The 72089-nt window shown below is 32.5% G+C and overlaps 5 protein-coding genes across 5 annotated transcripts; 2 read left to right on the forward strand and 3 right to left on the reverse strand.

The window, feature by feature from the left end:
* Window positions 1-9133: 9133 nt before the first annotated feature.
* On the reverse strand, window positions 9134-13035 carry LOC133175422 (uncharacterized). Its single transcript, XM_061310526.1, has 3 exons — window positions 12830-13035; window positions 10804-10930; window positions 9134-10027 (listed from the first exon to the last, which is right to left on the reverse strand). The coding sequence occupies exons 1-3, from the start codon at window positions 12954-12956 to the stop codon at window positions 9727-9729; spliced, it is 555 nt and encodes a 184-aa protein (XP_061166510.1). The 5' UTR covers window positions 12957-13035; the 3' UTR covers window positions 9134-9726.
* Window positions 13036-19093: 6058 nt separating this feature from the next.
* Window positions 19094-23381, reverse strand: LOC133175470 (uncharacterized). Its single transcript, XM_061310572.1, has 3 exons — window positions 23227-23381; window positions 19747-19894; window positions 19094-19510 (listed from the first exon to the last, which is right to left on the reverse strand). The coding sequence occupies exons 1-3, from the start codon at window positions 23348-23350 to the stop codon at window positions 19132-19134; spliced, it is 651 nt and encodes a 216-aa protein (XP_061166556.1). The 5' UTR covers window positions 23351-23381; the 3' UTR covers window positions 19094-19131.
* Window positions 23382-24369: 988 nt separating this feature from the next.
* Window positions 24370-25851, reverse strand: LOC133175423 (uncharacterized). The gene is made up of 3 exons (XM_061310527.1): window positions 25628-25851; window positions 25170-25284; window positions 24370-24827 (listed from the first exon to the last, which is right to left on the reverse strand). The coding sequence occupies exons 1-3, from the start codon at window positions 25734-25736 to the stop codon at window positions 24491-24493; spliced, it is 561 nt and encodes a 186-aa protein (XP_061166511.1). The 5' UTR covers window positions 25737-25851; the 3' UTR covers window positions 24370-24490.
* A 3689-nt stretch (window positions 25852-29540) lies between these two features.
* LOC133175212 (metabotropic glutamate receptor 8-like) lies at window positions 29541-45606 on the forward strand. The gene is made up of 10 exons (XM_061310320.1): window positions 29541-29632; window positions 30700-31264; window positions 31517-31629; window positions 33180-33373; window positions 41154-41370; window positions 41692-41801; window positions 42806-42976; window positions 43179-43292; window positions 43513-44742; window positions 45043-45606. The coding sequence occupies exons 2-10, from the start codon at window positions 30800-30802 to the stop codon at window positions 45516-45518; spliced, it is 3090 nt and encodes a 1029-aa protein (XP_061166304.1). The 5' UTR covers window positions 29541-29632; window positions 30700-30799; the 3' UTR covers window positions 45519-45606.
* A 2366-nt stretch (window positions 45607-47972) lies between these two features.
* LOC133175265 (metabotropic glutamate receptor 8-like) lies at window positions 47973-57499 on the forward strand. The gene is made up of 9 exons (XM_061310366.1): window positions 47973-48434; window positions 49961-50073; window positions 50827-51020; window positions 52739-52955; window positions 53319-53428; window positions 54544-54714; window positions 55103-55216; window positions 55372-56601; window positions 57034-57499. Exons 1-9 carry the CDS (start codon window positions 47973-47975, stop codon window positions 57366-57368), a joined length of 2946 nt encoding a protein of 981 aa, XP_061166350.1. The 3' UTR covers window positions 57369-57499.
* Window positions 57500-72089: the final 14590 nt, after the last annotated feature.

Raw genomic sequence — 72089 nt, forward strand, 5'->3', positions numbered from 1 at the left:
TGGCACTTGATCCCACCTCTGATATTTTAGAGGTCCGTGTTTGCTCTGCTCCAAAATTTGTATTGTTTAATGGACTTTTGAGCTTAGCTTGAATATTCTTCTTTATTACCATATATTTCATCTAAAACATTTCTCTCCATCAGTTTTACTGTTGACATAAGTTGTCTAATGAAGTTTCGCCGCGTGATCATAACATTGCATACGAAAACACTGACAATTTATTCAAAATAAACTATGTTTTATGTTTTATTTTGTAGGCAAAAAATATGATATGGAATACATGTGTAAAAAGTTTTTGATGTACCTTAGGCGGTTTTCATTTTATGCTTCATCGTATATCATATCATTGATTACAAGCTCTTAAATGAAAATGTTCTATAGCATAATTTGTCTAATTTACATAATTCTGTCTTTAAAAAATACTAAAATCTTTTAGGAAAGAACTTGTCAAAAGATCAGTAACTTCCCAAGCACCTAGATGAATTTTGAATCCATTCCAAATGAGACATAATTGGAAACGGACTGGGATCGTTATATAAGCATTTCATTATAATCATATGAGGAATAATCATTTTTAAAATCTTATTTTTAAGATTCGTAGGTTCGTAGGCCAAAATTTTTCTGGAAATAAAATTTCATCAAATATACAAGATATACAAGATTTCCTTCAACTCGACTATAGGTATTTCGGAAAAATTATGCGTCATTCAGTTATTTTTTTTTTACTTTGTGAAATTGTTTTTGTGAAAATGGGTTTATCTGTTATAAAATTCGATTTATCGGGTAAAATCTGCAGTAATTAAGACAGCAGCAGTATATATGTAGGACTCCAAAGTGCGATGGGACTCCAAAGTGCGATGGTCACACCAAGTGTACAAGTGCACAATAGTGTGCAACAACTGACCTAGATATCTTTGGGTGGTAGGCTGACTAACCCTAATCAGTCGAATAGTGTAAAAGGACCTACCCTTAATCTCCTTGGTGGGTGCGAGACTAACCCTATTCAGTGGAATAACTAGTGTGCGAGTACAAACAGTCGAGTAGTGTGCGAAGTAGTGTAGTATGTAGAGTAGTGTGCGAAGACTTACCCTATAATCTCAGGTGGTGGGAAACAAAAAACAAAATCAGTCGAATTTGTATGTGATGACTAATCCTAAATTATTGGCATTTGATTGACGAACAGCTGCGTCAAGGATTGACGTCGGATCATCGTGACGTCATAAACGTTGACTGTTTCTCCGCACCATCGAATTTCAGTCAGACCATCGCACTTTTGCACAGCGCGTTTCATAGGAAACGAGTCATCGGACTTTGGCGTGACCATCGCACTTAGGCGTTCATACCGACATGAAACCATCGGGGTTTGGCGCAGATCATCGGACTTTGTCGAGACCATCGGACTTTGGCGAGACCATCGGACTTTGGAATCTTACATATATACATGTAGTATTCAATATAGTAGCATATATATGTTTAGTTCTTATATTGTATTATTGAATAAAATACAATAATTAAACAAAAAACTTAAGAATTTCCAATAATCATTTTCATAAACTGTTACTGAAAAAAGGGTTTATATATCCTTTTCAGAATTATGGGAAAAAATAACGAAATTTTATTTTCACAATGATGGTTAAAAAGTAAATTTTATCCATTTAATTTGCTTTGTAAGGTTGTTCATCATAGATCTGGGGCCCGTTTGATAAAAGAACTTACGACTAAGACCAAAAATGTGGCCCTGATATTTGGCAACGCAAAATTATTAAAAATGCAAACAAAGAGAGATTAAAATAAATTTATACATGTAATGAGGCATATAGGAAGATTATATGGTTCTTGGTTCGGTTTTGTTTATGAAAAAATATAGACACATTTTTTTAAAAAAAATATAGGCACATAACATATAGTATTAAAACGATAAATCATTTTTTTTTCAAAAAGGCACAGCACTAGTATGAATAAAAAAAATTACAAAGTGTCACAAACTTAATACAGCATTATAGGAAGAACAAGAAAAACAAGAAGAAAAAACTCGGGTTACATGTCCGAGACTTTGCTGTACTCTCCCCTCCTCCAGACTCCGGATCATGTTGTAAACGGGTAGAATTACTTTGATTGAAATTGTGAGTCTCTGCATCAACTGATTCCGTAGTGGGTCCCTGAAGACATGGCGTTTTTCCATCAGATTTTAGCACAAGTTTGTAATCACAATTACCAACTTTTACTAGAGTACAGGTTGAGGGATATTCTATTTTACCAGCGTAAGATCCGTATCTAACATTGTGATAAAACAAAGTAATATATAATCAATTATTATCTGGTAATAATTTGTAACAACCATCTCTTAGGTGTACTCTATCGCCCTTAAACGAAAAGATTAAAAAAAAAGAAATTAAGAAATCATTACCTAAAACATACCTATTGTATATATATATATATATATATATATATATATATATATATATATATATATATATATATATATATATATATATATATATATATATATATATATATATATATATATATATATATATATATATATATATATATATATATATTAGGGATGTCAATTTTACTCGGACAGCTTACTCGAAAAGTCGGAGGCTTTAGTCGAACGATAGTCGAGTGCTCGTTGAAATTTAAATTAATATTTCATGTCATTTTTCCTATTTGCCTTTAACAGATTGCTAGCCTGTACAATATTTAATTTGCGCTATCACCATTATACAAAGATTTATTGAATCGTTAACATCTACTTAGTAATAAATACATGTATATGTATCCACTGTATTTGATTTCAAATATAATATTTACTGCACATTTTATCTTTATATAGAAAATCAAACGCTCGCATTTATCCTTTGTTTTCATGCTGCTAGTACATGTACCCATTGTTGATTTCTTACCTGAAGCCATTTAATGTGTCTTGTCAATGACCCTTGATCGTTAAACAATTATAGCGTAACTCTTATAAAAACAAAGAGAGCTTGCGAGAAATTTTAATTATGAGATTTTTTTTGCAAACAATCAATAAATTTTGAAATGATTTTTTCAAAGAAATAAACACGCCCATAACTCTCCCCCAATTTACATGTATTTACAAATATGTAACAGCTGTTTAATTATTATTCATTAATTGATAGTTGCATTATACGAGATCTTACAGACTTTACAATTTGGATCTGACAGTTTTTAAAGTATGCCAATTCATGTTTGCCAAACAAAAAAAAAATTCCTTTGCACAATTAACAAAGACCGGCTAAGCCATTTCCTGAGTTTTACTCAGAAAACACTGAACACTGATACATTAATAAATGAACTGAGCATATCCATTTTTTTTACCTTGAATTTAAGATTTCTATTAAGTAGCATATTTTTAACAAATAACCGACTAAAAAAAATTTAGTCGATAGTCGGTATGATCGAACGATAGTCGAGTACTCGAATATTCGTTGACATCCCTAATATATTTATATATATAGTCGTATATCAAAAGAAATAACAACGCCGAAATAAACTCTACCGATTTCATTTTCAATCCTCAGGAGTTTGACAGTTTGAGTTTGCTTTGCTACACATAAATACAAAATCAACATTCCTACTGTGACGTCAAAAACAAAAAGCGCTAATATTAATTTATTCATTAGAAAAGTTAATTATGACGTCATGACATAACGTAAGTATAATATCATAGATTATATCTATAAATATTTTTATAGTTTACATTCATCTCTGCATTAAATGTTTTATAGCACTGCAGTAATTCATTTGCAACTTCTTCCAAACCATAACATATAATCGCTCGCCTCCTGGCGGTCGATGATAACCTTATATATCTCTACTTTCTTTTTTGTGTACTTACCCACAACATGTGAGAAAACCTGACTGAATACATGAACAGTCCTCACAGTCTGTTGTGTGGCGGTGAGTACTATTGACGTTTACCTCTACCCTTTTGCCAGCCTTATCTATGTAAACACATGATTCCACTGGAATAAAAACGTGATTCCCAAACATTAATTTTCTGATCTATATACATAACATCCTATTGTAATAATTCAACGGAATAACTTTATATTTCAATTTTAATGTTACAGGGATTTCAGTAACCTCGTTTAAATTCGGCATGTGTTAAATTCTCTAGTCGTTATAATGACCTTATTAACAAAATTAATATAACCTATCAATTGTTCATATTTTGGCTGATACCTTTTGTACCAATTGTTAGGCTTTCGTTTTTATACCAAAATTTGACTATGGAATGTCCCATCTTCCTGATAATACATAGTTATGTTATTTCGTATAACATAGGATGAAATAAACTTCATTCCTTATAATTTAATTTCAGTGTAGACCTTAAGACAATGTTTTCCTCCAAAAATGGCTTCAAATTGAGCAAATTTTTAAAAGTAACGTCAAGCGGAGTAATACGTTTTTGATGTAACTCATCATGACGTAGGCATCTTATGTTATACGATATAAACAAAATCTTTTATCCAATCAAATGACGTGTTCCAACTAAAATTGAATTATAATTATATGACGATGAAATGTATGGAGATAACAAGCAGTATCAAACTCAAAGGTCCATTAAACAATAAAAATTTTGGGGCAGAGCATACACGGACTCTAAAACATCAGAGGTGGGATCAGGTGCCATGGAGGAGTGAGCATCAGCTGCCGACCGGTCACACCCGCTGTGTGCTCCTTGTCATGATCGGGAAATAATGGAAAAATTCGTCGCCAATTCAGTGTGTAAATAATGGCCTAACAATAAGTATGACAAACGTCAGTCAGCATTTGACTTAATGATGTGATCAGCTTGTGTTAGAAAAATTGGGGTACAACAAAACACATGGAGTACACCAAAAACAGTGGATTCTACAACATGAAGGAAACAATGTACATATTTTTTCTTCAGATAGCTTAAATATTGTATTGGTATGTTATTGTGAAAATATATATATATAAAAATAAAAGGTTTCATTCTCCTCTGTTTATATAAAATCCTCTTGGCAATATAAAAATATAGCGTCGGAGTGAGTTAAAACCATGCATTATACAGGAAAAATCACAGTAGCAAAGAAGTTTTATAGTCTATATCATACACTCATAATTCAATATTCTTAATTTATAATACGTATATCAGTAAAATGAACTTTTTCGGAACAATAGAAAATCATTTTCATTGAGCTAAATTTGAATTTATTTCATAACTCAGTTATATATATACTTTTCTACACTTTATACTGCTATTCCCCACGATCAATGAAAAAAATATGCTGATGCTAAAAACAAAGGAAATCGCCAAATATTATATCTTGTAATAATTCATCAACAAAATAAGATTGTTAAGAATTAATCTGAATCCGAATCTACACACAAGTACGCTGATACCGATTATTAAAAGAATGCACGAATACCTCATTGACAATCTATGTAGTCTTTGGGGAACAGATCGTCCAACAATCTGTTGGAATACTGACGAGCGCTAATTATGCTCCTGTATTAGCCAACCTGTTTTTATATTCATATGAAGCAGAATTAATTCACAAACTACTACATGAGAAGAAAACTCTTATTGTGACCTTCACCTCGACATTTAGATATATCGAGGACGTTTCATCAATTAACAACGGTTACTTTCCTTAATATGTAAGACTACTTGATATATCCCAGTGAACTTAAAACAAGACACGTTCAGCTTTGCAATCTTCAGCTTTCCCTATTTTCATAGTAATATTCCAATATCACCTGCATATGGTGTTTTAGTCTCCAAACAGAGTATTCTCTGAGTACGATCAATTCTTTTACTACCAGGCTACTGACAAATAAGTTGATATTACAGGATTTGAACAGCCTTATTTAAATTCAGCATTTCAAAAATTCACTGGTCGTTATAATGACCTTATTTGCAAATACAATTTATCACTGGTTCGTGTTTTGACTGATAAGTTTCTTACCAATGGAAACCATTGTTTTTAAATTAAATTTGACTAAGGGTTATTCCAATTTCATGCATGACCGATACATCGGGTTAACGAATGGTTTGATCGGTCAACAAGGAATGTATTCGCCTCCTGGGCATCTGATCCGACCTCTGGTATTTTCAGGGGTCCATCTTTAATCCCCTGTTCACAAATTTGTATTGTTTAAAAGATTTTGAGATCGATCACTGTTTGTTATCTTCACCTTTTTCATTCATGGTGCAGAAATTGGTGAACATAATTATCTTGACATGGAAAGAACATTTCAGATTGAACCCCATTTTGAGAGTTTTACTATCTGTAATTTCCTGTAAACCCCCTTCTTGACGAACTGTTATTTACTGTAAATAGACCTACCTCCTTTGTCGTTTTTCACCAGCTCTGCCATTGAGATTCTACAGGAACATTCAATGGAACCCAGGATATGCCCAGAAAGAATCAAAATCAGATAGATAAAGGACTTTTCCATGCTTCTCTGCATAAACGCAGAACAATTTTGCGTTATTCCTCCTTCTTTTCCTGCTTTTTTGTATATTAGAATAGGTTAAAAACACAATATGAGTTTAAAACTTCGAAATTGAACATAATCTAAATGCAATATTCGTTAAAAGTACGGCAACTAAGTGCATGCTTCTTACGTTAGATCTAAATAATTTATGGTTATATTTCTTTTCTAACATATATGTTAAATCATTTCTTTTCAAATCCAGCGGAGACACACATAAAAAAGAAAACCTAATATTTTTCATGCAAAAGTGATACCTCCGGATATTGTACATATCTTACATTTTTAGCTTTGAAGTGCAAAAAAGCGTCTGATTGAAAACAGATTGAATTACTGTGACAGTACGCCTAGACTGCGTGTATTAGGCTGTAAAATGGACATCTGACTATTTTTGAAGTGCTCATTGCGTTTCCAAAAGCCATTTTTTCAAATTTTGTGAAGCATGTGCATCGGTAGTGGAGGATTGAAACAGATATTGCAGTAAGCAATAAAGATAAGAAATACAAGAACACCTAAGCTGATTACATATAGCAGTATACTCTTTCTGATAGAACGAAAAGCAAACAAAAACCCATCTAACCCTCGGAAAAAAAAACTACATATAAATTCAGCATGCAATATTTTCATTTTAACATTGCAAAACAAATTATACCTTAGAAATAATATGCAATTACATATAATTCGACACTCGAACATAAAATCTTACAACTAATTTTAAAAACAAACTACCTATCTTTTTCACGTCATTACTTTTTTTGGAATTTATAAAGTGAAAACGCAGCCATTATCATCATAATTATTCAATCATTCTAAATTATTGTCTTTGATAATTAGTAATAGAAAACCAAGTGCAATGAAGCATAAAGACGGTAGTTTGTGCTTGAGCTGAAATGGCAAAAATTGTGATCCGTCAATTAAACTCTGAATATTTACTGTATTATCACATTTGTAATGCTAAAAAAACAACAAACAAAAAAAAAAAAAAACAAAAAAAAAAAAACAAAACAAAAACAAAAGCAAAAAACTCAAACCCCTCTTTTGAGCTCATTAAGAGAAAATCTTAGATATGTTGATGTATCTGTAATAGTTGTTAAACATTACAGTGAATCATAAACATTATTTTAATTAATGTTCTCGACAGAATTCAGTTCATAAAATAAAAGAACAAAGGTTTTGTTCTGCTGATTAGAAAAATAAAAAAAAATAAATATAGCAAGACGAGGCATAAATTATGCCCAAAATCATAGTTTTGTAGCTCCTCTAAGTCAAGACCTAATGATTGTACTTCTTCGTTGCTTATGAAGGCATTCAAAAGTGAACACGGGAACGTTACAGTGGCGGTTCCAGGAATCTTGAAAGGGGGGGGGGTAGTTTGAAGTTGGGGTAGGGACCCACGGCCACACCAAAAAATTGATTTATTAAATCTTATGTATATTTTGGACACAAAAAGGGGGAGGGGCTGCCCCCTTCTAAATCCGCCAGTGCGTTAGCGAAGTCAATGTGTAATAGAGAGAACTCAGGAAGTGTATGACACTCTGTTTGTACGGCAGAGAAACCCTGGAAATGCATCACACAATGTTAGAGAACAGTTTCTCTTCTGCGAATGCGCTGATATTTTTCAAATAATCATGCTGGTGAAGAAAAAAATTAATAATAAAATAAAACTCGATTAAATTAAATTGCGGAAATGAAAGAACTTTATGTCGATATAAAGCCGAGCCTCCCTCATAGAAATCAAAATTTGACGAGAGTCGCGACATTTTATAATTTGTACACTTTAATTGAAAAGGAAATTGTAACCTTGTTTTTCTAGGAAGAGGGCTTCATAGAATAAACAAGATTTCATATAACTCGACTACTTATGGATGGTTTTCTATGTGAAACATCTACATTGGTTTTCTATGTGAAACATCTACATTTTACTTGGTGACATTGTATTTTGTTAAGTCTTCCTACCGTTATCTTCATTTATGGGTGCATCCTGAAGTAGCTTGGGAATTAGAAAAAACACATACTATTTGATCTAGTTTTACACTAAGTCTTCAACTTGTATTAAAAAATCGAAAAAGAAACTTTTTTCATAATCATTTTATTGAATAGTTATTGTACAAAATCTATATACATCATTTTTGTCCTTTTTTCAGTACAAATAGTTTGCAGTGACTAATATATATATATACTTGCTTATATGAATAATAATGGTGACTTTGTCGGAACCTCAATTACGTTAAATTGAAAGTAAAACTCCACAGGAAGAACAAGACATAGGCATCAAACCTGTAAATCGTTTTTGTTCTTTATAAAAAAAAATATTTTCAATACAAGTAGTTTGCAGGAAAGTTTTTATATGATTCTATGTAAAAGACCTGCTTGTATGAAAAATATTAGTGACTTTGTCGAATCCTGACTTGCGTTAGATTGATGGCAAAAATTCACACAGAATTCGAAGAACGGGACACAGACATCAAACCTGAATTCTTGTTTTTATGACATATATATTTCTTCTGGAAATAAAACCACACACAATTGACATACATAATTGATGGCTTTTATTTTCTGCTTTGTGCTCCAAGAGTTATCCTTCGTTGTAAAAAATATCTTTAATTTATAACATTCAGTGATCGTTCTTTGATGTGAAAAAAGAGTATAAATAGCATCATAAATAAAACAACAAAATGATAACTTACCTCCCTAACATGATTCCTAATTTTTTTTTTAAAGATTAAAAGGTAAAAACTGAAGTATCACAAAATTAAAAAAAATATTCTTTATCCAGTTTATTAGTTAATTAATGTTCAAAATTGAATTGATACCAAGCAATGTAAATGAAACCTGTAACGTACTAACTAAGATTATCTACGAGTGAAATACAGAAATAGGTCAGAATGGATTCGTACACACTATAATCCTATGCTTTTTATTTGGGTTACATTATGCGGTATAGGTACATGTACTTGACATTTATTGACAAAACGATCAATCAAAACTTTTCAAAATCACAATTTGTTTTCTTTCACCAAATATCAAAAGTCTTATCCTAAAAACAGACGTAAACATTCATACTATTTCAGTGTTAAAGAATTTTAAAAAATATTTACTGTTAGAGAATTTAAAAATAAAAATCATATCTACACGTTATTCAAATACATTATCTGAAAACAAATATCTTAGTTTAAAGCAAAAATCGAGTACAAATGACATTTATTAATTACATGACGACGTTTTACAAAACTAATACAAAATTACAGACAGAACACCAAAAAGCAACAAAAATGGCGGGAAACACCTTAGAGACACCGCTGCACCGTCCCCTCCTTGAGGTTTCGGATCTCGCTGTAAACTGGTGGGAGTGCTTTGATTGGAAACTCGGGTCTCTGCATTAACTGATATTGTTGTAGAGGGAGGATAAATAGGTCCTTGAATGCACGGCGTTTTTTCGTCAGATTTTAAGACAAGTTTGTGATCACAGTTGCCGACTTTAACTAGTGTACAGGTTGAGGGATATGATGTTTTACCAGCCTTAGCTCCGTACCTATTATAATCGCAAAACAAAGAATATTACTAAGTATTATCTGACAATAATGAATAAACATCACTGCACAGGAGAACTACAAAAATAAATAAATAAATAAGTAAATAAATAAATAAATAAATAAATAAATAAATAAATAAATAAATAAATAAATACATGTAGATAAAAAAAGGAAAAAAAAAGATCGTCCAAAGCCCATCAGTATTTAAAATGATTGAAACAGGCCAACTATCAAATATTTGTACCCTATGTCTCCTGTTTCTTTTTCCGATTAATATTTATCATGCACAATTTAAATATCACAATGGGATGTTGATCATGATCTTCATGAATGAGATATGGAGATAACGAACAGTATTCAAGCTCAAAGTCCATACATTTTGTTGAGAATTGGACCGCTGCTTTGGTTTTATTGTCATAATTTATAATGGTGGCGTTCAACTTGGATTTTCAGTGCTCTTTAATTTATTATCGCAACATTGACAGTGTCAACAACAGATGCCATCTTAATTCCCCCCTCTATGTACTTACATACAACATTGACAGTGACAGCAACAGAAGCCATCTTAATTTCCCCCTCTATGTACTTACATACAACATTGACAGTGACAGCAACAGACGCCATCTTAATTCCTTAATCCCCTCAATGTACTTACATACAACATTGACAGTGACAACAACAGAAGCCATCTTAATTTCCCCCTCTATGTACTTACATACAACATTGACAGTGACAGCAACAGAGGCCATCTTAATTCCCCCCTCTATGTACTTACATACAACAATGGAGATCCCCTGACGGTTGACATTTGCAGTCCTCGCAGTCTGTGGGGTGGCGGTGAGTTCTATTCACGTTTACCTCTACACTTCTCCCAGCCTGATCCACGTATATACATAACTTTACTGGAATAAAGTATTAAAGTTAACTTTTTTGTCCCAGTGGATTATTTCTTTTCTTATGGTTAATAATTATTAAACATTACTCTACGTTTTGTCTATCCCCCCCCCCCCATTTTTTAGTTACAAATAATTAATGATCTAAAATAAGAATCGCTCCCGGATATATTGTTAAAATTTATTAGCTTATGAAAGAGCATATGACCATTGTGAAACGCTTGTGTCAAAAGAATTATTTGGGGCACACCCAGAAAACAATTACAGATTCTGCAAGATGAAGAGCATTCTTCTTGGACTAACCACAAGTAGTTTTTTATATTATGGCCTTTGATATTATGCTCTAGGGCCATGGACAACTCAGTTATCATGAGCATTATAAACTGCTCACACATGCATGCTTATTCTACTATTTATGATGGTAAATAAAAAAAAAACGTAGCATAATTTACACTTATTTTTACAAAATCTAGTTTTTGTTGTGCTGGTTTGAGGTATAAATAAGTATAAAGTTAATTGATATGTCTTTTTGTTGTTTGCACCTTCACAGACGCTATTTCTCACCTTACTCTGCACAAATAGCCCATCTCTGAAGTTTTAACAACACAATTAATTATCATTTGTCTTCATCGGGGTTTCACTTGGCACATGGTTCGTTCTCTTATCAGAGGAGCATACCTCACGGGGACTAGAATTATTAATTATCATCGCCTTTGATGATACATCATGTCAACAAATATAAAAAGGAAGATAAAAATGTCTGAAAAAGGGAAAGTTTTAATTGTTATATTCAAAACTTTATTCTGTTTCTCTTCATGCCTTTGTTAAATTATGTTTTCTACATAAAATCAATCAAATGTTAAACATTCTCTTTGTTACTAACTGTTGATCCAAGAAAAAAAAACAGAACATATTAAGAATGATAAATATTTTTGACGGCTAATCACCTCATTAAACTTATTAAATCCATAAAAATGAACTTCCAAGCAAAAATTAAAAAAATAATTTAAGAAATATGATATTTAGACCAATTGCCAAACTTCTTATCTATTTCGACATTTTACTGCAAAATTTACATAATATATATTGTAGTGATGGACGTTCTGGAGACTCAAAGTTATTTTTTTTTAATTTTCCCTGTCAGGGAGTTCTTGTAAAATGAATTTAGGAGATTCAATTTAATGTACATCTGAAATTTAAGTCAATAATTATATACAGACATTCAAACGCTAACATTTAGTAATTCCAAATGCACATATGCAAATGTACTCGATTGTGTAATTCTCGAATCTTTTTTCTTTCAGCGAACAATCGCTGGTTGTGTCTCATTTGACCCTTGAATTATCTATCACTAACCGATTTATGTATGCAAAATTCATTGTGTTTTTGTTAGATATTTTTTTAACTGAGCATTTTTTTTAATTTACACATCTTAAAGTGCCGATTTCTTTTATACACCGCCCTCTGTCAAACGATTTTCATATATTATGCTAATTTTCATTTGTCATTTTAGCTGCTATATGTTTGTGAACATTAGTAAAATCAGTATTGATGCAGTTTTACGATTTTGAAGTGTAAAAATGAAAAGTATTTCCGATAAATGAAAAACAAATAAAGATTTTACCATTCCGTTTCTAATTCATTACTAGCAATGTATAAATGAACAGTGTGTAAATCCTTGCATTATAAAATAGAAATTATAGTGGTAAATATTATCACAATCAATATTTCTAAACTATTAAAGTACATGATTTTTCCAGCACATTTGAACCTATTCTCATTGTGTTAAAATCAGACCTGTTTCATAAAACAGCATGGAAATGATTTTTAACATGGTGTAATTTCTTCCAGAGAAACCCCTCTTTTGTGAGTTTTATACGAGCTGTAATTTACAGAGAACTGGCCTACCTCCTTTGTCGTCTCGCACCACGTTGTATCCATCCGCTCCTTCTGTGTACATTTTACAAGAACATTCAATGGACCCTAGGAAATGCACAGACAGAATCAAGACCAGATAGATTAGAGAGTTCGCCATGCTTCTGTGCAGAAGCTTAAGTCAGTGATGTGTCAATCCCCGGACTGGCCTCTGCCGCGGATCATTTTTCATGCACGTTCGGATACGCTTGGGTTGAATATGAAAATAGGTAAAAGGTACAATATGTGTTTATAAGCACTTTGAAATTGAACATAAATCTAAATACATTAGGTCGTAAAAATGCAAGATCTCAGTGCACCTTTCCTACGTTTTATCTGAATTATTAATTATCACATTTTCCCCCATAACATATTAATTTATATCTTTTCAATTCATGCAGACGTACAGAATACCTGACATTTTTGATGCAAAATTGATACCTCTGGACATGGTGCATATCTTAACATTTAAGCTTAGAAGTACTTAGATGACATAACATATATTGAATTGCTGTGATTTTACGCGAACACTGAGATTGGTAGTAAAAATGACATCTAGTTGATGTATCTGATTGTACAGTGATGGGGGATTGAAACACAAATTACAATAGAGAATAAAATAATTTATTACTGAATTAACATTATGATAATGATATTTTATCGGAGACCACTGTAAATGTATGCATTTAAGTCTAGTGTTCTTTTTTACTAACGCTTAAAGGTATATTTGTTTTGCAAAAAAAAAAAAAAAAAAAAAAAAAAAAAAAAAAAAAAAAAAAAAACTTTTCTTTCGAAAGGAATATATTTTTTAATGTAATTCACCCTTCAGTGACGTCATTATGTATATAGAGTTCACATATATTTAAGCAGGACACAAAGATTTGTCCAGATTTGAAAAAGAACATTTTTACAAAAAAAATGCACTAGATGGAACAGTTAAGTAAAAATACTATGGAATACAAGAACTCCTTATCTGATAATAATAAAGGAATAAACTCCCTTAGCTCGGTTTCCAGGATTTCAGATTTATTAGTCTTCTGCTGTCGATTATAGAAATCATTTTAATATAATACCAGGCTAAAGGGAAGAACAGGTCAGAATCTTAATTTCTGTTCATATAAACTCATACTTCACGCATTTTACAGCTGGAATTTTTATCGTGAACTACCAATACCAACAGTTAAATTCGATTTTAATTGCTAAACTAGAGCATTTTGGCTTCTGATGATTTCAAATGCCAGATTTCCAGCCAATGCTTACAAATTGTCAAAGTAATAATACTCCTTCCATTGAAAAAATATGAGTCAACAATTATTTCTATATTATCGTAAACGTAGTTAGGATTATCGTGGTAATTTAACTTAAGTTCTATCCCTATAACTGTATGATTTTATTAATTCCCTCTTTCATTTTCCTCAAATCTAAGCCTGTTGATTCGTTTGCAAGTTAAAGCTATATTCCTTCATTACATTCAGCTTCACAATGAAATCGCCAGCACTTAAATGGAATGACATGATCCTAACATGATAATGTTGACACTTATACAAAATGTGCCCTGTAAATAGTCATTATCTGGAATATTTAATAAGTGCGATAAGTATTTCTCAACATGGCAGCTTTCAGGAGTATGTTCATATACATGTATAATTCTTCTGTTTAATTACTATGTAACTAAGTAAAAACAAATAATACCGAATTAGCAGAAAGTTTAGCGAGAATTCAATTTTTGCATATTTAGGATGTTGAGTTGGCTAAATTTGAATATCGCTAATGAATAACTCCGTATTTGAGGTTACTGATACTGTTACTTCTAAACATCAAAATTTCACTAAAATTACTTATCGCAAAAATTAAATTCTGATTTTTTTTAACGAAAAATTGCTTAATTTGCGACTAGCTAAAAAACCCATTTAAAGGGTATATATAATTTAGAGAAAAAACAATTATCCATAAAAAGGTGAAGATCACGAAACAATGATTGATCTTTAAAAAATCTACAAACGTTACAAATCTGTGAACAGGGCATAAAACAGGAACTCCTAGAAATTCTGGAGGTGGGATCGGGTGCCTAGGAGGATTAAGCATCCTCTGTTGACCGGAAGCACCCGCATTGAAACTTATGTATTGATCAGGTAGACGGGACATTCCGTAGTCAAATTTAGTACAAAAACAAACGCTTAACAATTGGTATGAAATATTTCAAACAAAATGCACCCAACGATATATTACATTTGCTAACATGGTCATTATCAAATTAAATGAATGCTAAAAAGTTCATCCACAAGTTATTTTAGACCTGTAGTTTTACTTTACATATAAAAATAAAAATCTTTAACATAATCCAAGTGTATTTTCTCATAGATGCGGGACACGGAGACCGGTTCTTCCAAAAGACTATATAGATTTAGGTCTTGTTTTGTAAGATTTCTCACTGTTCAGTGGCCATAAGTGTTGTACTTAGTTTTCAATTTGATCCCTTCGCGGTCAGTTTGCATCCAATTACAAGTGAAATATTCAGGAAGGTACTTAATGCAAAAAAAAAAAAAAAAAAAAAAAAAAAAAAAAAAAATCGTTTGTAATTTCCACATTCACTCTTCAATATTATCAATTTTACGATTGCAAGAAAGAAAGAACTAATGCGTAGAAGTAAACTGCAATTACATAATTATGTATCATATTTTTCATGATGATTTAAAAGAAGTAGTGTACTTTTGCATGTTCTTATTTTTTTTGGCTTTTACGCGGTACAGAAGTGCAGCAATGACCTTTCCTTATTCAATCAAGTTTTTTTTTATGTTCTACTTAATTGTTATCCTGTTGTTTTTCTAAGCATACATTGCATTAATACTGTTATTCTGTTAATATCATAATTTTCTTCATTTATTATAATAGGCATGTCCAACAAAAGTAATAACAAAATATACATATAACATGTGTATCTCTGTCGATTTCAGATATGATAAACGTGACGACTTCAAGTTTACAATAGTCATCTTCCCTTACTTAATGTGGCAATACACCCTTATGACCTGCATATGGGATTTAAGACTCTCAGTTGAATCGATAAGCAAGAACATTCTCTACGAACAAACAATTTCTAAAACGAGGCAAGCTATTGACAAGCAAGTTGATGAAACAAGAATATCAATAATTTAAAGTCAACATTTTGGAAGTTCTATGGTCGATACAATGACCCTTTTAGCGAATACAATCTATCATTAAGTCAAATGTTGATTGACGTTTTTCATACCAATTGTTAGGTTATTATTTACAGACTAAAATTTCTACAGATTTTTCCTTTAACCCCATAATGACAAGGAATACACAGCGGGTGTGACCGGTCGACAGGGGATGCTTACTCCTCCATGACTCCTGATCTCGCCTGTAATTTTTTTTTTGGTGGTCCATGTTTTCTCTACTTCCGATTTGTATTGCTTAAATGAACTATGAGCTTGAATGTTTTTCGTTATCTCCATATTTTTAAGCATTTTTTTCTTTTACAGAGAAATTAAATCAATCAAGCATGCATCTAAATATTTTTGTAATGAGATATAAACAGTCTCACAACTTTTAATTGTAGAATTTTGACCTGGATACCACATTGGTTCCTTGTATTGTTATTGTCTTATATGCAATGTACGCTTCATAGTTTACCTTAATAATCCTACACTCTACATTCCAAAGAATACTTCCTGTTTTCTCTTGGCTTTATATAATCACTCTAGCCAAGGAATGGCTAACTAGTTTATTACAATTAAAATGCATTCTCCAATAGTTCATAAAAATGATAATTTTTTTTTAAATGAAAGACAACATTCTTCTAATTGGTACAGTTCATCATTGTACGAACTTAATGTTGAGTTTATGACAAATGAAGGTAATCCAGGTCGTCACTGGTCTGTTGTACAGGTGTTTCAAAGACAGTTCTTAATGAGAAATGTCTCAATGCTATTTGACTAGGTTTTATCAAAATATATTCATTTAAGGAATTAAGACTACATGCTTAAAACGCTGTCGTAAAATTTATTCGTTAATGCATTTTCATTTAATTTGATAAGATAAATATGCTGTAATTACTTTTTCATTTCAGTATTAGTTTTAAAAAGTAGAACCATTAATTTCTTCTTTGAAAGAGGAGAGAAAATGGATGAAAGTTGAAAAAGTTTATCATCTTTTCATCTCAGTCTCTAATGGCTTATTTTTCAGTGGCGGGGGTATGTGAATTTGGAAGAAAATTTTATCCTTTATTCTTACTGTAATGATATCTTAATTCTTTTTCCTGCTGACATGAATTTACAATGAGGTTGTTAAATCCCACATAAGATCAAACAGGAAGAAAAATATGTACACACGTATTAAGCTTTTCTTCATCTAAAGAGTCCTGGCGACCTTTTTTTTTGTTTTTAGAAAGCTAAAAAAGTCATCTCAATAATCAGGGTGATGTTTTTGAAATATAACATCAAACATCAATATGAAATATAACATCAAAATTTTGGCTGAATTCATGTCGCTCTCGTTCCCCTTGATGCAATGTCTTTCCAAATTCTCCACTCTTCGAAATGTTGCATTTCTCGCTTATTATTGACTTTGTATGAATGTATTATCTAATAATTATTACCAAGGAAATTTGCAAATTATCAGAAACGTCTGCTTTTCCTCTTCATTTTGGATATTTATCCTACAAGTATCGTGATTTCAGCGAATGTTTTTCTCAGTATGATACGAATGAAATACCTCTAACAAATAAGACAAGAAAACATTGATGTAACCATCAATTGTCGCCCGGGAAATAAATAAAGTAAACAATGGAAAGGAGTCTTGATCATCAAACCGCTTCGATATGTGTGAAAAAGGCATGCGTCTAAATGATGGAGACGATAGTCGAGAATATTTTGAAAACTTATAGACGGATGAAAATCGAACAAAAACGATACCCTTTTAAACTTTATCAATTCCTAAAGTAAATGTTGGCTGCATAAAATATAATCTGAAACCAGACACATGCATCACCTATTTTCAAAAATGTCTTTCACTTAAAGAATATAAAACACGAACTGTGTAAAGTACTTTTTTACGTTTTTATGCGATAAGTAAAATTCGATGTTCTAAAAAAAGGGACCTGTCGTTTTTTCGATAGTAAATGATAAGCAACTTTATATATTAAATATGAAAAACATATATATTTTACAGATTCACTTTATGGAAGTAAATATATTGTGTATCTCGTACTTTATAAAGGGAAAGAACATTCTGATTAACAATCTTTTTAATGTTTAGAAAACCTTTAATTCTGAATAACTTCTCCCACCTCAATCCCCATATACCAACACTTAGACTTATATGTATAGAGCAGCCCGGTCCTCCGGGCTGCAATAAGCCAGTTATAATATCATAATGTCGCAGCATAGATGTTTTCTCATAGGCTAAGTACATGTACATCGTTAAAAAGACATTAACATCATTTTTGTGACAGTCAACAAAACAATACTTTTTTATTGGTTACAATATTTAATGCAAGTGGCCCGGCCAATCAGACATTTTAGCAGAATTTTGAATTTGACGAATCATTAAAGTATTTTTGTTTGCGGTACCTATTTAATCTCTTTTTCATTGCTTTAAATATTGCATTTATAAATTTATCTTTGATAAAATTTCTATTAATTATTTTTACATTCTGTCTTAGTTCAACAAGTATCCCCTGATTTTGTTTTCTTATCATCTATCTGTCATCTATTATCCTTATAATAATCTGTTTTGATATGGATGTAAAATGCTTCTGTAACTGTCAGTGCTTCAATAAAAGCAATTTGATAAATTTTCAACCATTTAAGCCCTCAGAGACCAAAAGAGCTTTTGCATTACTTAGGAGTCCATCGTCTATCTGTCTGTTAGCAGTTTTCCCACATGCTGCTCCTCCTACAGTTTTGATCCGATTGCATTGATAAAAGTACATTACAATAAATGAAATATGCAGAGATAACGAACAGTATTCGAGCTCAAAAAGTCCACTAAACATTACAAAATAAGAGCAGAGCAAACACGGACCTCTAAAAGTTCAGAGGTGGGATCAGGTGCCGTGGAGGAGAATATAGAGTTCTGTACATCCTTTTCGATTTCGTTGAAGGGAGATACCATAGTTACCTATTCTTTATAAAATACAATCCACGAATGTACAGCGGAGATATTACATAGCTATAATACAACACTTCTGGAAAATTGTCGGTTTATTAAAAATCAATTTAATAGAATGTAGTGTAATTCGCTCTTTTAAGAGCGTATCTGTTTTACCGTATTAATCACATTAAAATGACATTAATAGTTATAAGAAATGACAAAAATAATGTAACTACAGATCCATTGTTAAAATGTCCTGTTGATGGTGGTGTGTCTGTTGCTACCCTGTCTTGAAATGTTCCCCGTCGCTCCACTGTTACGTCATCAATATAAGGACTACTGATATCTGTTTTTATTGTTACTTTGGATTGATTGTTCATGATATCTTTGTATTCCTCTTCCCTAGTAGTCTCCGTTGTCTGTGAAAATGTGACTGTTGCTGGTTTCTCTGTTACACTTGGACATATTGTCTCTAATTCACATTGCACATTCTGTGAAAATGTACATCCCGCTGGTGGTAAAAATGTATGCACCGGATATCTTTCCCATTCAGGCACATGACTATAGTAAGAATTATAGTTCATTAAGCTAGCATATTTTGTACAGCATTTATCTGCTTTTGCATACTTTGGAATGTTGATATTTTTGTAATCTGAATGCTACTGATTGATGCCTTTTTTAAAATAGGATTATCATTTTATAATAAATGTTTAACAGTCATAATGTGATCCTTATTGACTAAGGTGTTACCTCTAAACGACACCTTTGTGGAAAAAGCCTGTAACATGACTACTTACTGACACGTGACCAGGGTACCGTCTGATTTACACGTATCGGCACTCCGGAGCTCGTGACATAGCGTTTGGTTTACTGGTGTTGACACTGTCTCTCTTATAAAAACTCCTGAAGGATCATACTTTAGTATTTCATAGCGGCAAGCCAACACTGTAAAAATGTATGTATGTAGTTGGTCAATTCTTTTAATATGGATAATTTATTTATGTGTGTAGAAGTGAACAGGTTTATTGACTAGAATTGAATCAAGATTCGCCAGGAGATTTATTAATGAGGTATAGTTTAATACTCTAGGATGATAATTATTACATTATTGGTAACGTATGATGCAGGTTTTCCTGCAAAATTTGTTTTATCTTTTCTATTGCAACAAATCCTGCTACAGAGTTGTTTCAAATAAAACGCTGCTATACCAAGTTGATGCTACAAACAGCATTTCGTTTATGTTTAATGTCTATATTTTGCAACTTCTGCGGTCGATACAATGACTTTTTTTTTTTAGCAAATTAAGTCAAATGTTGACAGAAATTTTTTCATACTAATTTTATTTTTTTTTTAAAAAAATTTTTACACTGTATTGTCTACGTATTTTTCGGTTTGTCTGATCATGGCAAAGAGCACATGACGTGTGTGACCGGTCGACAGGGATTTCTAACTAATCCATGGCACTTGATCCCTCCTCTGATGTTGTAGAGGTCTGTCTTTGCTTTGCTCTGCTCCAAATTTGTATTGTTACAATGGACTATTGAGCTTGATTACTGTTCGTTATTTTCACAATAAATTTAAAAATACTTTTCATGAAAGCAGTATCTTGAAAGGTTTGTATTAAAAAGCCAGATGGAGCATAGGGAATAATTTAAATTAAAGAAATGTCTGTCTGACCAAAACATAGAATAGAAAGTGTATAATGGCACCTTAAAGATTCTGTGAAAGTCTCATTAAATTCCATTCAGTGATTATAGAAGGGGCTGTGGATAAGAGATGGGTACCCTCAGTATTATTGATAGAATGAGTCCATGTTTTCCAATGAGAATCCCCGATCAAAACATTAAAAAGGGGGTGCACAATGGCACAATGTAATTAATATTCCATGAAAATCTCATAAAATTGTATGCAGTGGTATATGAGGAGTTGTGGATAAGAGATTTGAACCCCCAAGCTTAACAGACGGGCGAACACTCCTACTATATACCCCCGCTTTTCAAGCAGGGGTTTAATAACAGGGTTGGTCACGTGATAAAATCCTGTGAAGCCCTCACTTTGGCTTCACAGGAGGATTTTATCATGTGATCAACCCACTTCATTTCAGGGTGCTGTTTTTTACTTGTTGTTTGTATCTTATATACATATATTTAAAAGGGACAATCGTATATAAATACGGCTCTCTAACTGGCAGACGTAGAATATGACGAAACGGCGCAAGGTGTAAATCGGCTTGGATAGTGGTTAGGCTTTGAATAGGGCTTGGTGTGATAGACTTTTTGGTAACAATAAGGATGAGCAGATTGCTGTGTGACTGTTTCTATTTCTTTCTGTGAGAATTGGAATTTGTATAATAAAAAGGCACAAGAAACACTTTGTTGATAGGTTGAATTAGGATATCGGTCGGAAAAGGTTGTTGAGACACTATAACAAGACAAGGTTAGAAATCAAACTTAATTTAATCAAATTTATCTGAAAAATATTTATATCTATGATTTCAGTGAGGCTTAATTCACAAGTAGACACTAAGACACCTTGCCTTTTGTTTACCTTGTCAATCAAACGTTCTCTTTGATAGGCTAGGTCATGTTTTGGTATGTAGGCTATGTATTGATATTTTCGAATAGTCTTGAAAATTTGAAAAAGATTCCATTCAAATTTGAAGATGCAAATTCCAGCATTAGGCCTACCAATAATAAGAAAAACATTAAAATGAAATATGGAGTTAACGAATAATCAAGATTAAAAGATCATCGCAACAATAATACAAATTGTGAGCAGAATACACACGAATCACTAAATACATGAGATGTGATCATGTGCCATGGAGGAGTAAGCATCCCCTGTCGACCAGTGCTCCTTGTAATTATAGGGTAGACGAAAAGATCCACAGACAATTCTGTGTGAAAATAATAACTGAACAATTTGTATGAAAAACGTTCGACTTTTATGAAAGATTATATTTGCTAACAAGGTCATTGTATCGACCATTAATTTGGCAAAATGTTGACTTTAAACGAATCTGTTGATATATTTGTGTCATTTTCAATAGCTTGCCTCGTTATTGAAACTGTTCGTACGCATGTATTTTTATAATATGTTTTACAGCGTGACTGCAGCTGGTAGGAGGAGCGTGGTTTACACAGCCTACAATTGTAACTGAACCGACTCTTCAAAATTCAAGAGACAGCCTAAAGTGTAATGTCACATGACGTCGTATATGTTAGTTACATTTTCATAACGGAGTCTAAATAGTGCAATTTTTAACTGAAGGCATTGCTGATTAGATACAATTATTTTTGTTTATTTTTTATGAGCTCTCTGCAAGAACTAAATCTTTACGATGACTGCGAACCTGTTATATTCGCCATTATTGCATGGAGTCATGGGAGCAAAAGAATTCTGGGAAGGTTCACACAAAAATTGGTCTAACATATCATGATTTCATTTCAGATTTCCTCTATTCTGGCTTTGAGCGCAGCGAGCTCTGTAGACAAACATTTAAGAAAAGAAATTCCAACTGAAATCTGTTCATTTTATTATTCGTGAAACCTTCCCAGAATTATCTCGCTACCACAATTCCATGCGATAACAGCAAACATATCAGTACTGTAGTTATCGATAAGATTTAGTTTTTTACACGTGTTAAATATAGCTTAATAGAAACCAAAGAAAGGAATCTACTCTACAATGCCTTTCAGTTTGGTTATGAAATTTTCATTATTTACACTTCGTTATGAAAGTGCAACTAATATACGGCATCCTGTGACGTCACAAACAAGACTTGATGAAGAGGTCGGATCACAATTAAAAGTGTTAGCTATATGTAAATGTTTTGATGGTTTTAAGTAAAAAATACAACTCCCCCGAACAGTAACATAGTAAAACATATTACAACTATATGCAAACATGTATACAGTTACACAGTCAGTAACACGAAATAAATATACGTTGTTTCTATGTGCACAAGAATCATTCACTTCTGAACAGAAGTACACCCTTTTCATTTAGGGTAAAGTTTATTCGTCCATAGGCGTTCAGAGTAAGTCTTACTCGTACATTAGTTTGGTTACTGACTGTTCTGTACATTCTGTGCTATTGCGTAACATTGGCCATAAGTTTGACTTTTGAATATCATACTTCCCATTCATTTCCTTAAAAAAAAAAAAAAAACCTTGTTTTATATACATTTTGCAAAAAGTAATATTATAACTTACCAATACATAATGTCCACAGTACTTGTTGTTTTATGTATTTCTAGAGGGTTAATTCTTTCCTACCTTTGTTGTTTTCGTCCCGATCGTGTTCCACCTGTATCAGTGTATTACAGACGTCAAACCCCACACAGAAATCAGCAAGGAAATCCAGGAGTGGGACAACAAAGACAAGCCAGCGATAGAACATGACTGTTCTCTGGCTCTCTGCCGTGGAGTTTGTTATTCGCCCCACCGTGTTGTTGGGATGTGTATGCCCCGCAGTGTCCCGCTAGACAGGTTCATGACACACCCACTCAGTCACTGACTAACGGTACGTAAAAATTAATGTTATTATGTAACATTTTTATCATGCACAATGTTCCGAAAGTTTGTTGTCCCTTACTCATAATTTTGCATTTCTATTCTAGAACGGAAAATAGCATATACAGTGTTGGTAAAAAAAAAAAATTCCCATCTTCATCGCACATAAACTGCCTGAAAGTTATTTTACTCTTCACAATTCTGTCAGACATGATGATGTGTTACTCAGACCTCAAATTCTTTCCTTAAGATGTTATTACAATATATCAAAATTGCAGTATGTATGACTTGTTTTCTCTCTCATTAAAATCAAGTGCGAAATTACGCTGATGTCAATATTTATCAATATTACAAGTGGTAGGGCGTTCGCTTCGTGATCAGGAGTCCCGAGTTCGATTCTCGTTCTCCACGCCGGTCAAACCTACTACGTAAACAAAGGTAGTTACTGTTCCTTATCCAAGCGCCTGGTACTAGAAGTGAAAGTCGCGGGTCTTTCGGATGAAATCTTAAAAACCGAGGTGCCGTGTCACTGATAAAGCACGATAAAGAACCCTCACTATTCAAGTGCCGAGTTAAGGTCTAAATTTGAAGCCCTTCACCGGCATACGGTGACATCTCTATACGAGTAAAAAATTCTCGAATGGGAAGCAAAACAACAGTCAATCAATCAATCGTTTTAAAGGAAAACAAATTCCGTTTAGACTAGCTGTAAGAGTAACAGATCAGTACAGTTGAACCATTTCAGAAGAAAGGAATATTAAATGTAACACGTTCATTGTCTTTCTCTTTTTTTATTTTTCTATAAAGGCAAAGAAATACATACAAACTGATAAATAAAACGCACAAAACTGCAATGTTGTAAATTAATAATAAATAATGAGATGATTAGAAATAACATCTGCTTAAGATATACATATAATGAAGTATACAAAATCATTATCTTTTCAATAAATAAATAAAGTAAATCACAATAAATTAAGAGGAAAATGGATTTCATATATCTCTAATACGCAGTTTTGACAGGAAATTAATTGTTGTTCATAAAATAATTTATCAGGGACCAGAGAAATAAATAGTATTGTCGCTGCCTCTGGGACTTCGTGTTCAGATCGTCAGTGGTCCAGCTATCGGGGTCAGGGAGTGAGTTAGGGCTCCCAAAGCTACTAAACGGAGAGTTATCCTTGTTCAAGAACGGATTTCTGTAAATTTGGTCGTCAAGCACGTGTTTTACCGGAGCTTGAGTCGTTGTCATGGTAGCAGGACAAGGCTTAGTGGGATCGCTAGCATCCACAAATTTTGAGTAACAACCGTCTTTTTGTTCAATACAGCCTTCGATTTTAAATGTCCCTGCGTTATTTCCAAACCTGCAAAATTATCATAATTTTCTCAAAAATACTGTAGTGACAATCCCATTCTTTGCTCTTTTCAAACTTACTTTTACTATATACAAAAATACTGATTTGAAGATTTTTTTTCGTTTTTATTCCGTTGTTCGAAAAATGAAGATTTCAGAATTATTTTCAGGGCGAGAAAGATATCTATTATATTGTCCTTTATTAATTTTCAATTTAAAGTTGAAAATGATTGCATGTGCTTGTAAATATTAAAATTATTATTATTAAAATTGAAAAATTGAATGTTAATCAACGACATCAGTTTTATAGACCTTACAAACTGAGAACCTTTGAATTACTTGAGACACCTACCCACAACACTCTAACCCGGTTTCGGTACAGTAGCAGTCCTCACAGGTCGCGTGGTCTCTGTAAGTCTCCTGGTAGGCTACCCGGATAGAGTTCTTGTATAAACAGTCCAATGATACTGTAAAGCAGAAAATGAAAAAAGGTATTTAAAACAGTGAAAGAAAACTATATGTATCATTTATTGTTTTTCATTTATCTAGAATTCAACATAATTTATTTTTTTCCATAGTACCATATATTGCATTTCAAAAAATAAAAGTACGTTGAAAGGTATATTTACGTATTGGATGTTTGATTACAATAAAAGATACAATGCTTAAAAGCTTCGAACGAATATTTTGAAAAGGTTTTACGTACTACTTATTTTAACCTTTAATATATATATATATATATATATATATATATATATATATATATATATATATATATATATATATATATATATATATATATATATTCACCTGGCTTCCCCGGAATAGCCTGTAAGTTTTGTTGAAATATCCGGCATGCTCCAAACACAACTTCAGGAACAAAGACAGAAAATAAAATTAAAGAAACTTTGGTGTACATTATTCCGTTTTTGGAAATAAAATCGATTAAACTTCGTTGGACGAGAAATTTCTTTGGTTTTCCTTGAGAGAGTGTTTCAGTGACGAGATTGTGATGCTATCAGTTGCTCAGTTAGGACACAGTTTGTTGAACGAGTCTTCAGTGTTTATTATATATACATGTAGTTCTGCATTGTTTTTCCGGATGACGAATCACCATAATTGTTAATTAATTCATAAGAGTTTTACTCCGTTATAAATAACATCAGCCCGACGTTATAAAATTTTGACATGCCATCATCTGTCAAAATGGCTTTTGATTTTAAGAATTGTTGTGGTCGCGTGCGTAAAGAATGCTTCCGTTTTCCCCGGGGGCTTATTGAAGAAAAGTTTGTCTTGTGTCTGTTACAGATTGCAAAAGACGGAGGCATCAAACGATAATCACTTCATCATTGCTCGACAGATTGTTCTTGGCACGTGGTGGTCATTGAATGAAAGAAATGATTTTCAATACAAAAGAACTACCCATACAAAGCAATATGCGTCGGAGTATGATAGATTTTGTTGTCTAAAAATAAAATTAAATCAATCTAGCACTCTTAAAGTTTCCATTTTTTTTTGTTTAATTTTAATTACGTATTTTTTATTAAAAATATCTCATTACATTTTCTTTCTTTTCCGCATCATGTTGCTAGTACATGTATTATTTTGGTAAATATCTGACCTAGCAGGAAATTTGGAGAAACAATACGTATATATCTCTTTTTAACGTGGTGTAAAAGAGGGGATTAAATCCACGTCGATACAACATATTTGCCGTTGTTCAAGCTGTTCATTGCGGGTTGGTGGCGGTACGCGAACTTGCATCAACAAGGTGTGAAATATACGTACATGCAGAGGTGACGAAATCAGCCAGGTAAATCACAGGTAAATACAGGTGAAGGGGGAGTGGGGCTACTTCATAGAGACAAGGTGTTTGTAAACAACTGCTAAGTTTAATACTATAGTTTTTTTTTCCTTTTTCATAAAAAATAAAAATTGAGAGATATTTGATGATTGAATGTGCTAAAGTCTTTATGGTATAAGTACATGTTTATATAACTATGATAGTGAAATGCTCTTGAAACAAAATTAGTGACCTGAATGTGTTAATTTTTAACCTAGAATATCATATCTAAAAATAAATTTCCAATGTCCGCTTTCACTTTTTTGAAACACAAAGGATTAGTATAAATGTCGAATCTAGATGTTCAAGACACTAACTTCCGTGTATATTCCTATATTTTAGACCAAGTTCATATTTTATGTTAAAATTGATTTCTGTTTTTAGAATGATCATCACAAAGATAGAATAAGACCGTGTTAATCATCGCAAACATGAAACAACTAATTCCCCATACTAAGTAATTGAATTTAAAACACACACCATGCATTTCTATAATACGGTAGATAATCTTGCATACGACGGCAGTTGATCTTAAAACAGTTGCTGATGTGATTTCCAGGAAATTAGCCTCTTAAGATTAAAATTTGCCATATCAATAGTCTGTATAGATCATGATCATAATCAGCTAGATTTCGAGTGAAATATATAAACAATAAATTATCTTTTAATAAAAAGTTATCTTAGAACTATTAAGAATAAGTCTGTATAGGTTAACTAATAAAGTGACGGCCATTTGATTCTGGAGAAGGGGACAAATTATTTATTGTTGAACGAATAAAGGGATGGCCATTTGATTCTGAAAAAGGGGACAGAATATTTATTTCTAAGATAATCGGTTGGTGATTTTTTATTTGCTTCTTTACTGGAAAAAGTTTAACAAACAAAAAAAAGGGGGGATGCCAAACTTCAGAACTCTATTTTGCGGGTACGGCCGGGGGGGGGGGGGGGTAGAAGGACCAGACAAGAACAGATTTTTTTGTCTTTGCCAATTTATTACAGATTATATATTTTCGGATTTTGCGATAACAGAACATTTATTACCATAATCTGCCAGCCCCCACTCCCTCATAATCACATGCCCCGATCATGCTTTATTATTCTTTTTACACTGTGATCAAACACATGGGCTTGATATTAAGAGTATATTTGCACGTAAAAGAAATAGTGTAAAGAATATGGCATTAATATGCGTTTAACATCATAATGTATCTACTATAGAAAATCCAAATTGTTTTCTTAATGTTCAAATATCACACGGAAATACTTCTTATAATATATATGAAACAAACGTGTACATGCATCTGTTATAAATAACTTTTGTTCGTCCAACATAGTTCATGATTAAACAAATTTAGACACACAATGGAGTGCTATTAAATTTGGTTTTGAATGAACACACACACACACACACACAAAATCATTCCAGGATTCCCCTATAACTGAATATCGCTGTAATTTATGATTTATCATTGACAATAACAAATAATCGATTATACATTACGTGTAATTAATGTGTCGGAAGTAGTAAACAGTTGCTTGTATTGTCTCACTGCTTGGAACACGGTGCCTGTGGTTAAATTCCGTACAGATATTTTCTGTCTACCTGTACCATTTCCTTAAAACGGTATAATACCGGGAAAATTTCAGTAGAATGATATTAATGCAGAAATCATATTCAATACGTCAGATAATATTACATAAGCGAATTTCATATGCGCAATTAATTAGAGACGTGATATTGCAGAATTATTGCACATGTATCAATAAAATATCTGACCTTGCAGAGCATTTGGAGGGTATTGAAATTTAGCCAGAAACTCAGGGCATATACAGTGTATCTCTATTGGTTAATAAATTGTTTAGCCATTACATTGGATATTTCAGAAAAACAAATTGTGTTCAAATATACATATCAAAGTTCCATATAAATTTCGTTTTTGTGATGAGCATATGTCCAACTGACATCCAATAACAGTTAACTGATTGTGGAATCGCATGCCTTTGTTGACCATTCATGGAAACATAATACATTCATTGCATTTTTATGAGATTACTGTATTTTTGAAAATAAATCTTTGGATTGGAAACTTGAAACACTTCTTTGTTTGTATTAAGGACAGACGATGCAAACAAAACAATAGATGCCTGGATTCATATATATATATTTGGACTTATTTTAGTGCAAATATGATGATGCAGATATTAAATTTCTAAAATATTTAAAATACTACCTTTCTGCTATCATCCTTATACATGTAAATCTATACAACTTTTTATCACTTTGAAGTAAATAATTGGGAAACTTTAAATTAAAAATGTGGTTAAACTTATTCATTTTACTTAAATATATCGATATAAACATGACTCAAGTTATTTTCATTTGGAAGACAAGTTTGTTTGTATTTTCTGTCCTTAAAATTGTAGTGAATTTCTATCAAGAAAAAATGTTTTCCTTCTAGACAATTTCGATGACTTAACACGTGTTGTGTTAGGGCGGAAATGATGGGTCGTATATCTTGTAAATTGGTCCCTTTAGGGTGGGCGGGACCTCTGACTCTCGCGTGCTCTCTGTCAGTGTGTAGTTTACATAGTTAATATCGTGAAAAAAGTTCAAATTCCAGACAAAACAGAGAACGAGACTCCATATTAATTGTATTAAAGTTGACTTTTCCCAAAATTCTTATTTTTTTCTAATGCTATGAGAGAGACAAAATATAACATGCTAACATTTATGTAAAGAAATACACAATATGGTTAGGTAACATCGACACTTGACCCAATTTCACTGAGAAGATCAAGTAGAGAGAAGGAACATCAGCTCCTTATAACTACAATTGAACAGCTGAAATGATGGTCAATTTATACAAATACTGATGAACTTAATTTACTGTCTACTGATAACAGTAACGCACGGTTCTACTGTCAACACGACACGGCCAGGGTTTATTCAACTTTAACTCTGATAAACTCAGGTAGGTTATTTTAATTAACCCAATAAACCTTGAAGAATTTTCTAAATACCTTAAGAATAGACTTTCCTTGATTATAATTTTTTTTTCAAAGAAAATTGTTTGTTTTTAAATCATCTGGGATGATATTTTATTGTGATTTTTCGTATTATTTACTTGTATTATACAAGTTATACGCAACAGAAAATGTATACGATAAATACAGCAAGAAGATAAACAGATTTTCTTGTCATTGGGTTGCCGTTATCTAAATACCAAGCAATATCATCGTAATACAGGTAAATTTAGTAAAGAAAAAAAAGTCCAATACATGTACGTATCGGAAGATATTACTTATTTCAAAACATATCAGACTGTATCAGCTCATTTCCAGAGTCACTACGCTACGCGTGTACTATTGTAATGTTTTGCTCGAGGTCTTTTAAAAAGGTTAAAGGTCAAATGCCATCATCCATCATATTCAATTTTCGAAATTGTCAATAAAACTCGACAGGAAACGTGTAGGAATAATTAATGTTCAGTTCGATGTGTTACAGACTTTAATCACCAAATCGCTCGATGTAGGTCACAGCTTTCCGCTGCATCGTAATCATCCAAATATTATTACCTTCAATTTTAAGATTTCATACCTTAGAAGTCATGTGTTCCAAATTGTGTGGTCCAAGACCTTGTTGGTGTAAATTGTAATAAAGTTAATTTTACAAATTTGATTTCTCTTAAAATACAACAAAACTTTAATAATTGCACATTTTGAGCAACACGAAATACAAACAAACTAAAAATCATTTCTAAAAATATTTGTATAAAACCTGATTCAATGTAAGTATGAATATTTCAATGTCCATTGACGTGAGATCCGGATCTTTGAAGAGTTTTATGTGACTAATTGACAAACAATTTTAAGACAAATTCATTTTAAGTGTGAGTTACTGTACCGCTTTGTTGCCATTGGTTTAATTGCGAGTTAATGTTTTAATTCTACAGAAACTAAATCTAGAATGTAATGTTTTAGTATAAATCCAAACGCTGCCACAATTCATGGAGTGAAGTCTTAATTTCCTTCCTTCCAGCTACGTCTAGGTCCTGAAAACATTGCACACAAAACCAAAGGGAAAATTTCCTCATCAATGAAAATTCACGATGTCAGTAACAATGTGATCTTGTTTCACCATGGACATAAGGACTGTGTTTATCATCACCTTTGCCTGTTTTGTGAGACGCTTTCCTGCTCAAACGTCTGTCAAAGAGGTACACATTCCTGGGGATTTTGTTTTAGGGGCGCTGTTTCCGATACACGACTCCAAAGACGGAAAATGCACGCCGCAGGTCAACGAACAAGACGGGATTCAGATTCTGGAGGCGACCATTTTTGCTCTGAGGGAAGTGAATGCTAGCCTGACACATAAGGGATTTACTCTGGGATTAATAGCCAGAGATTCCTGCTATGATACAGGTATAGCACTACAGCACGCGCTGGAATTTGCACAAAAGCGATATAACTCTCAATCAAACAGGTTTGAGAACTGCACATGTTCTTGGACGGATACCAGAAACATCATAGGTGTAATTGGTCCGCCCAGAAGCAAGGAAACAGTAGACGTGGCAAATCTACTCACTTTGTTCAAAGTTCCACAGGTAAAAAAGTTAAATTGATTCTAAGTGGAAATAATTCTAAATAAATATAAATAGTAACTTAATACATTCTTTCACATAAAACCTGGTGTGTATTAATGACATATTGCTGCGAAACATTTATATTTGGTTTTTACTTGACTGGGCTTTGCGCAGATTCTATTAATGATATTTTTTGTATTAAAATATAAGAAATATTCATTGACCATTATCTCCTATTGCTAGTTGTACACTAGCTATTCCCTTTTTTAACAGATAAGCTACTTTGCCACTACCCCGGAGCTGAGCGACAATGTTAAATACAAATATTTCAAGAGGACCGTCCCTTCTGATACCTTCCAGGCCAAAGCATTAGTCAGTATATTGCGGTATGTGATGATAAGTAATACTGTATGATTGAAACAATAGATTGTACTCTTTATCAAGTTTTCTTGTACTTTCGTTGAAGATTCAACGGAAGCCTTTGCTCATTGACTTATATTGCCGTTCACAATGATTTGACTGAGTAATACCGCCAAACATCCTGAGTTTATTAGTCGGAAGAACTACAAGCTTAAGAGGCTAGTTATTCAACCAAGATATGCTATTGTACTACTTTGTTGTAATAAAGATCATTTTCAATTCTGTGTATACATACAAGATATGTAAAATGACAATGAATTAGAATGTACTTTTTGATATTCTTTACTAATAAGAATAGACTTGCAAATTTCCTATGTTGTCATAGATCTTCTACAAACTTACTTAAAATTTGTATTAAAAAAAAAAGAAAGAAAAAAAAAACTGTTCTGATTCTACACACAAGTATTCTGGAATTGTTATTAAAAAATCTATCTATATATATATCGATATTTATAAAGTATCTAGTATATAGTCTTTGGAGTCCAGTTTTCCAACAAATAATTGTTTCCCATTATTATCAAACCTGTTTTTGCGTTTTTTTAAAGCAGAATTTCTTCAAAAACTTCTTAATGAAAAAAAAAAAACGTTTCGATATGACCTTCAATTCGACATTTAGATAAATATTTATGATGGTTTATCAATTAACAATATTCATTTTAATTCATACGTTGAATCGATGTATATCCCCATTGAACCTAAAAAAAGATCCTACAGAGCCCGGCACATCTGCTTCATACAAGTATTCATAGAGAAAAACGTTGAGGGCAAACGAATAACGAAACTTTACGAGAAACGTAATGAATTCAACTTTTCTAGCATCAGCTTCCCTTATTTTTGTAGCAGTATATCATTATCACCTGCAATGAGGTTTATGTCTCCAAGTTCATTCGATACGCACGATCATGCTCATTGTATGAACAATTTCTAAAACGAGGAAGACTACTGACAAATAAGTTGATGATGCAAAGGTATCTTTAACGCGTTTTATGTCAATATTAAGCAGATTCTATAGTTGCAACAATGGTCTTCTTTGTAAATCGATTGTTAACTGACATCTTTCATACAAAATTGTGAGGCCATTTTTTTCATATTGAATTGACGACGGATTTTTCCGTTTGCCCGATCATGACAAAAAGCACGCGGTGGGTGTGCTTACTCCTCAATGGTACCTGATCGTACCACTAATGTTTTCAGAGATTCGTGTTTGTTCTGCTCACATTTTGTATTGTGTAATTGATTTTTACAGTATGGTTACTGCTTCTTATCTCCACATGCCATAGTAATGATATATATGTACCGTATCAATATTTTTGACATTTATTGTAATAATAGGCATATGAACAAATTAGATATAGGTGTTTTTTTAATGAATCCTACTCAAAATATGTATATGATAAAGACAACCGAAATTATCATACTGCAGCCAGATATCTGAAAAGTGGTATACTTTTCAGAAGAAAACAATATAGAGTCTCTGTATCAAGAATTAAATTGTAGTGTTTTGGTCTTACTGTAGTTTTCTGGATTGGCAATATGTCAGTATCCTCTATGAAGACAGTAACTATGGAATTGAAGGGTACACTGAGATCATAGCTGCCGCAGAGGATGCTGGGATATGTTTTGGATTCGATAAAAAAGTAAAGGAATCCACCAAAGAAGATGAACTGGAAAAGGTCGTGGTTGATTTAATGAAAAAGAAAAACACAAACGGTAAGACAACAGCCAAAATAATTGCATTACATGTAATGGTAATGTTATGCATTATTTTCTCAAAATTAGAGTAATGCTGGCATTACATAGCATTACAAAGCATTATTTTGTATATACCTATTTTAAAAATGTGTATTCTGTTGAAAGTGCAATTACCACACATATAAAATTTTCATACTTAATTTAAATAATATTTAATTTCATAGAATATTTTAAAGTGTTTTTAAGAAATTACTTTAAAAAATAATTCTGGTATGAGGTACACTAATTAATGTACACTGTAAACTTATAATCGCCATCTTTTGAATAGAGTAACATCAAAACACAATGCCTCAAGGGTTTAACAATTAAAACAAAGTATTGTTTTGAGAAGTGCTCAAAAACCAGTCTCTTTCTACCTATTGTGTTTATAAAACATTAAAAGAGCTGGTCTAGTTTGAGCTGACCATGACAAATCCAAAAGGAATAGAACACAGGCATTCTACTTTTAGCAGAGCAAAATGTATATACTGTCAAACCCTTTTTTCAAGTCGTCAGTGCCTTTATTTTTTTTTCATAGGTACTAGATCTAAAAATCAATGTCTTATTAATTTAGATAGTTTTGGGGAGGGGTTAAAGTGCCCCAAAAGTTAAATTGCTTTATGACATCAATAATGATCACACAAAAAGTGCAAATTGTACATGTTTTTATCTCATTGGCAATTGAAAAGATTTAACTTCTTATGAATAATAAAAAAATATGTAAGTTATTTACAGTGTAATAAATACAAGTACTTGAAATCTGTTTTAAATATCATATCTTTTAATTAAGAATGTTAAATTTGAATTAACATTCATCAAGTTTAGTTTTTAAGGGGTGTGCATGTTTATGAAAAGCAAAAGTTTTGTATTTCTATTTTTGAAAACCCACAAAAGTAATGGTTATGCATTACTTTACTAAAGTAATGGTAATGAAAGTTATTTACTTTAAGAAACTAGAGTATTGGTAATGGTAATTTAATGCCCAGATTCCTGAAGTAATGGTAATGTAAGGCATTACTTTACAATTTAATTCGCCCCAAGCCTGATACCCACACGTATTGCTTGCCAAGATTGTTATTTTTGAGTTGTACATATCTAATATTCATTCATCAATATAAATATTTCAATCCAAAAAGTATTGTTTTTCAGATTCAGAAACAATTCAATATGATACACCATATTCATTTTGTTTACGTAGGTATGATAAATTATAGGACTATTGATTTCATCATCGATTCAAGATGTTTTGAACTGATGTTCTGATCATATTTTAAATATTTTATTAATTCAACTGAATCTTTATAAATATGTTGATGTTATATTTTTTTCCTGTATGCTTAGAATCTAAATGTTACTTCCGTTTTTTATGTTTCTTGCTTTTTGTACAGCTTGTGTATTTATAGGCACATGTACTTGTTTAATTTTACTGGTTGCCAAGTTTGTTGTGAATGAGTTGTACGTATCTGATATATTTGTTCCTCAATCAACAGTTTAAAACAATTCAAAATGATACACCACAGTCATTCCATTTATCTAGGTATTATAAATTATTGGAACTTATACTTTCATCAACTCATCATGTTAGAAAGGACAAGGTTCATTTGATTTAATATTTGGCCCTAAGAATTTCTAAAAATTAAAGTTTACGCTGAATCAAAACTTTACATTGGAAATAAAGGTTGGATATATGCGTGTTAAAAAAATAAACCCAAACTTTGAGAATGTGTCCCTGTATACTGTTTATTCGTGGTCAAATCATGGACAGAATGCGTATTTCCGGAAAAATCGTTAAAAATCAAGGACTTAAAAGCATTTTTCGATGGGTCCGCATTATATCACCACTTTTGAAATTTTCACAAATGAAACATCGATTTGAAAGCATTTTATATGCAAAAAATTACGATGGTGATATTGTGCGGACCATGTTTATTTTTAAAAAATGTGTTCATTTTACAGCATGCAATACACATGCATTCGAAGGTGTTTTACTAGATCTAAATAATATAGAGAATATTCCTCGCCTCGTATCGCTATAAAAATCCTTTAATATAAAGGATGAAATCATTATATCAATGTTATGAAGATCTGGTCTGTATGAATTCTTTACACGTTATTGGAATTCAGATATATTGGGCCTATATTAGTATATATATAGCATCTTACTTCCGCGCTCCCTAACTAAGCGACAGCTAGTGGTCCGAGTTAAACTGTATCTGGACGTTTGATGGTTGAAAAAAGCAGCAGTTCAGAAAAAAAATGTAGTATTTACACTTGTTGTATAAATATTATTTTACATCTAGTTTATTTATTACCCAGTGCTTGTGTCCATATTCATGCCAAGCTGAACATTATAAAACAATATACGTCATTTATGAACATTGACGTCACAATGGTTTCGCCGATTTATTTGGCCTGTTGGGAAAATGGACCATTTACATGTACAAGGACATGATTTTTTTAAGCTATTATAGTGAAAATTAGAGGCTAAGTTTCCAAGATAGAAGGCAATTAAATTGGCAAAATATCACAATAGTTTAACAATGCGCCTCTCAGTATAAAACATGTGCAGTGTAGATCAGTTCCGAACATAATTTAGATTGTCATAAATGTTTTATCAATGACTTCAATTAGCTTTTTTGAAGAGTTCCATAAAAAATACCCGTAAATCCATATACATCACATAAATGTATTTCGGTCACATCATTTCTCGAGATGGTCAAAAAGGGGTAATATATAGCATTTTATGTACTTAATAGCGATTAAATAAAGGTTGGATGTAATATTTACATAATGTAAAAAAAAAAAAAAAAGAAAAAGAAAACAATGAACTTGGGGTGGGGTTGTTTGGGGTTATAAATTACTACTTGAGTGATGATATCGGAGGGGGGGAGGGGGTCGTGTCCAATTGCTCCTCTAAATTTATGTTCTTAATATTACTGTAGATCGACAGACCTATATGAATGGTATATAGAAATATAATATAGAAGTAACGAATGGCAGAGGATAAAAAAGTGTTTCCCTTTGATTGTCACATCGTTTGCTTGTTATCCTTCTGTATTAATATCCGAAAAAGTATTGCCTATCTGCGCGCACATGCAAAACTGAAATTCTGACTTGTTTACTAAAGCAGATATTAATCTTTGCTAAGAAATGATAAGTATATATCCACGGATATCTGACAAGTGTGCATAAGTGAAATATTCTCGAACAGGGCTCATACATGTAATGCAGTGATAGTAGAAAATATAGCTGATTTTATTCTTGTTAATTGTTCCAACTGGAGGGAAAAATTAAAATAAAATATAAACAGGGTGTCATAGAACATAGAAAATGATTTATTTAATAAATGCATTTACGATGTATAAGCATCGGGTTTATTGTGAAATGGATTCCATGGTGCTGGATTTCGTAGAAAATGTCGTTCTCACCATGCTTACTGGTCATTGGAATAATGACTTCCAGGATATCAATATCAACAATCTAGTGCGTATATGTATTCAAAGGCGGATCCAGCACCAGCGTGCCGGGCGTCCCCCCCCCCCCTCTCCTTGATTGAGATTTTTTTTCGCATGTGTATATTTTGTTTGTTTAACCTGTTTATACTCTCAATTTATCCACACGTAACGTTCAGGCACGTAGTTTCAATGCTGGTTCGAATTGGAAAATGTTTCATGTCGGAAAAATCTTAACCTGCCCCCTACATGTGTATATGGTAAAGTTTTACTTGATATTTCATTACCACTTTGAACATAATGATACTTTTCCCACGACAATTTTTATACCCCCGCTCCGAAGGAGAGAGGGGGGTATACTGTTTTAGCCATGTGTGTCTGTCTGTGTGTGTGTGTGTCCGTCTGTCTGTCCGTAACAAATTTTGGTCGCAGTTTTCTCAGCAATTACTCATCGCTGATGCTTGAAATTTTAGCACACTCTTTGTTTAGGCATACCGTATGGTCTGGATTCATTTCTGTATATTTACATTTCCAAAGGTTTTTCCTTAAGATTCTTTGCAAATTAAAAGACTTTTCATTTTCTCATGAACTACCATGGACGAGCATGAATATTTCCATTGTCATAATACCGTACTTGACGTCAAAACTATAGTGCAAACTGTTTTGCTTTAAAAATGACAGTTGAATGATGTAAATTGATGTAATTCATCAGAAAATAATGTAAATATAAGAAATGATCTTAATTTTTGAAGATTCATGAGGTACATGAACTACAACGCTTCACGCCGGCATATTTATCATGAAGCGCTAACGCGCTTCATGAAATATGCCGGCGTGAAGCGTCGTAGTTCATGTCCTCATGAATCTTCAAAAATTAAATTCATTTCTGTGAGAATCCGACGTCAACTTCCTTTTTATCCGTGCGTCTGTCCGTACCATACATAACAAATTTTGGTCGCAGTTTTCTCAGCAACTATTCATCGTAGATGCTTGAAATTTTAGCACACTCTTTTTTTAGGCATGCCATATGGTGGGATTTATTTTTGTGAGAATCCGACGTCAACTTCCTGTTTATCCGTGCGTCTGTCCGTACCATACATTACAAATTCAGGTTGCAGATTTCTCAGCAACTACTTTTTTCAGATGCTTGAAAGTTTAGCACACTCATTGTTTAGGCATGTCATATGGTGGGATTCATTTTTGTATGAATCTGATGTCAACTTCTTGTTTATCCCTGTGTCTGTCCAAAAATGTACTTGTGTATTCACATCAGAGCGGAGGTATTATTAGTGAGCATTGGCTCACAGACTTCTTGTTTTTATTACTTTTTTAATTTTTGTCATTTTGAAAATATACATTTAATTAATTATCAATAGACTGAATGTAGAACTATTTTGCTTTAATTTCTACGCCTACAATATGTGATACAGGAACTATAAATATTTCATGTAATCTAAGTTATCATTGAATAGACCCCCCCCCCCCCCCTTCACCTCCGCCCATAAAACATGTAAAAAAAAGTATCAACTGCACTGTCTGCTTCCTTTCCCCTGAATATCGAAATAAAATTAATATTGCTTTCTGTTTGTTATGAACAAAAAGCCATCTACTTTCAAGGGTTAACTTAGGTTCACAATATTAAATTGAGGTATTCTTAACATTATATTAGACCAAGATAAAGTAATTGAATACAGTATATACATATTGATTACCCATATAAGTAAACAACAGTGAAATCTGTTAACTAACACTTGATTGTCTTAAGGCAGGCACTTTATCCTTGAAATGAACTGGATTAGCTCATAATGTACACCTTTATATGATAAAATGTTCTCAAAGTCTAAAAAATGTTTTTTCCTAATTGGTGTTTAGAGCTTCCTTAAAACACACGCTTGCATGCGTAGGTTGTCGTCACAAAGTTATAGATTACTTAGAGGAAGTAGTAAGGGATCCGCGAGGGGGGGGGGTATCCGGACCCTACCCCAACACCCACCACTTGTATAAAATTCATATAGTAAAATACCAAAAATATGAAGGGGGAAGGGTTAAGAAAACTTTGTAAAGTTTGTAAGATATGTAGGAAGGTAAAGTGACACCCCCTTTCAAAATGGGTTTTCGGGTTTGGGTTAGTTTTCTTTTTTAAAATAAGGTTTTCTCCTTTAATTTGGGTCGATCTTTTTTCTTTTTCTTTTTGAGTTGGTATGGAACACCTCACTCCCTTTTCTGGGAAAAATTACAGGAAAATTCTCAATGCCCTGTTACATTTTTCCGCGAGTCGACATTGCTTTTCTTTCTTTTCAAATCTTTCTTTACCGTGAAGTACTATTATTTTTTTTTTCTTTTCCGCGAAATCCTCTATGAACCAGGTAGTACCTTTTGCTCCCCCTCTACCACGAGGATGAATTAATTGTGAAAGTCTCTTAAACATCGTTAAAAGACCAAGTAGATTGTAGGTCATCTACGTATTTATCTATACATCTTCACAATGTCAAGGTCCTATTTAAAAAGGTTTGAAAAGAAACGATATCACAAAGCTTTGACATTGTGAAGATGTATAGGTTAACACGTATAAAACATCGTTAAAACATGCTGTCTGTCCAAAAACCCGTAGATCCTAATATATTCATGTCGAAACAACCTGCGTTTTTTCTTTTTTCTTTTTTTGTTGTTGTTGAAAAATTGATATTAATAGCTGATAACTTCGATGTTGGAATGTTTCCGAAACTGCTGAAAGAAAAGAATACACGAAGGTTCGCATGCATTCCTTTTTTCAAGGATGGGCTCTGCCTCTGGACAGCGCAAATAAAATATTATAATATAGACACAGGTAAAATTATGTAAATCAATCCACAAAAAGCAATGTCAAGTACTTGAGAAGTAATTTTTTTTTTTTTAAATATAATGCAGATAAGCAGGAAGACCAAATTCTTGCGAGCCATACTGACATTATTACACACAAAATCATGTTCTTGAACACCTGCAATCAAAATTCAAGAAAAAGTCTTACGGTCTTTTAGTCTTTTTTACAAAGCTTGGCAATTACAGTTCGTCAAGTTAACAAACAAAGCCAATAACTTTGCTTGTGCATGCCGATGCGAGGCGTGGAAAGTGAGAAATCCGCTAAGAATGTACTGTACATGTACACCCCTTTTTTCCCTTATGATTCAAAAATTTTCAAAGCCAACCATAGCAATTGATTTAAAGATTTGTCTTTAATTATGAAAAATAATTTAGAAAGCATGATATGCTATCACATGTATACCAATACATCGGAATGTACGTGTATGAAAATGAGATTTAATTAACGTACATAATAAAATATACATGTAAGCTGGATTTATTTCAAAACGACGTTAAATTCTTGTTCATGACGTCGCATAAAGCAATGTCAAAATATCGCAACGTTAGCGTAAACTATGCTACTTTTACGTTTATATAAAACAAAAATAAAGTTTTGTACATGCATATATTGATAATTTCATGAAAATATATACTCTCTCAAAGAGTTTTGAGGAATATTATTTAATTTTGACACGGGGCCGAATTTTACCTCAAACGCACCTTGTCCTTTTGAATTTACCAGGTGGAGCTAATTGCAAAATTTACAACATGATAACTAGCTATTAGTTGTAAATTTTGCATTCATCTCCACCTAGTTAATTCAAAATTTACAACATGATTAACTTTCGAAAGCATAAAAAGGGAAATTACATTTAGTTTTTGAGCATACAGAAAGAAATATTATAGCTACCTATTTATAAACATTCAGTTTATTTAATAACTAAGCATATGCAGTGCTAATTAAACTCGGAATAACTATTCAAATGCAATATCCTTAATGATTTGTGGTGGTTCAGTACCCTTATAAGATTATAATTAAGCTTGTGTAATCAACATGAAGATAATGAATAGAATATTGTGTATTAAACACTTTAACAAAATCAAGTATATAATTAAAGGTCTAAGTCTAAGCCCAAGTTACATCGTTTTGATGCCACACATTTACCTCGATGTAATGATAGCTTTTTAGGACCAGGAATTATGAGTCTTTTTTCACGTCTCCGACAAATAGTACCTTTATAACATCTGTCCGTATTCATTTACAGTAAAATTTATAGATAATTTTGTCAATTCAGAGAAAAGGCGATCCAAACATGATCTCATTGGGTAGGATATTAATCTATATTTTACTTTTCAGGTACATTCTGTATGCTGTCAATTATTTTTTTTTAACTGTCCATCCCTCTATCCTTTGAAAAACGTAGCTACGTAGCTGGGTATATTACTATATAAATATATATTTTTAGGGAAAGTCGTTGCTATTTTGTTCATGCAATATGCCCTGGCGTACAGAATTATGGAGATGGTAGATCAATCTCATAATAGCTCTGACGTCATTTGGGTCGGAGGTGATGCTTGGATAGGAAGGGAGCCACCTAGTGGACAAAAGAAAATTATTGAAAGAGCTATAGGGATCAGCCCTGAAACCAGAAGTTATCCGGGATTTGCCGAGTACTTCAGAAAGTAAGAACAACCCATTTTTGCATGGCGGTTAAAAATATGCTTAAAAAGTTAATGAAACCGTTAAGCATTATGGACAATTTTGCTGTTTATATTCACTCAATTACATTTGAATAGTGATTATTTACCTTTTGTCAAATAATCTAAGAAGGGCAGAAAATAAATGGTAAAATTTCATGATTAACATTTTGAGTTTATTATTATTATGCATTACATGTTTAGGGAGTAGTGAATGGGCCAAGTATAGGTTTGCTATCATAAATGTAGTATAAATAAAAGTTAAATAAAGTACATTTTGATGACATATCCTTTTTCTGCTTTTAGAATAAATATAAGTAGAAGTCCTAACCCCTGGTTTGGTGAATACTTAAAACAACGTTACAGCTGTTCTCTAACTGACAAGAAGAATAGTTGTACTGACATCGAAATCAAAGGTAATGGAAAGTAAACAAACATAGAGATAGATACAATAACAACAGAATCATGGGTGATTAAGATAATGACTAAATCAAAAGTCATCACACTGACAAATAAATTGGATTCCATTACAACTAAATCATTACAATAACAACTAAATCAGAGGTCATTTCAATAACAATTAAATCAGAGGTCATTTTACTAACAACTAAATTAGAGGTCAATACAATGACGACTAAATCACAGGTCATTCCAATAACTACTAAATCAGAGGTCAATATAATGACAACTAAATCAAAGGTCATTTCAATAACAACGAAACTAAATGAATGACAACAGAATCAGAGGATAATTCAGTGACAACAAAATCAGAAGTCATTACAATGACAACGAAGTCGAATATGTCACATTGACAGCTTGATTTTAAACCATGGCATCAGATAAAACAGAATGACATCAGATATTATCAGTATTTCAAATACATAATTATGTCATGAAATAATTGAAAACAAGATAGGGAATAAAATAGAAGCAAATTTAATAGTAATTGTTATGATTAAATGAAAATGATTTTTTAAAAAAGCGATACCTTTCTTTTGAAAAATATAAAGTATATTTCAAATGGGTGCAAAAGCAATCTTGAGTGAATTGATCTAGAAATGAAGTGGTAAACAGGGGATTTTCTGAACCTAAATACATTTTACGTGTAATGGTTTTAAAAATTGCAGATTAATGCAGCTCTGATTCAAAGTTACAAAAAATGATATTTAAAATATACAAGTAAACACTCACTCTGATGACAAAAGTATATTACGGTCAAAAGGAAAGTCTGATCAGATATGAATAATGTAGTAATAGAAATAGTTTCAAAACAGCAACAAAAACGTGATTCATTTTACTTTGTAAAAACATCCAAAGATATAGAGCTCTTGTAAATGCAAAGTGATTTTGTTTTATAAACAGTGTAATTATCTTTTCTCCCACGTTTTGTAGTTTTTTCAATGGTTAAGATGCTTTCTAGATTTCAGGGAATTGTTAACAGCCTACAATGTTCGAAATGCTGTTTACTCTTTTGGGAGTGCCCTGGATAATATTCACACTTTACTTTGTGGTGAAAAGAAGGGCGTGTGTAAGCGAATGAAATCTAACCTTACAGGAGAATTGATACTCCAATATTTGTCCAATGTTTCAAGTGAGTACATGTAGCATGTAAGAAACTAAAAGAAATCTTTAGTATTTTCATTTATTGATCAATTTTCACTCCTTAAAAAAAGCACAGTACAGCTTTGATGTACACTTTTCAATTTATAAGACTTTAATGAGAAAAAGACTGTTAACGCATCTTTATGTATAATTTAATCACATTTACCCGGTTTTGCTTTCTTTAAATATAGACCCATTTAGCACGAGCTTCCACTTTGAAAATGGTAGAGATGGTCCCATTCGATACAGTGTTTTACAATACAAGAGGCAGCAAAATGATTATACCTGGATAGAAAAGGGAAATTGTATGAATTGTTCAACATTGCATATTTCTATTTTTTATTATATACATGTAAAACTTTTAAACAGTTATGTTAATGTCCATTTTCAGTTTTCAAAAACGTGTTCAAATGTATTGATAATGTCTGTCATTTAATGTTCTATGTACAAGGGGATTTAATTCAATTTAAATTATATGAAAAGCAATAATCTATTTAATTTTTTAAATGATATACAATATTTCAGATTCTGGACAGGAATTGATCTGGAAAACAATGAATAGATCTAAATACACCGCTTCCGTGTGTTCGGTGCCTTGTAAGAATGGTCAGTTTCGGAGTAGAGGCGAGGTTTGTTGCTGGGAGTGCAAGGATTGCGACTACACAGAGATTGTAAATGCTTCTGATCCTTTCAACTGTCAGACGTGTGACATCTACTCTGGTTGGACATCCAATCCTTCACAGAACGTTTGTGTGGCTATTCCTGTCGATCATCTTCATTACAACAATCCGTCCATTCTAGTGATCTTTGTTTTATCTAGTCTTGGGATCATCATTTGTTGTGTTGTGTCTGTTGTTTTTATTCTCAAACGAACTACACCCATAGTGAAGGCCACTGGTTTTGAGACAAGTATAGTCCTGCTGGTTGCAATACTTTTCTCTTACATCTCTCCATTCATTCTTGTAAGTGAACCCACTGTGGCTTCGTGTGCTTTCTTCAGAGTGTTTCTAGGTCTTAGTTACACAATGGCGTACTCTTCAATTTTTTCCAAACTGATGGTTTACAATCGAGCTTTTGATGTGCAGTCATCGATAAAGAACAAATCAATTCAGGGACAAACAGTATTCAACAGAAATATTTGCACTATGAAAACAGCCCTAGTAATATCACTGACGCTCTCAGGACTACACTTCCTTGCGTTAGTTTTCTGGAGTATTGGGGACACTCCGTTACCAGTAGTCAAATACTCCGTAACACGCGAGGAAGCCCTTGGTAATCTGTCGTGTGCAGATCTAGACAACTTTAGCTATTTCGTAAGCCTTGCCTTCTCATTCTTGTTAATGATTGCTTGTTTGGTATTTGCAATTAAAACAAGAAAGCTTCCAGATGGCATGAACGATTCCCACGAGATTATGTATTGTTCTTTTACTTCTTTCGTACTCTGGATCGCCTTCATCCCTCTTTATACCTTTTCTGAAAATAAACTTGTCAAAGTTATGTCCCTTTCCATATCGTTGATCATTCACGGTACAGCTTGCTTACTATGTCTCTTTATAACTAAGATATATATTGTGATTTTTCGCCCTGAGAAGAACAACAAAGAGCGAGTCATGAGGACCACACCGAGTCGAAGTCGAGACTCGTACAGCGGAAGTTTTCAAGGCAGTCGTGCTTTTGAAAAGAGGCAATCATTTGGTGTGACTTTGGAGGAGAAAACATCCACAAACTGTACAAGAAAGCTCTCCTCAGCCTGCGGTACGTACATCACATGAACATATCTGGTGCTGATCATTTCTTAGATTTCAATGCAAATGTGGTTTTATTTTCTGTACCTTTTGAGTATACGAAATTAAAGAATTTCAGAACTGATTTTGAAGGAATGTTGTTCATTACCCTGTTTTTTGCCATTTGTATCTGTATTGTTCATACCTTAACAAAAGTATTCTGGAGTAAAATATGTAATTAATTCATGAAAACAAGTTAAGGAATTAAAATGATAATACAGTAAATAATCGTGAATTGTTTTCTTTATCGTTATTTTTCTTATACATGTAGTTGCAGACGACACGGAGGAAGAAGGAGAAGACTACTCCGCAACAACCGGAACTTTACCCTTTAAGAACTCTATCATTATCGACAGATCGGAGAAATATTCCGAGGAAGCCGAAATTGTTGTCAATTCGCTAAACAGAAACAGTGGTGAAAAACTCCTAGGAAATAAAGAGGATTTAGACAATATAAAAGCAGACGAAAGGTTGACAAATCATAAAGCCAATGGTGATATTTTGCAAAACAAAAATGCATTTGATGAGGATGAAAGAACTGCAGAACATCAAAACCAAGGTAACTTTATTAAAAGCATAGGATTCAAGCCGAGTAGTTTCTTTAAACGCATCACGTCACACAAATCACAGAAAGCACACGTCAGCCATGAGAATATAATTGAGAAAGGAAATGAGAACAGCGCATCAGAGAAGACGGTCAGAAGGCTGTCTCAATCCTTACCGGATGTTCATTTTAAAAACACTTAAATTTCCAGGATTTCAATTGATTTGTGTATTTTTAGTGTCAATACTCATATGTTCAGAGTTATTTATTTGAATTCACTCGCAATATGGTTTAAAATACTCATTTGTATTACAACTCATCTATTATTGTTTAATAAAATTATTGTAAAATACTAGTCAATATATTATGCAATTATCTGAAGATTTATTAAATCATATGATGATAGTTTAATGGGATTCTCGTAATGTATGCTTTATGCGCTTTAATTTATGAAATATATGTGATGTATGTACGGTCTATCGTTTTCTCATGATCAGTACTATGCAGTATGCTAATTTAAATGCGGAAAAAAGATTGAAGAAAATAAAAGAAATCTCAATCACAGGTTATTATTTCAAATTACGTATTACACCCCATCATCTTTCTGCCGTTGTTCACATACATAATTAAGTTATGCATTATTTCTTATTAGATGTGTTTAGCTGCCTAGCTTGTATTCATTGTTTCTTATTAGATGTGTTTGGCTGTCTAGCTTGTATGCATTTTTTCTTATTAGATGTGTTTGGCTGTCTAGCTTGTTGCTCGTCATTGAGCCTCTCCACTTATATTAATTTCTTGGTTTTGCAACCCGACTTCATCATGTCTGAACACTTTTGGCCTGGATACCACTCCATTCATTTTTGAAAGAATCACTTTATTCGGAAATTGATAATATAAAGATTTTATCGAACAGTGATCAGGATGAAATTTGAGTGAAATTTTAGCCATAAATATATATATTTATATAGACTTCGCTGTGCAACTGATGAAAATCTGTTAGAAAAATAAAACAAAATAAATAAATGAATGAATAAACAAAAAAGTCATACAAATTATTCTAAGTATCTTTAAATTTCATAAAAAGAGTAAAACCTCGATAAATAGAAGGTTTTCCTATGACGTGTTTCATTTTTCTCAGAGATTTAATATTTAATATTCATCTTAGTTATTATATCTTATTAATATACAAAACTAACTACTGTGGAATCATCGTTGATCGTTGGAACCCAATATTCATGAATTTCGTGGGTCACACTAACGCAAACAATAACATCCTTACGAACAATTTGTCAATGTAACGGTCTCTTATGTATTTTGAATACAGGAGTTATCTATGACATTATTTCCCAACGAATCACTCAAATTTCGTTTGTCCACGAACATTGACTACCACGGTTAAAGATGATTTCACAGTGGACTATTTTTAGATACCTCTTCAAAACTAGCTTCAAGACTTTAGCTCTATCGGAGAAATTTATTCTAAAACTTCATTAAGACATTTAAATGCCAATGTTGTCAATTCACATGCCTTAGATTTATTTTAAATTGCCTCGAAAGATTAAGCATATTGAATTTTTGTCTATCAATGATCGCCATTTTTATTTTTGATAACAAAACTATTTTTCTTCCCCTTTCAAGTTGTGAGACAAGTAAAGTGAAATCATAATAAGAAAAATGTGTCCTTCATTTGAAATCAAGTAGAGCCGAGAGATAATCTGTATTGTTAAAAAAGACGGAAACTATTTCCCCGTGATTTTGATAGCTTGAAACCAGGTACAATCCACGTGACGCTGAATCGAAAAACTGATTTCCAAAAATCGTACTTCGTAAAGTAACTTTCAAAGCACTTTGATGCTGTTTAATACAAATAAAATCTTATCTAACCTAACCTAGATTTGGGGGGGGGGGGGGGGAGGGGGGGCACGCCCCATCTAAACCTAAATTTTAGGGGGGGACGCCCCAGCTAAATCCGCTAGTTAATTGCTTCATATCAGGATATTTTACTACAAAAAAAAAAAAACTTTAATGGTTATCTAACAAGAAAGCTTCATGATAAACGTTATGACTTTAACTTTTCATTCTTCAACTTCCCTTACTTATGCAGCAGTATACCCTTATCACCTGCATATGTGGTGTATATCTCTCAGTTGATTCGATACACAAGAGCATGTTCTACGTATGAACACTTTCTAAAACGAGGTAAGTTAACGGCGGGTGTGACCGTTCGGCAAGGGATGCTCACACCTGAATGGGACCTGGTCAAATCTCTGATGTTTTAGAGGTCCGTGTTTGCCCTGCTCCCGATTTGTATTGTTTTAATGAACTTTGATCTTGAATAGTTTTCGTTATCTCCATATTTCATATGTGAGAATGTCAACTTATTTGAAGTTGAATCCAATTAAAATTTGAATTACAGTAAAATCAGATTAATCTTATGCTTCCCTTGTTATAGTTCGGAAGGAATGGCTTAAGTTTGCACAAATCTGATAATTTAGAATGCTACGTTTTTTGTATCCACTTTAAGATGCCGTAAGTTTTTGTTTCCTTCCTTCCAACAAGATATAAATCCTCCAATCATTGCTTTTTAAACAGAAAGAAAAAACAAATTTATATATCAAATGCACAATATGCTACTAACAATATAGTCCCATTTTAATATGGAGAAAAAAATTGTATATCTTATCACGTTTGCTTGTTTTGCGAGACGCTGCTTTGCTCTAAAGTCTGTCAAAGAGGTATATATCCCAGGAGACTTTGTTTTAGGAGCACTCTTTCCAATACACGACTCCAAAGACGGAATCTGCACTCCGCAGGTGAACGGACAAGACGGGATTCAGATTCTGGAGGCGACAATCTTTGCTCTGACGGAAGTGAATGATCATCTGAGAGAAAAAGGTTTTTCTCTAGGATTACTGGCTAGGGATTCTTGCTTTGATACAGGCATATCACTACAACATGCGCTTGAGTTCGCACAAAAGCGATATAACTCACAATCAAATAGGCCTCAGAACTGCACTTCTTTGTCCGAAACTAACAACGTCGTTGGTGTAATTGGGCCACTCAGAAGCATGGAAACAGTAGACGTAGCAAATCTACTCACTTTGTTTAAAGTGCCACAGGTATAAATTATGCTTACATTCTTAAATGAATTCTAAGCGAAAAGAATGATTTTTAAATCAATACACATAGTATCTTTTCATTAATATTCTATCAAGTAAATACAGAGCGACGGAAAGCTAGGAAATGTTTCATTTAATAAACATGTAGTGGTAACCATAAGATCCTATCAGGAGTGGCAGTTGAAATATCTGCAGTTCTTGAGTCTAGGCCCTAAAAATCGTTTTTCAAACTCGTGTGTTCAATGAAAGATTCCATATGTAGACCAGATTTAAATTTAGAATATGAAAGACTTTTTATTGCATAAATAATAAATCCCTTAGAATGCGTTGGGAAACTTTAACCCAATCAATCAGCCTTGCAATATAAGGGAACATGCAGCATCCTTAATAAGATTGGGTCTCCGTCGGCAACATCTTTTCAAGCTTGCAATTGATAATCGTTGGAATAGTAAACATTTGAAAAACAATGAATTTTTTTTTACAAACTTTAGGAAAATGGTCACATAAAACAGAAGCGTCGTGACTGACTTATAGTGACTTCCGAAATTAAGATATTCCAGTTAATACAGTATCCGTATCGCAGTATTATCTGTCCTTATTGACACCATCAATGGAAGATGAAATATGATTATGACGCACAGGATGTCATTATAAGACAAATCCACAAGGGGACAGGGTCCTGTTTTACAAAAGAACTTACGACTAAGATCAACATGTTATTATGCAAATAACTTTCCTTTTTGCATTACTTTGAAAATGGTTTTCATCTTTTTGAAAGGAATTTAGAAAGATATTTTTATGCAAACAATTTTTAACAGAACCATAAGTTTTGTAAGATTTTTCAATTATTTAAAGTTTTTAGTCTTAGTCGTAAGTTCTTTTGTAAAACAGGCCCCTGGTCTGCTGGAACAACATCGACAGCTTTAAATTGATCATTTATCCAGTATATAATGGTCACAAACAGCATTCAAGACATGCTTATTAGCATATATCTACGAAATATATACCAAAGAAGATAGTTGAGATTAAGGTTATGACCAATCAAACGCAAAATGAATTATATTGCAACCACTTAAAATGAAGAATTTTGAATGACAATTCTAATTCTCAGATCACATCTTTTAGGCCTCTAGGGCCAAATTACAAGCTTCAAATCAAATCATTGTGAATCTGCACAACGTGACGAATCATAGGTACAATGGTTTTTAGTTATTAGCTTGTAGAAGGAGAACAGATGTTTGACAGACGGGGATAACATCGTGATGCGCAAATTATTTATTGTGTTTATTGTGACACAATAAAACTGATATCTGAAGTTTTATTCCCTTATACAATTATGATGACAAACCCCTTCGATTTTTAGATAGATCACTGTTCGTTATCTTCACATATTTCGTAAGGTTAATAAATGATTGGTATATACCCAGTTTTCAATTCTTGTTATTGTATAATGCTTTGTATTGAAATACAATTTATTGACAATAATTATTTATGTCTGGTTGTACAATATTCCCTCTTTTAAACAGATAAGCTACTTTGCCACAACCCCGGAACTGAGCGACAATGTTAAATACAAATACTTTAAGAGGACGGTCCCCTCTGATACCTACCAGGCCAAAGCATTAGTCAGCATAATGCGGTATGTGATGACATGTAATACTGTATCATAATGAAATCTCTATCAAGGTTTTTATCTCGACAAAATAAATTGAAAATTCAAAGAATGCCTTTGCCCACTGTGTTTACTTGTTATCAATGGTTAATTTTACTAGAGAATACCTTTTAGTTGTTAGTACTACATATTTCTAGTTATCTTGGAACTTTATTCCTTTAAATAAAGGTAATTTTTGAATTTTCACAACAAACTTAAAGAAAAAGATGGCAAATGTCACTAAGTTTGAAATAAGTCCCCTTGAGAAGAAATAATTAATCAGCTCATTAATTAATTGTATGTATTTACATATGTAAACAAGAGCAAAACTGGAACAAGAAACATAATTACAAATTGTTAATGCACTTGTCCTTCAATATCATCTTTTAAAAAAAAAAAACCGACCAGCTAAGTTATCTTATCCTGCTTTCAAGTAGGAAACTGACTGTTTCTTCAATCAAACTTTCTGGAATAGATATATGTAACACCGCCAACTTCCTCCTCTTAATATCCACTCAGAGAGAAAGATGAAACATTTGCAATGATAAGTAATAATCACAATATACTTTTGTAGCTCTACAATTTTAGAGCTTCCTTGGTAATAAGGAGCATCAAAAAGATGGAAAGTCTAATTTTGTCTTCTGAAAACATGAAAAGGCCCACATAAATTATCATTATGCTATAGGATAGCTGAAACATTTAACAGTAAGGATGAAATAGTAGAGACTTTTAAAATTGTAGTTCTCTAGATTGGCAATATGCCAGTATCCTCTATGAAGACAGTAACTATGGTATTGACGGGTACACTGAGATCAAAACTGCCGCTGAGGATGCAGGGATATGTTTTGGATTCGATAAGAAAGTAAGGGAATCAGCCAAAGAAGACGAACTGGAAAGGATAGCTGATAATTTAATGAAAAAGCGAAACACAGACGGTAAGTCCACAGATTCTGAATTATTAACGAGAATAACATTCAGAGACTACCAACTTTTTAAGCTTTTTTTTAAAGACATATTTCTAATTACAATGATTTTATTATTTTATAGCTTTTTCTCTACAGGGTTATTCCATTGTACCCTAAGATTTTCAAAAAAAAAGTATTCAAAGAACTTAAACTGTTTAAATATTTCATTACCTATCGATACAATTTGAATATCTGGCTACTGTTTAGGATAAAAACTGTAAATAATCAGAGAATAGCAATATTTTAATGAAAAGTGAATTCAAGATAAAAAAAAAAAAACAAAACCCAGTAAACATACTCAAAAGTCCAATTGTAGGTAATATTGATGCATTATTGATGTCTGAGATGGAAAAACTTTCATATTTACACCTGATCTTCTTCATTTTTCATTGCAAATGGCAGATTAAAATCTTTTTTGTTGACTCTTCTTTAAAATTATGTCCTGATACACCTTATTTAACCGAGCTGTAGTTGTAAAACTTAATTTTAAAAAATCGTTTCTCAAATTTGAGAAATCTGTAAGCACCTCTACTAGATCTTGACCTTAAACCAGATACTTGATTTCCTTGAAATTATTTTTTAATGATGCATCACTCTGAAAGACAAATACGTGTAAAAAATGTACTGATTGATTGTATGTTGTTTAGTCCCATTCGAGAATTTTTCATTCACATAGAGACGTCACCGTATGCCCGAGAAGGGTTTCAAATTTAGACCTATACATAGCTCTCAGAGCCATTGAGCAGTAAGGGATTTTTATTGTGTCAACGCCTACCGAGACACGGGACTTCGGTTTTTTAAGTTGCATCCAAAAGATCAGTGACTCACGTTTAATGTCGGGCACTTGGTGAAGAACAGTCACAATTAATGTTTATGTTCTAGTTTTGACGCGGCACGGCGAAGGAGACTCAGCTCGGACCTGGGCCTCCCGATCACGAAGCAAGTGCCTTACCACTAGGCTACCGTGACCGGTTGACGTGTAGTTAAGAGGTTTTGATCTCAACACAAAGAAAATGTTCAGGACTAATAGTCTGTACGCAAAATACTTTACAACAATCATGTTTATAGTGAAAGATAAGACCGACCCCATTCTTAGTTATATTGTATGAAATAACATTTAAACTGTTTCCAGAGGTCTTCGTTAGCTTTGCTAACAATTTGTATTGTTAAAATGGAATTTTGAGCATGATCATTTTTTGTCTTCTTCAAATTTCATTTTAAGATGACATTTATTCACCTCGGTATGAATGTTTTGTTTTTTTTTGTTCCATGAGTTATAGAATATTAAGTACAGACGCTTTCACTTTTGAAGACAAACAGTTCGATCAAAATAATTGTTCAAGTTCCTTTAATGGTAAAATATGTAGGTAATTAATATTATAATGCAGTGCAATGGCAGGGCTGGGCAGCAAAAATGATCTTGGGTACTCATTAGGATTTTAATTTGTCTGACACTCGCTACTTAAAACTTTTTATACATCCCTCACACCAAATTGTCTTGTTATGATACGATATTGTAACTCAGCAGATTGACAACGTTTTATTTGTAGATGGTGATAACCAAGCTGCCTTTTACTTGAAATCCACTTTTCAGCATATTTTACTGGAATAAAAATGCTACATTTTACTACCCATAACAAACATTCTGCGTTGCAAAGAATAATTAAAATATTAAAATAATTTTTTAGGGAAAGTCGTTGCCATTTTATTCACTCAATATGCTCTGGCGCATAGAATTATGGAGATAGTAGATAAATCTTATAGCAGCAATGACGTCGTTTGGATCGGAGGTGACGCTTGGATAGGGAAAGAGCCACCTATTGGACGACAAAAAACTATTGAAGGAGCCATAGGAATTAGTCCTGAAACCGGACGCTATCCGGGATTTGCTGAGTACTTCAAAGAGTAAAAACAATCAATATTTGCATGGATTGCGATCATGATATGCTTTTTAAGTTTATTTCACCGACAACCAATAAGGAAAGTGTTCGCGGTTTATATTCGCTGAATTATTTCGTATAGTTTTATCTTATTTTTATGTAAAAAAAAAATCTAACAACGTCAGAACTGTTTTTTAAAACCATGGGTAAAATTTCATAATTAACCCTATAATCTTTAGATTATGAAGGTAAGTCTCTCTTGTGAGCAGTAATCAGACAAAATACGGCTGAAAACCCAAATGGATATTACGTTTTATTAAGTATTGAGTATTGATAAAAATTGTAAGATTTGGTTTTACAGTGTGATTACTTTTTCTTATGCTTTTAGAATTAATATAAGTAGGAATCCGAATCCCTGGTTTGGTGAATACTTGAGACAGCATTACAACTGTTCTTTAACTGACAAGAACAATAGTTGTTCTGGAATCCAAATCAAAGGTAATGCGAAGAGAACAAAGTCAAAGATACAAATAGAATTTGGTACAATGATAATAATCAATGATATAAGAACTGGTCAATAGGCAAATGAAGTGCTTGCAAAATCAGAGATGAATACAATAATTACATAATCATATGTTTTAAACAATGACCAGATAAAAGGCAGGATATGAAAATGATAACAAAATCAGAAGTCAATACAAAGACAAAAAAAATAAGAACACCAAACAAACAATCATATATTGATAAGACAACAAAGTTAGCTAAAATAATCCTCTTCTAAGCCAGGAAATATAATTCTTAATATTTTCATTTAATTGAAAAAATTCTAAAAAAAAAAAAAAAAAAAAAAAAAAAAAAAAAAAAAAAGCAAGCTTGAAATTGAAATATTTTCTTGCAAGAATTTTCATTTCAGGCATCTCAATATGATTTAAAGATTATACAATTGAAGTTAAAAGAAGTACTTAAAAAATTATTCGTATTAAAAACTTGCATTTTTTTCCAAATTTCTGAATACCTATATCTCTCTCTCTCTCTCTCCCCCCCCCCCCCAAAAAAAAAGATAAAAACCAAAAAAACTTATTGATCAATTTTTAATTAGAAATGCATAACTGGTGCTTTCATTTATGTTCCCCCAAAATAAATAGAGATTTGATAATTTTCTCTACGTAATTTAATTAACAATAACGATGAGCTTTGAAGAACTATCAACTGGGTAAATATTCATTACCCGTTGAATTCAGAGTCATTTTGTGAGCATTTTCAATTGCTTATTCTCAGAACCTGTGGATCAGACTACCTTAATGACAATGAAGTTAGAGATTGATACATGAAAAGCAAATCATTACCGATAAACAAAAACACAGAAATCGGAAATAAACTGACCTAGAATACAAACATTGATGATGTTCTGTGATATTAAAAACATCACAATCATAAAAGAAATTTATGATGAAATTTGAATCATGCAAGGATAAAAATTACAATGAATTAAAAGTATTTATTTGTTTTGAATAAAGCATTAAATTTGTGAAGACGTACGAAAAATATCAAACACTTACAAATGCAACAATCTGGCATAATTCCCCCACTATTGTAAAATTATTTCTGGCTAGATTTCAGAGAACTTTTAACAGTCTACAATGTCCGAAATGCTGTATACGCTTTTGGCAGTGCTTTGGAGGCTATTCATGCTTTACTTTGTAGAGGAAATAAAGATGTTTGTATGAACATGAAAACTAGCCTATCAGGAACATTGCTCCACCAATATTTGTCCAACGTTTCAAGTAAGAAACATTGAAGTACTTGCTATTGTGTTCAGTACGTGTTGGTTAAGGTTTGCAAAAGGAATCAGACCATATTTTTTTTATTTTTAATTCAATAAAATTAAGGGGACAAACTATCATCATAAAAGAACACCTCTATCTCTGGTATTTTATTTAACGTATGCTCAGCATCAATTCTTTGTTAGTCTAAAGAAAGTGAACAGTCAAGTATAGCGTATCGATTTTAATCGTTAAAAATTATTGATTTATTCTTAGTGTTAAAACAAAGCAAAGAACATTTAAGATGCATTTTTTCTTTGTAAAACATTGCTGAAAAAGGTTGAAACACTTCTTTCTTATAAACATATAAACTTACATTTTTCTGCTTTTGTTTGTGTTTAAACATCAGACCCATTCAACACGACTTTCCACTTTGTAAATGGCCGGGACGGTCTAATCCGATATAGTGTGTTACAATACCAGAGGCAGCAAAATGACTATAAATGGATAGAAATGGGAAATTGTATGAATTACTCAACATTGCATGTTTTTCATCTATTTACGCCAAAATCTGTACACCTGTACAAATGTAAAGATGATCTACATTATTTAACACTCTGTGTACAAAGGGAAATAATCCTTAAAAGACCATTTATTTTATATTATACTTCTTTTCAGATTTAGGACAGGGATTGATATGGAAAACAATAAACAGATCTGAATACACCGCTTCCGTGTGTTCGCTGCCTTGTACGAATGGTCAGTTTCGGAGTAGAAGCGAGGTTTGTTGTTGGGAGTGCAAGGATTGTGACTACACAGAAATTGTAAATACTTCTGATCCTTTCAACTGTCAGACGTGTGATATCAACTCTGGTTGGACATCCAGCCCTTCACAGAACGTTTGTGTGGCTATTCCTGTTGATTATTTTCACTACGATAATCCGTTCATTATAGTGATCTCTGTTTTATCCACTCTAGGAATCATTATTTGTTTTGTTGTGTCTGTTGTTTTTATCGTCAAACGAACTACACCCATAGTGAAGGCCACTGGTTTTGAGACAAGTATAGTCCTCCTGATTGGAATCCTTTTCTCTTACATCTCTCCATTCATTCTTGTAACTGAACCCTCTTTAGCTTCGTGTGGTTTCTTCAGAGTGTTTCTAGGTCTTAGTTACACAATGGCGTACTCGTCAATTTTCTCGAAACTGATGGTCTACAATCGAGCCTTTGATATACAATCATCTATGAGGAACAAACCAATTCAGGGGCAAAGAGTATTCAACAGAAATATATGTACTATGAAGACAGCCCTCGTTATATCACTGACGCTCTCAGCTGTACATCTCCTTGCGTTAGTTTTCTGGAGTATACGGGATCCTCCGTCACCAGAAGTCAACTTCTCCGTTACACGTGAGGAAGCGCTTGGTAATCTGTCATGTGCAGATCTAAATAATTTCAGCTATTTCGTTAACCTATCCTTCTCATTCTTGTTAATGATTGCTTGTTTGGTATTTGCAATTAAAACAAGAAAGCTTCCGGATGGTATGAACGATTCCCATGAGATAATGTATTGCTCTTTCACTTCTTTTTTACTCTGGATTGCATTTATTCCTCTATATGCCTTTTCTGAAAATAAACTTGTCAAAGTTATGTCCCTTTCCATATCGTTGATCATTCACGGTACAGCTTGCTTACTATGTCTCTTTATAACTAAGATATATATTGTGATTTTTCGCCCTGAGAAGAACAACAAGGAACGGGTCATGAGGACCACCCCTAGTCGAAGTCGAGACTCGTACAGCGGAAGTTTTCAAGGCAGTCGTGCATTCGAAAACAGACAATCGTTTGGTGTGACTTTGGAGGAAAAAACATCCACAAAATGTACAGGAAATCTCTCTTCAGCATGTGGTATGTTCAATGTGTGATTATATCTGATGTTTATTTTTTTTTAACTAGATTTCAATCCAAAAGCCTTTTTCTTTATGTACATTGAGTAACCAAAATAAAAAAAAAATCAGAAATAATTTGAGGGGAAAAAGTTGTTTGTAAATTCTGTGTAATACATGTAGTATCTGTTAACGTTCATGCCTTAGTGTTTACGGCATATAAATATGCTATGCAGAAAAGATTTCATAATGTGCTTAAGAACGTTATTCAATTTGTCAGCATAGCCGTTGCATGACACGTTGCAAGTCCAAAATTTACAATTTTAAAATTTTTAAACAAAGTTATTTTGTTGTAAATTATGGAATTGATTGAAAAAAAACAAGTAAATAATTGAAAATGACAATTAATTAATCGTGAGTCATTTTCTTTATTGACCATTTTTCTGTCTTATAGTTGCAGACGACACCGAGGAAGGCGGAGAAGGGTACTTTGAGACTAGGGGACCGTTACCATTCGAAAACTTAAACGTAATCGACAGACCAGGGAATAAAGAGGGATTAGGGAATATAAAATCAGATGAAAGGTTGACAAATCACAAAGTCAATGGTGATATTTTGAAAAATGACAAAATATATGACAAGGATAAATACACTCAGGTACATTCAAACCAAGGCAACTTTCTTAGAAGCATAGGATTCAAGCCAAGTAATTCCATTAAACACATCACTTCTAGCGAATCACAGGAAACGCCTGTCAGCATTGAAAATAAACCGGAGGAAAAGAAATAAGAACACGTCAAAAAAGACGGTCAGAAGGCCGTCCTAATCATTACCGGATGTTCATTTTAAAGAGACTTAATTTTTTTCTATTTTGCATATTTTGTGTCAATACTCAAATTTGCAAAAGGTACTAATTTGAATTAGGGCGAATTATTATTTAAAATACTGATTTGTATGATATTTCATACGTACTTGGTACATTAATTAATAAACTGTCTTATTAATCAATCTGTTATGCATGCAGTGGAATCATTATCTCCGATAAATTTTAGAATTCTGGGGGATTAAAATTGGTTTATATATATTTGGGTATATTAAGCAAAACCATATGCTCTTTCGTATCTGGTTATATCTTTATACTCGTAAAGTTTATTTTATTATACAGACACTATATTGATCTCATTGATTAAATACACAGATAATATATTGATCTAATTGATTGAATACATAGATAGTATTATAGGGTTATTGAACTTATATTGGTGAATATTGGCACGAGTTGGCTGTACAAATCCAAGAGCTTGCGCCAATGCACGAGCCAATATTCACCAATATAAGTTTAATAACTCCTTTATTATCTAGCTAAACATCTCCCATTAATTTATATTAATTATTTCAGTTAAATAACTCAAATTAATAAGATTTTTTTAGTATCGGTATTTAAATTAAAGTTTGTCTTGTAAGTGTTCAATTTCGCATCATTCCAGTGACCCTACCAAGCGTTATGATTTGCTTATTGAGGTTTTATTGAGGCTAATACGTACTAAATTATTAATAAATAATCTCAATTTTGTGTGAAAATAAACACATCTTACTTAGCTGCCGCTACCTCTCATAAATTTGCCTTTAAGAAATTGACAAAACGACATTTTTTTTTACAACAGGGCATTCGATATTGAACGCTCGTATTCGGAATTTTTCGGGTATACTCATTTACGTAATATAAACTCAGCGTTCAATAAAACGCCAAGATATTAAACTCTAAAATTCTCTAGACTTTTAGTAGTTTTTCATTATAGACTACATTAGCTATGAAATATATGGAGATAACGAACAGTATTCAAGCTCAAAAGTCCATTAAACAATACAAAATAGGAGCAGAGCAAACACGGACCTCCAAACATCAGAGGTGGGATCAGGTGCCATGGAGGAGTGAGCATCCCCTGCCGACCGGTCACACCCGCCGTGTGCTCCTTGTCATGATCGGGAAATAACGGAAAAATCCGTCGACAATTCAGTGTGTAAATAATGGCCTAACAATTAGTATGAAAAACGTCAGTCAGCATTTGACTCAATGATAAATTGTATTTGCTGACGGAATCATATTATATTATACATAAATACATTCATTAAAGATCTACAAATCAGTAGAACCTGAGATCGTGAAAATTGGGCATAAGCTTACTTATAAGAGATGTAAAACTGTCCGGTTTGTGCACCTCCAATTCATCATTCAACGTTTTCTTTCTGCCATGAAACATGTTTTTAACGTTCTATACATACGGTTGTCGATTGAACAACTTTTTTATGCAAATTTATTCCAGAAAAATTGATTTGAATGTTTTATGCATATATAATTTGCCTATTTAAGACGTGGCAACCACCTATCAAATCTCATCAATTTTTTTTACAGTATGCTTTCATTATAATAATCATAATTATCATGACTGCAGGTAATAATGGAACATTATTATATAAATATGGGAAGCTGACGATGGAAAACCTGAAAACCCGTTAGTCATATAATTTAGTTGTTTGTTTGTCATTAATGTTTATATTCATTAAATCATCCAAACATGATTCTGATATGTCAGATTATATGGCTTATCAATTTTGAGTTAACCGAAATATATCTAGTCAACATATGGAGGAAAATAAAATGCTCAAAAGTCATTTCAAAAGATATAAATTGTGAGCAGAGCCAACACAGACCTCAAATAAAAGAGGTAGGACCATGTGCCATGACAGTGTAACCGGTCACACCCGCCTTGTGCTCCTTCGCAGCACAGTAAAGGCTGCAGTAAGGAGGCGGGGCCTAATTTATACGGGAAATGCTTACTATGACATCACACAAAAATATAAGTTCTTCAAATTACCACAAAATGAAATGATTTGCTATTTCAAACTGTTAAATAGCTTTAAACTACATCAACACTAAGAAGTGCATGCATTAGTGTCGTTGGTTAAATCCCACACAGCAATATATAAACAATTCACCGATCGCAATGCACTTGTCAATGTGAGGTCATATCGTAAAATTTGACGCAGTTTGTATGCAGTGAGAGGCGGATCAAGTTATATTTATACAATGAAAAATGTATTTTGTAATTAAATAAAATATAAATTGTAGATATATAAAAGGCCATTAACTTGGATGCAATGTCTATTTTATGATTTTATTCATATACTTCCCGTACATTCCCTAGATAAGCGATACTGTCGTATATTTGTATGCAGATTCATTGAAGGGTAATAGAAGGGCCGTGATAAATCGATATATTGCAAGGGCATACCCTCAATGAATTATGACAAGCTTTTACACATAAACTCAAGAAGTATGAAGATATTTGAAAAGTGCTGCGAACCTGTTGAAATCTTGCAAATTAATTAATTATATCTATATTTAATGAACTTGACCAGCAAAATATTCAACATACGGTCTAACAAATGTAATTTTAGTACATAGATAGTAGAATCTATGTAGGTTCGCAGCACATTTCACAAACTACAAAGAGTGTTGAAAATAATTATATGTTAAACTTAGATTTTTAACTTGGTTATGCCCTTGCAATATTAGAATTTATAGATGACCTCAATACTTCAGGTATATTTGCTAAAATCACGTGACTGCCACATCACGTGACAAGTCTAAATAAGAAATCTAATCGTCCTCAACATGTAGTTTTCAACCACATTGCATTTGTTCGATAATAGTAAAGTCCTAAAAAGAAACACCCATCCTTGTAAAGAATGTATTTTCTATCTCAAAAATTCGCTGATATTTCCATTTGGCACCTTAACTGTGCTGCGTTGTCATGATCGGGGAAATCCGTAGAGAATTCATTATGAAAACTTCAGCCAACATTCTACTTAATGACAGATTGTATTTACAAACAAGTACATTGTATTGACCATCGATTTAGCGAAATTTCGAATTTAAATAACATTGTTGATGTCCTTGTATCATCATCAACTTATTTGTCATCGTTTTAGAAATTGAAGTACATGCTCTTACGTATCGAATCAACTGGTATATATAAACTCCATATGCAGATGATAATGGTACATTACTACATAAATGAAGGAAGATAACGATAGATAAGTTAAGGTGATCACGTTATTCATATTGTTCAGTTGCTAGTTTGCCAATAGGTTACTTTAGTAAAATATTGAAATATGAAAGAGAAGTGCAAGAGAAGTTGTGTCTTTTATTCGAGTTCAGAGGGATATATCAAATCAAAGTATGAATGAAAATGAATATTTTAATTAAGAAAATGTCGTCGATATATATCTAAAGGTCGAAATGAGGCACACAGCGAGATAATTCTTTTAATGTAGAAGTTTTGAACACAAAAATAGGTTTGTTGATAACGGGCCGCATTTAGTACCTATGGGAATTCCGACAGACTGTTGGAAGATCTGATCTCCACTCTACGTAGATATTGACAGACAGACACTCAAATATCTTTTTAATATGAGCTTGTGTACAATCAGAATTTTTTTAAAAATAATTTTGCAAATAATCAATGACAAGAAAAGTAAATTTACGAGTTCCGTTTTGATTGAAAAAGCACCTGTCTACGAAGTAGAACTTGGACTTAAAACTATCGTGGGGAGTGGTTGTATAAAGTGTTGAAAAGTTGTTCGTTTTAATGTTTTTTATTTTGTCAAAATTAAAGTCCTATCACAGGCGAACCTTAAATTTTCAATCAATCGAAATCAATTTAAACGTAAAACTCATTCATATCTTGTTGCCCTCGTGGCTAAGTGCTTAAAGCGTTTGCTCTAGATCAAGAGTCGCGGCGAAAGGACTAGATCCTTTACATTGCGTGTTCGAGACCATTGTTCGACGTGGAGACCGGTCCTTCGGATGAGACCGTATAAACCTAGGTTCAGTGTCGCTGTAGGTGCTGGCACGAAAAAGATCCCTCACTGCTCAAAGGCCACAATGAAATATATGGAGATAACGAACAGTATTCAAGCTCAAAAGTCCATTAATCAATACAAAATAGGAGCAGAGCAAACACGGACCTCCAAACGTCAGAGGTGGGATCAGGTGCCATGGAGGAGTGAGCATCCCCTGCCGACCGGTCACACCCGCCGTGTGCTCCTTGTCATGATCGGGAAATAACGGAAAAATCCGTCGACAATTCAGTGTGTAAATAATGGCCTAACAATTAGTATGAAAAACGTCAGTCAGCATTTGACTCAATGATAAATTGTATTTGCTGACAAGGTCATTGTATCGACCATATAACTTAGGTAAATGATGACTTTAAACGAGACAGCTGATATTCTTGTTTCATCAACTTATTTGTCAACAATTTACCTCGTTTTAGAAATTGTACATACGTAGAGCATGCTCTTGCGTATCGAATCAACTGAGAGATATATACCCCGTATGCAGGTGAAGAAGGTATATTGCTGCATAAGTAAGGGAAGTTGACGATTGAAAAGTTAAAGTCATCACGTTTATCATAATGCTTGGTTGTTAGATTACCATTAACGTCTTTTTCAAGTAAAATATCCAAATATGAAACAGATGTGTCAGACTCTGTGGTATCTTTTATCTCAAGTTCACCAGGATATATCGTATCGACATAAGAATGGAAATAGCCATTGTTAATTGACAATACACATGTACGTCGTCGATATATCTAAATGTCGAGTTGAAGGCCACAGCAAGTGTTTTCTTCTTTTCACGTACAAGATTTTGGACAAATTTTGCTTCATATGAATACAAAAAAAAGGTCTGCTAATAACGGGGCGTAATTGGTACCCATGGGAATTCCAATAGATTGTTGGAAGACCTGGTCTCCAAAAACCACATAGATATTGTCAATCAGAAACTCAAGCATCTTTTTAATGTCAACTTCAGGGTACTTGTGTGAACAATCAGAATGTTTTTTAACAAAATAATTTTGCGAATGACCAATGACAAGGTAAGTATATTTACGAGTTCCATTTTTATTGAAAAAGCAGCTGTCAATGATATCAAAAAGCCTGGACTTTAATTTATCGTGGGGAATGGTTGTGTACAAAGTTGAAAAGTCGTAAGTTTTTAAGCTGTTGATTTTGGTAAAATCTTGTGATTTCAAATTTTCCAAAAGTTCCTTGGAATTTTTAAGTATCCACATCTGATTTACACCACTTCTCGAATATATTGTTGCACAGTACTCTTGAAGTTTCTCCTTCACCACTGTTAATATCTTAGTGAGGAGTAAAGATATAGGCTTGGTTGAACATTTACTGTAACCCGCTATGTATCTTTGTTTGTAAGGATTTTTATGAAGTTTCGGAATCCAATATAAATATGGTAATTCAAATTCATTTTGGTTGTTTGGAATATTAAAACTATTCAAAACTGACATATGATTTTGAAGAATTTCTTCCTTAGAAAGGGAACTATGAGTATAAGTTAGATTACCACTTGTAGAATTAAATCCAAGTTCCTCTAAAATACATTTAATATAATGAGCCTTACAAACAAAGACAATGTTGTTACCTGCTTTGTCAGCAGGGACCAGTACGTACTGATCATGTAATCTATCTAATTCTTTTTTCACTTCTGCATTATTGAATACAGAAGGATAGATGGTTTTCATATTGCCTCTCAATCTTTTAATGCGCGATTTTAACATACATCTGATACATTTAATCCATTCTGACAAAGTGTCAAGGTCTTCTTTTTCATGTCTGGTCCATCGCCTAAATGTCGAGTACAGGTCTAAATTTGCAGCCCCCCAAAAAGGTTGCATTTCAATGCAATATGGAGATAAAGAACATTAATCAAGCTCAAACGTCCATTGAAACAATGCAAATCGGGAGCAGAGCAAAAACGGACCTCTAAAAAATCAGAGGTGGGATCAGGTGCCATTGAGGAGTAAGCAGCCCCCGCCGACCGGCCATACGTGCCGCGTCAATATGAGTGAAAATTCTCGAAGGGACGTTAAACAAACAACCAACCAACCAACCAACCAAACATTCATATCTTTGTCCCAATAAGATTTAAATCGTTCAATGTGCTGTAAATAACTTTTTATTTTTATTTCATTTTCGCGTAATTATGCTAGTCTGTATGCTCGCTAATTTTTTTTTTCTCGAGTATGTTTGAATTGTTAAGGATAATATACAACAAAAACATTAGCTCGCCAAAATTTTGTCTCGTTAGTAAATACCAAATAGCTATCTCGCGAAAATATAGTGATCTACAGTAATCAACTAGTCAATTAATTAACTAATTAATTAATCAGGTGTCATTCTTTATGTTTCAGTTCGTTAAACATTATTTCATTAAAATTAAAAATAAAAATTAACTGATTGATTTTTTTTAAAACTTAATAAATGAAGTTTTGTATGGAATCCGGATAGGGCCATGCAGTTCACTATCGCATCATCGCACCATCGAGGTTTGAGTCGATAGTGCGATGACGCGATAATGCGATGACGATGAAGCGATGGTGCGATAATGATGAAGCGACGGTGCGATAGCGCGATGACGATGATGCGATGGCACGACAATGCGATGACGATGATGCGATGGTACGATGAAGCGATAGCGCGATGACGCAATGGCACGATAGCGATGATGCGATGGTGCGATAGGGATGATGCGATGGCGCGATAGTGATGACTATCGCTCTATCGACTAGTACTTTCTATAACCGGATAACATTCCCAGCAGTCATTGCACAACATGGCGTTTGTTGACGGAAAGATTCAAGAATATTTCTTTAACAGATACGATAATAAAGAAACATATTCTTTCTTTGGAGTAATTATGGTGTGAAAATAAGGTAGGTATTATTAATTGTCATAAGTTATGATAATATAAGTACCTGTATAGGCTAATATTTTCTCTAAGAGTAATAAAGTTACTATACATTAAATTTATAGTCTCATTCACAGATTGTTTATATGCGTGTTCTACTTGTATGTATATATCTGTTATTTAAGAAATAGTGATTGAAGTTAAAATCACCCATTTTAAGATATATTTTATGCATTATCTTTTAAAATAATTAAGCTGTAGACATGTGAAAACGCGCATGACTAGACTTGATTTGAGAAGACGGAGATCATACAATGTGGATATGGCAATGAGGCTATTCAGGTAATATTGCTTGTGTTTTATTTCATCTTTCTTTTTTGATAGATTGATCAAATCTAGAAAAATCGTCAGTAACATCTACATTTTGATGATAGCTCATTATTTTTAGTTAACTCATACAAATGTTAAAAATTTCATATGATTTACATATATTCTACTCCAAGGAAGAAATGATTTTTTTTTATTGGCTCTTTTTTTTTCATATACAATGTAATAACATAATAAACATGCAACAAATTTAACTATATACAGTAGCGTCAGTCTGCATTCTGCAAGACAATGTTTTGCAAATCATGAAAGATCACAGTGCATACTCTCTACAGATACAAAACATATTTTCACTACTTTTACAAAGAAATATGTTACAGGGGATATTACTTTTTGATTATGACATTTGATTTAAATACATAGTGAGATAATACCATTAGTTCTGATGTAATAACTATAATGCATCTAATATTGGTTGCCAAGTTTCATTAAAAATATCTAAATTACTATTTGAGCAATATGCTGCCTTTTTAAGTAGTAATTTCTTTTTCAGGAGGTATAAAAAGGCATGAAAACTTGGTTCTTTTTTAAGGACATTCAAATTAGCTATAGACACTGAATGTATATAAAACTTAGAAAGCAAAATACAGTAATTCAATCTATCACATTTTCTCTCATACAGACCTAATATAACATTTTGACAAGATAGCTTGTCTATGTGGAAAATGTGTATATCATTCCACCAAGTTAGAAAGTGGTTCCAAAATGTAGCAACATAAGTACAGTAATAAAACTTGTGTTCTATAGTATCTTCCATTTTACATAAAAAACATTAGGGGGAAGTTTTAATTTTCATTTGAAACAGTAGTTTATTATGAGATAAAAATCTATGAGTTAGCTTATACTGAAAAGACTGTAGTGATGTTTCATTAGAACATACAAAAGGTAGCAAGAAAATTTTTTCCAAGCCTGTTTCCGAAAAATTTGCTTTAAATATTTCCTCCCATTTTTGTACACATGTTGGTACTTCATTTAAACTTTCCACTGTAATCCAGTAGAAGTCTTTACAAGATATTTTTGACAAAGGACTTCTTTTATTATTAAAAGATAAGGTCAAAGAATCTCTATTAAAAGAACCTTTTTTGTTTTGTCTTATATATGTTCGCCAATGATATGGAATTGCATTTCTTAAACAAAAGTAATCAAAAAAGGTATATTCAAGTCATACAGATTACTTAATTCTTCATGGCTTAAAAAATCATAATTATCACCTAAAATGTCTCCAATAAATAAGATACCTTTTTTATACCATTTTTTCCAAAACACAGTCTCATTATTTATTTTAATGTTATCATTGAACCAAAGAGCTTCTTTAAATATTATTGGTTCAATATTAATAACATTGCATCTAAGTTGTGTCCATGTTTCAAAAATGTCTCTGTAAAATTGTGGTAATGATGAACATGCATGTAGCCTATTTAGACAACCTCTGGTAATTATAAAATCATTCAATTCTATATCATTCAGGTAAGATTGAATTATACTTCTCCATCTTGCTCTTGTATTAATAAATATCCTTCTAATCCAACCAAGTTTTAATGATTTCATTTGTGCTTCAAGATTAGGAACTTTCAATCCACCCTTATTGATTTTTTGACAGGATACTGAACTTTTAACTTTGGCTTTTCATTATTCCATATAAACTTATTCAGTTCTTTAGACACCTCCTTTATCATTTGTAGGGGAATTGGAAGTACTTGTGCTTGGTATACTATTTTTGATATTACTAAAGTTTTTACAATTAGAATTTTGCCAATAAGTGTTAAATTCCTCATTTTCCATAAATTCAAAGTTGCTTTTAGTTCATCTAATTTTGTATTTAAGTTTTTAGCAAGGGTCTTTTGTTCACCGCTTGAACTAAACCAAATACCAAGAGTAAAAAATTGACCTTCAGACCATTTCACTGGCAAGATTCCTGGTTTGAAGTTTTTGTTCTTTCCTATCCAAATTGCTTCAGTTTTATTCAAATTAATTTTCAGACCAGAACAGTACTTAAATTTGTGAATAACATTTAATATTTCAATTCCTGATTTTTCATCACTTAGAAAACATGTAGTGTCATCTGCTAACTGGCTTATCTTAAATTCTGTCGCCCCTACTTTTATTCCACGTATATTTCTATTTGCCCTTATGGCTATTGCAAGTAGCTCGACACATAAAATGAACAGGTAGGTTGATAAAGGGCATCCTTGTCTCACCCCTCTAGTTAATTTGAAGAAAGAGGTTGTATTCCCATTGTTTATAACACTACTAGAGATATCTGTATACAGGATTTGAACCCAATGTCTGAAACTTTCACCAAATCCAAATATTTCTAAAGCTTTATCGAGGAAAGGCCATTCTATTGTATCAAATGCCTTTTCAAAATCAACTAAGAGAATTAGTCCAGGAATATTCTTAATACTAGTATAGTTTATAAGATCAGATATGGTTCTAATATTTTCTCCTATAAATCTATTCTCTAAATATCCAGTTTGGTCAGAATCTATTAAATGAGGTAAATAAGTTTTCATCCTTTTTGCCAATACCTTTGATAATATTTTATAATCAAAATTTAGAAGAGATATTGGTCTCCAGTTTTTTAACAAAGTTCTATCTTTATCTTTTTTAGGAACTAGAGTTATTATTCCTTTTCTTTGGTCAACTGAGAGAGCGTGTTTTTCAGTGCTTTCATTTATACTATCAATGACTAGTTCTGATATCTGATTCCAGAAATACTCATAAAATTCCATTTGAAACCCATCAGTTCCTGGTGATTTATTATGTCTAAAAGTTTTCAAAATATTTGCACATTCTTCATAAGTAATTGGTCCCTCACATGAAAGAGATTCCTCTTTTTGAAGTCTTGGAATGTTTACATTATTTACAAAATAGCCAAGATTTTCATTATATTCATTATAATCCAAGTCAGATGTATATAATTTCTTATAAAATTTCATCTCCTCCTCTAATATTTCACTTTTACATTGTACAATATTTTCATTTATATTTAATGTTGAGATACATTTATTTCTGTAATTTCTTTTTTCCAAAGATAAAAAGAATTTTGTGCATTTTTCCCCCTCTTCACACCATTTTGCCTGAGATCTTAATATAATTCCTTTAGTTTTGTTATCATTTAATATTTCCAACTCTTCTCTTATTTCATTATATATGTTGATATTTGAAGAAATGATGTTCAGTGGATAGACTCTTGGGTGTCGTTCGATGAAACGAAGACTTCTTCAGAAGCATGGCATCTTTATAGGAAGGTATATTATCTTATTATGATTAATAAACAGAAATCAGGTTTCTTGTTCAAAGTATTAATTTTATTTTTTTTTAATTCAGGAGAATGCCAATTATACAGAATATTTGCTGACATTACTTTTATGAGCTTAAGGACATACACAACATAGTACTGGAATTTTATTTTCTTATTCCCTTGTTGATTTAATTAAGAGTTCAATAATTGAAAAACCTTTGTACAATTTAATGATGCCTGTAAATGCCGTTACCTTCTCTGAAGCAAATGTTGAGGAAATACCAGCTAAAACTATATTTTTGTTTTTTTTCTTTGAGAAAATACAATGATTTTCATCATTTGACATCTTTTTTTTTGTCTTAAAACACCAGATGAGATTCTATAATTTTAAATTCGGAATATCCTGGAAAATAGTTGGTAAGGTACATGTAAATGCAAGTTGCATATGACCTTAGGAGGCAATTATGCTTTTCTTAGTCACAATTTTCAACGTTTATACTACTTGACATGTATTTCTAACTCATCTCATTATTTTCCTTTTCTTTCAGAAGGTACATCTGAAATAAATCTAAACATGCTCTTGGCGTTTTGGACTGGAGCTGACACAATCCCTCCACTAGGATTTCACAAAAAGCTTGAAATTAAATTAGTGGAAGACCCTGCCTGTTTGCCAGTTGCACATACTTGCGAACTTTTGTTGGAAATATCTAGGGGAGAACCCCCTGAGGAATTACACAGAAAAATGTAGTTGGCATTCACTGGGGGGGGGGGGGGGATTCCATCTTGCTTAAGAAAATAACTTTATGTATTCAATTCTGTATCTATGTTTTGAAAGTTTTCATTCAATTAATTTTTAAACTCAATAATGGCAGTGTTAGTCATATTAAGCAATAAGAGTATTTCTTAAGGGAAAGATAATACTATAGGACATTGATAATCATATGAGGAAAATTTCTTCAGGGAAAGATAATACAAAAAGACATTGATTTTTGTATAGGAATATTAATTGATATTTGGTGTATTTGTGGTAGTAAGCATGCTTTTGAATTTTAAAGTTTTTCTCAGAGCAGTTTGCTTTCCTTATATCTTCATTTTGCAATTGTCATTAATAGTTGTTCTAATGAATATGACATGTATGGTGACCCAATAAACATAGTAATAATTTTTGTTTGTGACTTTTAATTCATACACTTAGATGATTAGTGTACAACATTTGTCATGAAAATTGAAAAAAAAAAAAAACAAGTGAAACATCAGGTGATGATTTATTCTCTAATCCTAATTTGGATTTTACAACTTTTCAACCAAGTACTTCAAAGCCTCCATGGCCTTCTCAGTGGTGTTTGGAACAGTTCTCCCACCTTCCAAAAGCAAATGATCAAAGTATGCTGCATTGTCCTCACAACATTGGACTAGGAAATAATCTTTGAAACTCTAGCACGTCATGAATATCCACTGGAAATTTATAATCTACTGCACCTGTACATAAAAAATGAAGTCATAATGTGTTGATACTGTTTTAAATTTGAGCACTGAAAAACAACCAAGGTATCGAAGGAGAAAGGTAAACACAGAAAAATATTCAAATTAAAGTTAGTGATTAAACAAATCTTTATAGGAAAAATACCAAAAATTTCAGGGTGGAAAAACATCATTTCTGGTTTTCCTGGGAGACTTCCATCATCATCATAGCGTCTTTGTGCTCTGATGTAATGGTCATTCCATTCTGTTTTTATTTGATCACGTTTTTGTTGGATGATTTTCATAAAACAGAAGCAAAGGCATTCTTTAAATTGTATGCAGAAATATCATAATAGGTTATAAACGCACAAATTCTTAAAGTATAAATAAAGAATTTATTTCTCTTCTTACATGTGCTCGTTATTTGCTGATGAGAACATCCCTTGGTCTTTTATGTCTTTGAACAAGTGTATCCAGAAGGAGATGCCCATCTCTCTCAGTGTTCTCCACTAGCGTTCAATTCTCTTAAATCAAAATGTATTTGTGAAAAACTGAAGGCTGATTTTTCAAAAGTAGGTCAAACTTCAAGGTTATTGAGTACAAATGTTGGTACTGTCACAAGGAATACACAACTTCCCTAGGATCAACCGTTCAAAGTTATGGCAAAGGTCAAAGTTTTACAAAAGTAGGTTAAACTCCAAGGTCAATTATTATAATGTTGGTACTCAAAGACATATTTTTTTTTACAAGAAATACACTTGAGAAATATGAAATCTCTAACATCAACCATTCAGAAGTTATGTCCAAAAATAAAATTTTTTCACAAGTAGGTCGAACCCTAAGGTCAAGGTCATTAGGTCAAAAAATGTTGGTGCATTAAAGTCTTTGCAGATAAGAATACAGACAGACCCAAAGCTATATGGATAAGGCTCCCGAATCTTTAATAATAGGGGCATAAAACAATCTCATAAATATGTCATATATTCATTTCATAATGATACAGAAACAATAAATTGTATATCAAATTATGTGCAGAGATATTTTAAATCATTTAACTGACTTCATTTTCAAATATTTGACAACAGGTTTCTGGAAAGGGGTATAGAGAGGGGTATGGGAGGGTTATCCCTCCCCTAGGTCAAAAAATTTATGATAAAAATGCATACAAGTCTGTTGCATTCTGGGGGTCATATTTTTTCAAATACGAAATAAACAAATAAATAGCAAAACTTTAAACAAAAGATTGGTGTTTTCAGGGGTTGCAATTGCATCCATGCCCCCCTCCCCCCCTTTTGATGGCTCTGTAGTATAACTAATACTATAAAAAGAACTGTGTCACCTTGAACTCTATTAAATGAAACTGATGCAAATAATGAAAGTATGAAGTTTGCAAAACTTTATCTGTGGTATCAGATTACACAATGACGCCAAAGAAAGATAATATGAAGAATTTTTTTTGGTCTATGAAAAGTAATAGTGAAAATAATCAGTCAGTTGATCTATTTCCTTTTAAACATAAGATAACAATTTTCCCTCAGGAAAAATGTTCAGAAAAGTAGAGAGTTTGAAAAGAAACTTAAATGAGGATTACACATACAAATTTTTAAAGTATTCAATTACTTCAGTTATTTGATCTTACATTAAGTTGGGACTAACTGAATTGACTGTGATTGGAGTAGTAGACCATTCAGATTTGATCAAGTCCCCCCCCCCCCCCAATTTTCAAATCAAAGGGCAAATTACTCTAACTTCTACTGCAGGAGTGTTAACTGGAATTGGAACTCAATCCTAGGTGTGCAGATTTTAGAAGGTTATTAAACTCATCTGATTTGTTTATGCATAGGTTACTGAATCATATTGTTATTTAAAAAAAAAACTTCATATTCATACCTGGTTAGACATTGATCTTCCTTTGATTACACTCGTTTCTCCACAAATGTCATCATTATCGTACCAACGGAAGGATTTTTGAATGTCCTCAATATATATATTCTCAGTTCCAGCATCAAGTCTCACACACCTTGGAGCACCTATGTATTGGAAAACTCATACTACAATGAACTGAGACAAATATGGTTTCTTTGTTCAAATAAATATATTTTACAAAATAATGCATTTTATGTGTATTTTTTATTCTGTATCAATACAAAATAATGTATTTAGAATGTTACTTAGTAGAAAATTTTAAACTTGTGAAAATTAAACTGCATTTACAGTATCAATGATTTGTAAAAAATATATACTCAATTATTTCCTCCAATTATTTCAAGAAATATGATGCTACAACAAAAGGGTCATTGTTTGTTCTTGCAACTTTAAGCCAGAGTATTCGTCTTGAAAATCTGAAAGAATAGGAATTTGATCATTTAGATTAATAGTTAATATTGTTTTCTGGTATGTAGCTACAACAGTATATAACAATCATAAATTCTATAACTTCATAAATTCGTGTAATCTTACATGACTCAAATGAACACTAAAAACTGATGCACATTAACTTACCCACACATTGCACCATGTATAGCGAAGCCAAATGGCTTCAACTTGTCGTACCCATCAACATGTGCAAGATAATTTGGTCCATTGTTTAGATACATTCTTCTTGTCAAGCAGTGACTTGCTCTTAGATCAACTCCGTCAGGATCGA

This window comes from Saccostrea echinata, unplaced genomic scaffold (assembly GCF_033153115.1).
Source record: "Saccostrea echinata isolate AGI-Se365-2 ecotype Australia unplaced genomic scaffold, CSIRO_AGI_Sech_v1 ptg000062l, whole genome shotgun sequence".
NCBI classification, from domain to species: domain Eukaryota; kingdom Metazoa; phylum Mollusca; class Bivalvia; order Ostreida; family Ostreidae; genus Saccostrea; species Saccostrea echinata.

Excerpts from the sequence above, each read along its gene's own strand:
- LOC133175422 (XM_061310526.1), bottom strand. The coding sequence starts at position 12,956 with ATGGCGAACTCTCTAATCTATCTGGTCTTGATTCTGTCTGTGCATTTC. Across the intron at positions 10,931-12,829 it reads GGTGCGAGACGACAAAGGAG|TAAAGTTATGTATATACGTG; the intron begins GTAGGCCAGTTC and ends ACTTTATTCCAG. Across the intron at positions 10,028-10,803 it reads GGGGATCTCCATTGTTGTAT|GTACGGAGCTAAGGCTGGTA; the intron begins GTAAGTACATAG and ends CGATTATAATAG.
- LOC133175470 (XM_061310572.1), bottom strand. The coding sequence starts at position 23,350 with ATGTTCTATCGCTGGCTTGTCTTTGTTGTCCCACTCCTGGATTTCCTT. Across the intron at positions 19,895-23,226 it reads TCGGGACGAAAACAACAAAG|TGTTGGCTTGCCGCTATGAA; the intron begins GTAGGAAAGAAT and ends ACATTTTTACAG. Across the intron at positions 19,511-19,746 it reads GGTACCCTGGTCACGTGTCA|TCATGTGCCTGAATGGGAAA; the intron begins GTAAGTAGTCAT and ends TTCTTACTATAG.
- LOC133175423 (XM_061310527.1), bottom strand. The coding sequence starts at position 25,736 with ATGTACACCAAAGTTTCTTTAATTTTATTTTCTGTCTTTGTTCCTGAA. Across the intron at positions 25,285-25,627 it reads GGCTATTCCGGGGAAGCCAG|TATCATTGGACTGTTTATAC; the intron begins GTGAATATATAT and ends TCTGCTTTACAG. Across the intron at positions 24,828-25,169 it reads ACCGGGTTAGAGTGTTGTGG|GTTTGGAAATAACGCAGGGA; the intron begins GTAGGTGTCTCA and ends ATAATTTTGCAG.
- LOC133175212 (XM_061310320.1), top strand. The coding sequence starts at position 30,800 with ATGGACATAAGGACTGTGTTTATCATCACCTTTGCCTGTTTTGTGAGA. Across the intron at positions 31,630-33,179 it reads GCATTAGTCAGTATATTGCG|TTTTCTGGATTGGCAATATG; the intron begins GTATGTGATGAT and ends GTCTTACTGTAG. Across the intron at positions 41,371-41,691 it reads TTTGCCGAGTACTTCAGAAA|AATAAATATAAGTAGAAGTC; the intron begins GTAAGAACAACC and ends TTCTGCTTTTAG.
- LOC133175265 (XM_061310366.1), top strand. The coding sequence starts at position 47,973 with ATGGAGAAAAAAATTGTATATCTTATCACGTTTGCTTGTTTTGCGAGA. Across the intron at positions 51,021-52,738 it reads GAAAAAGCGAAACACAGACG|GGAAAGTCGTTGCCATTTTA; the intron begins GTAAGTCCACAG and ends ATAATTTTTTAG. Across the intron at positions 53,429-54,543 it reads TTCTGGAATCCAAATCAAAG|ATTTCAGAGAACTTTTAACA; the intron begins GTAATGCGAAGA and ends ATTTCTGGCTAG.